The 72,089-nt window shown below is 38.8% G+C and overlaps 2 protein-coding genes across 2 annotated transcripts; one reads left to right on the forward strand and one right to left on the reverse strand.

Annotated features, from left to right (window-relative positions):
* Nucleotides 1-37,325: 37,325 nt before the first annotated feature.
* Nucleotides 37,326-39,951, forward strand: LOC122048557 (phospholipase A1 EG1, chloroplastic/mitochondrial-like). Its single transcript, XM_042610110.1, has 3 exons — nt 37,326-37,504; nt 37,680-37,731; nt 38,779-39,951. The coding sequence occupies exons 1-3, from the start codon at nt 37,326-37,328 to the stop codon at nt 39,949-39,951; spliced, it is 1,404 nt and encodes a 467-aa protein (XP_042466044.1).
* A 2,311-nt stretch (nt 39,952-42,262) lies between these two features.
* Nucleotides 42,263-43,183, reverse strand: LOC122048558 (protein ALP1-like). Its single transcript, XM_042610111.1, has one exon. It carries the CDS (start codon nt 43,181-43,183, stop codon nt 42,263-42,265), a length of 921 nt encoding a protein of 306 aa, XP_042466045.1.
* Nucleotides 43,184-72,089: the final 28,906 nt, after the last annotated feature.

Genomic DNA, 72,089 nt, shown 5'->3' on the forward strand with positions numbered 1-72,089 from the left:
TGATTAGTGAATTAAAAATCACAATATCCAAATTGTCATGCTGGTGCTTATCAGTGAAAAGAGACATAATTTATATAAATTATATTGCACACCATAGCTATCTTTTGAAAACTAAAAACTTTGTAACAGTTGGGATTTTTCAGAAATCCAAATAGGATAGGTCCAACACTTGATTTCAAGTGTACAAGGTTTGCATCGAAATTTGAATGAGGCATTTAATTATGGAACTCCAAAGTAACTAAGTTATGAGTAAACAAAAATATTGTGTGTTAGCCCAGTAACTCCAAGTTTCACACATTCTGTGTCAAATGGTATGGAGCAAGAACTTCTTATCCAGGGTGTATAACTAAGATTTGACTCCATATATACCATCTCCCCTCTCAAACTTTCATATGGAACGTGATTTCAAGTAAATCCAAGTAGCGTAGGGCCATCAGTGGATTTTGGTTAAAATTCACTGATGAATCTAGACACCTCTGATTGGACTCATTTCAAGTCTGGTTAGATGCTGGTATTGCAAGGACTCCAACGGTGCTATCCATTATTGTTGTACAGCTCTCTATGTGTGCAGGATATTTTGAAAAAAAAAATCAGCCCCATATTGGGCCTGATATTAAAACTTAGACAAATTGATTGTTTTAAACTATAAATAAGTTGAAACTTAGAAAAAATGATTGTTATGATGCTTGAAAAATAAAATTGGACACTGGTTGTCGTTCATTGAACAAAAAACAGGTGTACTGTTCTGTGGCAAATGACACGGAGCAAGAACTTCTTATCCAGGGTATATAACTAAGGTTTAACACCATATATACCATCTTCCCTCTCAAACCTTTATAGGGAACGTGATTTCAAGTAAATCTAAGTAGCGTAGGGCCATCAGTGAGTTTTGATCAAAATCCATTTATGGACCTAAACACATCTGATTGGACCCATTTCAAGTCTGGTTAGATTCTGGTATTGCAAGGACTCCAACGGTGCTATCCATTACTGTTGTATAGCTCTCTATGTGTGGCAGGACGTTTTGGATATGCAATCTTTTATGACAATATTTGACTAGACTCAATACACCAATAGGGATTGTATAAATATTTATTGGAATATTCTTGCTAATGAAGCCAAAAACTCACTCACCATACTACCCATCCATATTTTGTGGGGTTGGATTTCGAGTATGTCTTTTATCGTATTGTAAATTGTTTTTTATATAGATTGGATGCAGTCTACTCATTAGATATCTTGTTTACATAGAAAATGTTTGAAATGATGCACGCGGATGCATTAAAACAAAGTGCAAAAATAGATGAAGACAAGATCATTAGATATATTTTCTATCCTCTAAATAATGAAGATGATCATTGACATCTAATGGTCATAGACCTGGAGGAAGTGTTGGGGTTGCAAGGTTGCAAACATAGTCCCATATTGGAAACACATGGGAAAGATCATGGGTTTATAAGAGAAAAGATATCTCCATTGGCATGAGGCCTTTTGGGTAAAGCCCAAGAGCAAAACCATGAGGGCCTAGGCCCAAAGTGGACAATATCATGCCATTGTGGAGATATTTAAATTCTTTTCGATCCTACAATTGGTATCAGAGCCCGGACTGCCAGAAGGTTTAACCGCCGACTGTGCACAAGAGCTATGGTCTGGTTGAGCCATGTGGGTACAATATTGACCTTGAACAAAGAAAGTGGGAGCTCCTATGTTCGGATCAAGAGGACCAGACACCAGGCAGGAAGTCCTAGTAGGTCGGGTGGACCGAGGGGCAGGAAGACCTGGTGGGTCGAGGATCGGACGTGGGAAGCCTATGGTCCTTTGTTTGAGGGGGGGGGATTGTTGGGGTTGCAAGGTTGTAAACATAGTCCCATATTGGAAACACATGGGAAAGATCATGGGTTTATAAGAGAAAAGATATCTCCATTGGCATGAGGCCTTTTGGGTAAAGCCCAAGAGCAAAACCATGAGGGCCTAGGCCCAAAGTGGACAATATCATGCCATTGTGGAGATATTTAAATTCTTTTCGATCCTACAGGAAGGTCATATAATTCATTATAACTCTCTCAGCATCACAGAAAATTACACTACTATTTTTGATCAAACTGTAAGTATTATATATATATATATCCAATAAGCATTGGTTATGTATTAATTACTATTATCTTTTATATGTAGGTGTTGTTTTTTAAGGAGTTAAACTAATCATACTATCACATATGACATCAAGGATTAGCACCTTTCTCCGGGAGAGACTTTAAAATGCTTCAAGTTAATGGTCCCACACAAAGCAAATCGTAAGTATTTATGTATGTTCCATCATCTTTACCTCACAATATACTCTCACAATTATAATATTTTTTCTTGTAGGTTAGATTGTGCTTTTTTTATGATGCGCTATGCAGAGAGTTTGATGTTTCAGAGATTAACAGACTTTACACAAGCTGACATGAGAGCTTATAGATTTAGACTTGGACATAAAATTATGTCTGACAAAAACTTTAACATCTAGAAATTGAAAATTTGTAATTAAAAATATGTAATAGACTATTCTTGTAATGATATACTGTTTGTGTAAATTAAAATTATGATGAATCAAATTCTCATGCTGTAACTTCAAATTATGCTATTTTTTTAAAGGTATCATATCAGGCTCACGTTGAGCCTGATATGGTAAAATATCAGTCCCACGTTGGGCCTGATATTGTACCATATCAAGCCCAATATGAGGTTGATTTTTTTTCAGTCCGTCCTGCCATACATAGAGAGTTGTACAACAGTAATAAATAACACCATTGGAGTCCTTGAAATATCAGAATCTAACCAGACTTGAGATGGGTCCAATCAGAGGTGTCTAGGTCCATCAGTGAATTTTGACCAAAATCCACTAATGACCCACCTACACTACTTGGATTTACTTGAAATCACATTCCCTATGAAGGTTTGAGAGGGAAGATGGTATATATGGTGTCAAACCTTAATTATACACCCTGGATAAGAAGTTCTTGCTCCGTGCCATTTGACACGGAACAGTGCACCTGTTTTTTTCAATGAATGACGACCGAGAGAGGAGAAGCTTTAATATTATATATATATATATATATATATATATAGTAGGTTTTGACCAAAACTCACTGATGGTCCTCCACTACTTGGATTTACTTGAAATCACATTCTCTATGAAGGTTTGAGAGGGGAGATGGTATATATGGTGTCAAACCTTAGTTATACACCTTGGATAATAAGTTTTTTCTCCATGCCATTTGGCACGGAAGAGTGCACCTATTTTTTTCAATGAACGACAACCAGTGTCCAATTTTATTTTTCAAGTATCACATCAATCATTTTGTCTAAGTTTCAACTTATTTATAGTTTAAAACAGATTGACATGACTATGAAATTAACAACCCCTACCTATTGAATTGAAATGCAGAGATGGACTAAACCTATTTTTTCGAGTATTCACAACTGCTAGCGCGTTTTTATTTTACAAAATGGATATATGGTGTGAAGTATTAGTTCTGCCTTGCTAGGATGGTTTACACTTCTCATACCATAGATAATACTGTATTATAAAATATATACTACAATCAAAGATATAACAACAACATCACTTTGCACAACTGTTTTTCTTACAATTCTATAGATGTACTGTATACAAAATATACTAAATATATGGATCAACTCCTCCAATTTACAAGTAAGTCAAGACCCAGGGGCTGGTGGCATTCTACAGGTCCTTCGATTATGATCTAGTTGTTTGCACTGGCTGCATTTGATTTTTACCTTCCCGTTGTGTTTCGACTAGATCCGTGTCTTCTTTCGCCTACCCGGCTACACAAGGCTACGGGAATATAGAACTATAATGTTGTTTACTCCCCTAGGCCAAAATTTCTTGTTTCGAAAGGGGTAAATATGATCCATGTATGTCGCATTCCAATTCTGTGAATGAAAATAATGCTCACAATATGGGAGTGTATCCATGTTCCGGTGAATGATGACGACAATTGCATGTGAGCAAGGCAATCCTGAAATTTGAAACTCCCCGTAGTTACAATATTTTCTCTCCAAATCAACAATGAATGAAGCACCCCATGTCTCTGCTTCCATTTCAAATTGAGAGTAAGGGTGGACTTTATATCGTCTGACTTTCTCCCTCTTTGAATCTATTTCTTTGGTAGCATGAGGTGTCAAAGCAACATACCATTTCGAGACTTCCTCCCTACGGTTATAGAACCATTGAGCTACCTTTCTTCTAGTATTATCAATTAACTTGTTTATGGGAATTTCACGTGTCTTCTTGAACAAAGCATTTAAACTCTCTATACAATTGGTGGTTAGTATTGGGTACCTTCTGCCATTAAAGTGTGAATTAGCCCATATTTTAGGGTCAATGTTCTGAAGCCACTTATGAGCATCTGGATGCTTGTTAAGCATGGACTGCATTATAAGATCATATTAGAGTGTTGTGTTTGCTCGAGCTGCTGCCCAAAACAAGCCTAAACCTGACCTACTGCCAGTATCTATTACCATATTGCAAGACATATGGTGGCAACAGAAAGCATGATGGGCGGTAGAGTACACTTTCCTAACTACGTATATAATGCCGCGATGTCTATCTGATACTATGCTCATTAACTCTGCATCAGCAGCAAAGAAGCACTTCGTATGATCCAAAAACCACTCCCATACATACCCACATTCAACTTCAGCGATTCCAAAGGCTACTAGGAGGACATTGTCATTAGCATCAATTGTTGTAGCCATCAACAACACACCCGGATATTTCTCTCTTAGATGTGTGGCATCAATTCCAATCAATTTGCATAGATAAGATCTTAATACTCTTCTACAAGCTCCAAACCCCAAAAACAGCGTTAGAACTGATTATCCCCATTCCTGTGTAGTGCCACATAGGTTTCATGATCCCTGACTCTTAACTCACGTAGATAGAGTGGAAGATCTCTATATACTTGATCATAATCTCCAACGACCTTCTTCATCACTTTCTCTCGAGCTATGTATGCTTTTTTGTATGATATGGTCACTCCAAACCTAGTTTTTATATCTGATGTAATCATACTTGGCTTGTACTGTTCATTAGCAAGAAATTGCTCTTCAACAAAAGACGCTACAAAGGAGGAAGAGTATGCTTGATGATCAGAACTTTCCCTAATGGTGCCACATTGGTGTTCCTTTATATATTTCATAACAATGAACTCTACATCCCCTCGGTCAACTACTCTCCATGTACATGGTTGATTGAAGCAGACGACTTTTATTTTATTTTTTCGAGTGTCAATTGGGTTATATATCATATGTTTAACCATGACATGTTTCACAAGTGCATTCTTGAACTCTTGTCGAGACGAAAAAATCTGTCCAACACAAAATGCATGCTCATCTGTTGCCTCTTCAATTGGCCTTTGGAGCAATCGAGAATTTAGAATATATGGGTCATCAGCTATTGAGAACTCCTCCTCTAAGTCACTGTATTGCTCTGGAGAAATTTTATATTGTTCAATCTGTATATCATCAGCTAAGAATTCTTGTACATCTGTATTATATTGTAATTCCTCTCCAATTCGGGTATAATACCCTTCCTCCTCACTCCAAGTAGGCTCAAAGTAATCACCAAGTGTTGTACAAGGATTCAGAACCTCATCTTCTTGAATAATTGCTTCTTCATTTAGATCAAATGTGAAATTACTGCTTGTATTTCGATTTGTGTTAAGCACACCACTATGCTCTGAAGACGATGGAATATTTCTTCTGGCTAATTCTCCTACATTAGCTCCATGTCTAATGCTAGAATTTGTATCAAGCGTATTCCATATCTCAGAGAGAATTTTTTCAGTTATATGATCGTCCCTGATAAATAAATTACAAACTAATTTAGTAAATTTGTAACTCACTACAAGAAAAAAAGTCTAACAACAACGATTTTTCACCGTTGTCGTAGCCCCTTTCGGACTGTACTTGTTAAATGTCGTGTTGTTAAAAGGTGTACCCAAAGACAACAGTTTTTAACCGTTGTCTTTGAAGGCAAAGACAATAGTTTTACAACGGTGAAAAACCGTTGTCTTTTCATTCAACGACAACAGTTATTCACTGTTGTCTTTGAGCGTATGCCTAGGCTCTTCAACAACAGTTTTGAACTGTCTACGACAACGGCTAAAAACCGTTGTCTTTTTTGCCAATGACATCGGTTTGACAACGGTTAAAAATCGTTGTCTTTTTAGCGAACAATGTTAATTAACATCAGTTTGACAATGATTTTTCACTGTTGTCTTTTAACGCCATTGACAACAGTTTGACATATTTAAACTGATGTCTTTGGGTACAATATACAACATTTTGACAATAAATAAAAAAACTTATTAATCTTTTCCTACTCAACGGTTTATAAAAAAATATCATCATCCAGTGCAAATTTCATCCAATGCAAATCATCCAGTGCAAATTTCATTGATAAAAAACCTACAATCCAAACATAATCAATATTTACAATGAAAATTTCATTAAAGTACCAAACATCATCATCCAAACATTATTAAAGTACCAAACATCAACATTCAAACATCACAAAAGTTTACAAAACTAAATAGTACCCATAACAATATATCACACATATATATAAAGTCCAAAATATCTTGTTTTGTTGGATCAAGTCTTCTCTACCTGTGCATCTTCTAAACACCATATCGATAACTACAGCCTTTTCTGGTTTCTCCTCCCTCCTAGCTTCTCTTTTCTTCTCCTTTCTGGGTACGGGGTAATTATCTTTTCCCTGAGGTAAATAGCATATGATTGCAAGTTAAGTCATTTCCCAGGAGTAAATGACATAAAGATGATGACGACAAAGACGCTGTACACAATTGAATATGATAACAATACTTCTTTCTAGGCACAAACTAAAATTACTGCATAACTCACTTTCAGTTCAAGTTATCTACAAAATATCATTGATCAAGAACCTACAATCCAAACATCATCATCCAAACATCATTAAAGTACCAAACATCAATATCCAAACATCACCAAAGTTTACAAAACTAAATAGTACCCATAACAATATATCACACATATATATGCCAAAGTATATTGTTTTGTTGGATCAAATCTTCTCTACTTGTGCAATTCCTGTGATTAAAGTACCAAAACTGGCTAAGTATATAACACCCTTTTACTTCCTGTGAAAATAAAAATCACATGATTTTAATCCAATTCAACAACAACAAGTCTAGCTAGTCTCCAGTATATATTTTTATCACCAACATTAGAGGTTGTAATATGTCAAGAGCTACTGGACCTTTACAGATAAAGAAAGTGTCGGTGAAACGATACTCTGCAATCAATTAAGTTGCTTTGACATGTTTATACAAAGAGTTAAGTTTGCTTATTACACCAATATGCGTATCAAGTGTGAAAGGATTTAATTGTGAAACTTGGTGAGCTTATAACTCAAAGTGGTGAAATTTTGATTGACTTAACGTGGCCAACATGGATGGATTGTGTTTGATAGCTCAAAAGTCCATGTACTAGCTCACACGGTGTGTGTATATATATATATATATATATATATATATATATATATATATATATAATGCAACCAAAATTGCATCCCAAACTATCATACACTGATAAAAGAAAAAAAAACTCAGTTCTTGGGAAAAGAAGAACATCTAGGCAAAAGAGATTTGGTCCTTGAATTCTCAAGGGATGATTCGTAATCTTCCCTGTGATGTCAGGCACAAACATAAGAAGACGAAACATCATGGGCATATTATTCCAAGCATTCAACGGTTCATGAACATTAATCAACATACACATCATGGAAGGAAAAGGTATAATTGACAAGATAAATTGAAATGGTACAGTGGTGAACACAAACCTCACCGAGAGAATTAAAGAATCTCACAAAGAAAAGGGAAATAAATTTCTTTGAATCATGAAACAAGTGTTGCTTCATGAATAAGAAAGTAATGAGATAGATGATGAACCTTTTAAAGACATCATATATCGCCACAAGAACATATCACTTGAATATTATTATCAGCAAACTCCAATAGATATTTTTACCGCTTTTTTATGCATAGCATGTCCTTGAAGAACCAGACCCTTCTTGTGAATTGTGATAATTAATTGAATCGTCCAGATTGTCATTCAACAACAACAAGTCTAGCTTTAGAGTTTGCAAAGTATATAACAAAAACTGGCTAGCAAGGTTTGTTATTTTATTCATTGTGATATACTCTAAATTAAACTTCTCATACAGTATTTTCATATAGTAGATCCTAAAAAATAGAGGTTGGTTTCCTATGTTGAAACATTGCCAATTTGTTTCAATTTAACTAAATATTATCATTGTCAAATGCAATAAGATGAACTCATGTATATACCTATTCATAAATATGATCTTGTATGCATTCGACTATCTCAGAGCGCACTTCATCAATTTCTTCTTGAAAGTACTTTGCTTTTGTGAACTGTGAACACACATAAATTATATGATCTTAAAGAACAAAATATAATTAATTTAAAAAAAATAATAACTAAATAACTTCTAATTATTTGAGATGATAAAGATAATATTACTATCAATGGTAGTGTATCCCCCTCGATCATTGCAATTTCTTCAGTAATTTGTCTCATAAATCTCATCACGTAATAACCACATTGTTTCGCATATGGTTGCCTAGGAGCCTACGTTAAAGGCAATTGATATTGTTAATGATAAATATATACATACCTTGATTGATTGAAATAGAAGTACCCATACCTTGATTACTTCCCATTGTACATGCTTTCTTCCTTTCCTTCCATTGTTCGAATTAAACAATCTTAACGCCCTTCATATATACATTCAACATAGTTGATATATAAGTGTTTTATGACTAAATTAAATACATAATAAAAAGCATATATAAACTCACATTTCCACAACATATTTCCAATCTTCATCACGAATGCGATGACTTAAAGAATCCAACAAGTAAACAATCTCCTTATGAGGTTTAATGACAGTCAAATTCCAATGGAAACTACACACAAATACAAAATTAGTGCATACAATTCACTAAAATAGTCAATTGAAAATGATATTAAAGATGTTCATTACCCATTGGAACTTGGCACCAAAACTAATTGATTAATTGATGCACCACTCATCCTATCTGCTAAAAAACTCGCCCTCTGGTTCAACCGTTCAGTTTTACCTATTTTGTCTTGTGTGGTTTTTTGAAAGTTTGGGATGCTGTGCGGATTTACAAATCTGAATTTATCAATCTTATTTTCTTTTACCAACTTTTTATAAAGATGCCTGCCATTTGAAATAAAAAAAATCAGAACTACATTAGATATTAAATACTGAACTAATAAAGTATGTGCTTCTTATATACTAAATTAAAAAAAAGAACAAACAAAGTTTAAGGTAATTCGAAGACTTACCATATGTAAACAACCACACAATTTCCTGAAATTGGCTCCAAGTGATACAAAGAACTAATGTCCTCAAGATGCAAGTTCAGTTCTTAATCATCTTGAAATACCTCATGATCTAAAGCAATTGACAATTTCCTTCCATTCTCAAGAGCATGCTTACAATAACAATACACCATGCGCAATGATCTTGGCACACTTGATGACAAAGTCTGGTTATTTTCTACATGAGCCGTCTTCTTCATTTGACGCTTCTAATAATTGTAATTGTAAACTTTTTAGATAGGTGCAATACTAAATAATTTCACAGATATTTACTTTGAAATATTATCTTAGATGTACCTTTTTTCGTAGCATTAGCAAGTGTTTTGGCCAAGCCAAATGGGTTCCAACAGCATCACCAATAGTTTCACATTCATTGGGAATCAGAACTGGCAAACATGCTGATTTTTGCATTGCTTCATCGATGGATACACGCATACAATTCTAGGGTAATGGAACACCATGGAGAGAATGATTAACTACATTGACCTCAACAACTGTACCATATGCAACAATGTCTGTGCTAGAATCCAATGTCAAAATAACTGATTTACCCTAAAAGATAAATAGTTGTGTCATTGAATTATACTAACTCTTTATTTTAATAATAAATATAACCACAACTTATATACCTGTAAAGCAACTTCTCTATCCACAACTTGCATTTCGACATCATTGAACTCTTCATAACTGGGGAAAGTCTTATCAGTGTTCAGTTTATTGTCATTTTGTTGAGGTAACTTTATCGAGCAACTTCCTTTGTCATCAATGTCACTGCCCCATGCACCCTTTTTGTAGACAATTGCTTCAAGTTTTTGAATACGTGTATCTTGTTCTTGAATTAATTTTCTAGCCTCCACCAACTCTCTCTTTTGCTCAATCATTAGCTCTCTATCAACATCGTCAGTCTTCCATCTACTAACATTAAAGAACAATGTTGGAGTGATATGACCTCCAACAGCCCTGATACGTCCACTATGTTCTCTTGAATTGAGTGCTTTGGTAAGAATATCTTCTTTTGTCCCATTAATTTCGAGTGTACCCTCACGCTTCTGCTGTATATAATCATCCTGTCTTCCAAATAAAAAAAATTACTTTAAAAGGTTTCATTGAAATACAATAATTGATTTTTACTCATAGCTTCTCACAATCTTGTCTATTGTTTGTTTCAACTCTTGGCCATCAAATTTCCCTTCTTTATTAACCCTTCATTTCTTCCAAATAATAGCTCTATTGATTTCATCATCGTCACATAATTCATTTGCCTAAGAATAAGAATAATTGAATGATATATGTTAAATAAGAATGATTATTAAATGCTAAAAAAAACCGTTATACGAATTTTATAAGAAAAATATACTTACTATTTCTTCAGCATATCGTGCATATACTTTACGAGCAAGGCGATGGGGGTATATGTTCTTCTTGTTGGTTGCTACTCGAAAAACCTAGAGGTTCCACTGTACAAAAATTTTGTACAAAGGACTGAACATTTTCCTAGCTACCATGTGTTCTTTTAAATTAAATTTTGGATCGCCTGCGGAACTTAACACGTTTGATCCGAAACTTAATCTATTTGTTCTTTTAGGTTTTGACTTGGATCTCCTGCGAAACTTTACACGTTTGATCCAAATCACCTAAGTTATTAATTCCATTAAATATTAATTTCCATAATTGGTTCCCAGTACTGACGTGACGAGGCACATGGCCTTCTTGGATATGGGAACAACCACCACCGACTAGACAAAACCTTTTAAGGAAAGCTAATATTTAATTTCCTAAAATAACTTTAGGTTAACCGAAAAGAATAATTAAATCACAAGGAAAAGAAAAAACAAAAGAACACAACATCAAAAAACATATTCGAAATACTAGAATCGTAAGCCTCTTGTATTTGGTATTTATTTCCAAAAATAACTAGTATGATGCGGAAAGGAAAAATTACTAGTTATACCTTTTAGAAAGACCTCTTGATCTTCTACCGTATTCCTCTTCTAACCTCGGACGTTGTGTGGGCAACGATCTTCCGAGATGAGAAATCACCAACACACCTTCTTCTCCTCCTTGCTAGGTTCGGCCAAAACAAAAACTTCACCAAGGATGAAGAAAACCACCAACCAAGCTCCAAGGGATGCAAGCTTTCTCTCCTTCTTCTTCTTCTTCTTCTCCAAGTAGTATCCGACCACCACAAGAGCTCCAAGCAAGAGATAGATTTCGGCCACCACAAAGAGGAAGAGAGGGAGGGAGGATGGCCGGCCACAACACCAAGGAAAAGAGGGAAAAAATAATAGAAGTTGTCACCCATGAAGGCACCCCAACCCCTTCTTTTATATTCCTTGGCTTTGGCAAATAAGGAAATTTATTTATAATAAAATTTCCTTAACTTTCCTTGACAGCAATTAATTAATAAAAATTAAATAAAATTTCCTAATTAATTGTATATGGCCGGCCACCTCATGTAGAGCAAATAAGATAATTTTTAATCAACAATTAAAACTTCCTTATTTGTCTTTGGAAATTTAAAAAAATAAAATTTCCCTTTAAAATCCCTTCATGGTTGATAAAAAGAAATTTCTATAATTTTAATTTTCAACATGTGAATAATTTTCAAAGAGAAAAAATAAAATATCTTTCCAATCTACAAATAAGGAAAGAGATCTAATCTCTTTCTTTTAATCTTTTGTAGATCCTTTAAAGAGAGATATTTTAATTTTAATTCTCTGTAATAAATTATATCTTCCACATAATAAAAATTAAAAATTAAAATTCTTTTTAATTTAATGGGGGCCGGCCACCTAAGCTTGGGTTCAAGCTAGGGTCGGCCACCCATGAACCAAGGCTTGGCCGACCCTAGCTTGAACCACAAGCTAGCTTGGCCGACCCCTATATCATGGGTACGAAGGTAGGTATAGGTGGATATAGTACTCTATAAATAAGAGGCTACGATAGGGACTGAGAGGAAGAATTGGTTTTGGTCTCCCGATAAAATTAAGCATCCCGTGTTCGCCCCGAACACACAACTTAATTTTATCAATAATAATTCATTCCACTAGAGAACTATTATTGAACTACCGCACCAATCCCAAATTACATTTTTGGGCTCCTTCTTATTATGAGTGTGTTAGTCTCCCTGTGTTTAAGATGTCAAATGTCCACTAATTAAGTGAGTTACTGACAACTCATTTAATTAATATCTTCATCCAAGAATAGTACCACTCAACCTTATCGTCATGTCGGACTAAGTCCACCTGCAGGGTTTAACATGACAATCTTTATGAGCTCATCTTGGGGACATTATCAACCTAGATTACTAGGACACAGTTTCCTTCTATAATCAACAACACACACTATAAGTGATATCATTTCCCAACTTATCGGGCTTATTGATTCATCGAACTAAATCTCACCCATTGATAAATTAAAGAAATAAATATCAAATATATGTGTTTGTTATTATATTATGATTAAGAGCACATACTTCCATAATAACTGAGATATTTGTTCCTTTATAAAGTCAGTATAAAAGAAACGACCTCAAATGGTCCTACTCAATACACTCTAAGTGTACTAGTGTAATTATATAGTCAAGATAAACTAATTCCTAATTACACTATGACCTTCCAATGGTTTGTTCCTTTTCATTTTGGTCATGAGCTACTGTTTATAATTTATAAGGTATTGATAACATCATCTTCTGTATGTGGCACCACATACTATGTTATCCACAATATAAATTAATTGAACAACTACAACTAAATGTAGACAATTTAACCAAATGTGATTCTTTATTCAAAATAAATGTTTACAAAAGCTTAGGCTTTTAGTATACACTCTAACAATCTCCCACTTATACTACTGACTAAGCTGCCATATCTTCTGCCATACATCTAATTCTCATTCCCTCCACATGTCGATCGAAAGCTTTAGCTGGAAGGGCCTTATTGAAAGGATCTGCCAGGTTATCTGCTGATGCAATCTTGGCGATGACAACTTCTCCTTGCTTCACGATATCACGTATCAGGTGGTACTTGCGCTCTATATGTTCACTTGCCTTATGGGCTCGTGGTTTCTTCGAGTTTGCAACTGCACCACTATTATCACAATAAATTGTGATGATTTTGGGCAAACCAGGAATCACATCTAAGTCCATTAGAAAGTTCCTGAGCCATACTGCTTCTTTAGCTGCCTCAGAGGCTGCTACATACTCAGCTTCCATGGTTAAGTCCGAAACGCATTTCTGCTTAACACTCCTCCATGCAATGGCTCCACCTCCTAAAGTAAACACATAGCCTGATGTAGACTTACTGTTGCCCCTATCTGATTGGAAATATGAATCCGTGTATCCCACAGGGAGCAAATCATCTGCTTGGTAAACTAGCATATAATCTCTAGTCATTCTCAGGTACTTTAATATATGCTTTACCGCAGTCCAATGTCCTTGTCCAGGGTTACTCTGATATCTGCTAACCATACCCACAACAAAACAAATATCAGGTCTCGTACATAGCATTGCATACATTAAGCTTCTTACAGCCGAGGCATAAGGAACTGCTTTCATGTCCTCTATCTCCTTTGATGTCTTCGGAGACATCTCTTTAGATAGAGCTACTCCATGCCTAAAAGGTAAGAAACCTTTCTTGGAATCCTGCATGCTAAAACGAGCAAGGATAGTATCTATATATGAAGCTTGGGACAGACACAACATTCTTTTCTTACGATCCCTTATAACTTTGATCCCAAGAATGTGTGCACAATCTCCTAAGTCCTTCATATCAAATTGTTTGGACAACCATACCCTTACGTCTGATAATACCTTGACATTGTTGCCAATTAACAAAATATCATCTACGTATAGTACAAGAAATACCACCACGTTTCCGTTACACTTCTTGTATACACAAGACTCATCCGGACACTGAATAAATCCATATGACTGGATTACTTCATTAAACCGGATGTTCTAAGACCTTGAAGCTTGCTTCAGTCCATAAATGGACCGATTGAGCTTGCACACTAGATGCTCTTTGCCTTTTTCAAAGTATCCTTCTGGTTGCTTCATATGGATGTTCTCTTCAAGACTTCCATTAAGGAAAGCTGTCTTGACATCCATTTGCCAAATCTCATAATCCATATGAGCAGCAATGGATAAGAGTATCCGGATAGACTTAAGCATGACTACCGGTGAAAAGGTCTCCTCATAATCGATTCCCTCTTTCTGAGTGTACCCTTTCGCAACAAGCCTAGCTTTGAAGGTTTCTACCTTCCCGTCTATCCCTCTTTTCCTTTTGTAGATCCACTTGCATCCAACGGCTTTTACACCATCAGGTGATTCTACGAGCTCCCAGACCTTATTAGAGTACATAGACTCTATTTCAGAATTCATTGCCTTTTGCCAAGATGCTGCATTTATATCTTGGAGTGTTTCGTCATATGTTCGGGGATCAGGTTCATGTTTACCCAGGATCAAGTCCGAAGACTCTCCCAAAAACATGAATCTTTCAGGCTGCCTTACAACCCTCCCACTACGACGGGGCACAGTCTGTGGTTGTGTATCATGTGTGACACGTGTTGCAGTCTCTTGTGGTACTTCATCTTGTACTGTTGGTACTGAAGTAGACGTGTCCTCTCTAAGTTCTTCTAAAACAACTTTGCTACTGGGTTTGTGATCCATTATATAGTCTTCTTCTAAAAACTGGGCATTGGTGCTAACAATGACCTTCTGGTTTTTAGGACTATAAAATAAACCACCTTTCGTTCCTTTGGGATACCCCACAAACACGCGAACTTCTGTACGAGATTCTAACTTATCAGCATCTGGTTTCAGCACATGTGCTGGACTACCCCAAATCCGAATATGTCTTAGACTGAGCTTTCGCCCATTCCACAATTCTGTGGGAGTAGAAGAAACTGATTTAGAAGGTACTAAGTTCAGAATGTACACTGCTGTTTCCAGAGCGTATCCCCAAAACGAATTTGGTAATTCCGAATAACTCATCATCGATCTAACCATCTCCATAAGAGTCCTATTCCTTCATTCTGCCACACCATTCTGTTGAGGTGTACCAGGTGCGGACAGTTGGGATTGAATCCCGGCCTCTGATAAGTAATTCCTAAACTCTCCTAAGAGGTATTCGCCACCATGATCAGACCGTAGTGTCTTGATACTTTTACCTAGTCGTTTCTCCACATCAGCCTTGTACTCTTTGAACTTATCAAAGCACTCGGACTTGCGGCACATTAGGTAAATATATCCGTATCTTGAATAATCGTCTATGAAAGAGACAAAATATTCAAAACCTCCTCTTGCCTGGACAGACATAGGACCACATAAATCAGAGTGAACCAATTCAAACACTTCTTTGGCTCTATACCCCTTGGCCTTAAAAGGCCTCTTGGTCATTTTACTTTCTAAGCAAGATTCACAAGTTGAAAAATTTTCCAACTCTAATGAACCCAAAAGTCCATCGGCCATAAGCCTCTGAATCCTACTTAAGTTAATATGACCAAGCCTTAGATGCCAAAGATATGCTTGGTTCATTTCCGAAGGTTCTTTTCTCTTATTAGAGTTAGAAGATGAGTTATAAATTTCCTTGTCTTGCTTTGTGGGAGAAATTGGATTTAAAGTATACAAATTGCCTACTAATGCACCAGAACAGATAATCACTTTATTTCTCTTAATAATTACATCATTACTAAAAGAAACTGAATATCCATCCAAAAATAGTTTAGAAACTGAAATTAAATTCTTTCTAAAACTGGGTACATAAAGACAATTTCTTAAAACTAAATTTCTATTTCTATTAAAAGATAAGTAGACGTCTCCCACTGCAACAGCCGCCACCTTAGTAGCATTGCCCATGTAGACGGTAATCTCTCCTTCAGTTAGTCGTCGGGTTTCCTGGAACCCCTGCAAGGAATTGCAGACATGATCAGTGGCTCCCGTATCTACACACCAGGTGCTGGTAGATAACACCGCTAAACATGTTTCAACAACTAGAGCATGAGATATACCTTTGTTGTTCTGATTTCTACAAGGACAGTCCGCCTTCCAATGCCCTTACTGCTTGCAGATGAAGCACTTGCCCTTCGGCTTCTTCAATCCAGCTTTAGGTCCTGTACTCTGAGATTTATTCACTTTCTTTACTGAACCAACTTGTTTCTTCTTCTTCTTTCCTTTCAGTTTAGAAGTAGAATCATTTTCAGCATAGTGAATATGAGAATTGAGATAAAACAAACCTTCTGCTGCCTGAAATTTTGTCAGTAGTTCCGCCAATGAATATACCCTTTTGTTTATATTGTAATTCAGGCGGAATTGCTCAAAACTTCTAGGTAGTGTTTGGAGGATCATATCGATCTGGGTTTCCCCATCAATTTCTCCTCCAAGGATCTGTATCTCGTTCAGATAAGCCATCATCTTTAGGATATGATCCCTCATAGGAGTACCCTCTTGCATGGTGGCTGTCATTATCTTTCTCATGGCTTCTTGTCTAGAAGCCCGATCCTGATGACCAAAGAGTTCCTTGAGATTGTTCATAATATCATAAGCTGTTGGTAAATCTTGATGCTGATGTTGCAATACATTTGACATTGAAGCCAAAATGTAACACCGCGCCATCTCATCTGCCTTTACCCATCTCTTATGTTATTCAATCTCCTCTTGGGTAGATTCACCAGTGGGTGCATCAGGACAAGGTTCAGTCAGTGCAAACTTATAGCTTTCAGCAGTAAGAACAATGTCCAGGTTCCTTTTCCAATCTATATAATTAGGACCAGTAAGTCTATTCTGTTGTAGTATGATGGACAGTGGGTTGAAAGTCATCCTAAGAATCACAAATAACTTTTGGTCAGAACTCTAAATTTAGAATAATATTGATTCCTCAAACAATACTATTTTAAATTAACCAACACCTCGAAACACCGTGAATTTTGTATGTCACGATAGTGTGGACGTATATAAATTCAACATTTGTAAAAGGAGGGTTTCAACCCATTAATTTTATTATCTTGTCAACCTAACTTTTTGACAAATAAAATTAATAGTTGGTATCCTTTGGTCACACGAATAATAGCAGTGACTCCGATGGGGAGGATACTATTAAACATGCCTAAGTGTATACCATTACTTGACACTAAGTCCATTAATAAGATTGTGCCCCTTCCGATGGGGAAGATCACACGCTCTTAATTAACTTCCTATAGTCATCCAAAATGGAAGTTTGTTCTAGTGATCCACAAACAAGCTCATCCGATATGGAGGAAGGCACTCAGAGCCAACGCGCAAGGTTGTTTGCATCACTTACAAACCAGTAATGGAGACCGTGGAATTTATTTAAAATCCCTCTCCCACTTAGTTATTTATAAATGAGGAATTTTAACTATGCTAGCCTACTAAAGCTGTATACTAACATACACACACAGCACAATATAAAAGCAATAAATAGAAAATCTAATTTTCAACTATTATGGCTTTTATCTATGGTTATCCTCCGTGTGTTGTCATCCCAAGCTGCTGCCATATTTGGCCACCACCACTGGGTCTAGATGTCGCATCCATCTTGCTCCTTGTACCGCTGCGCCTCTAGTTCTCAAAAAGGTTCCACGCCTTGCAAGATTCGATCCGCGACATAAATAGAATTTTACATTTTTCAGATCCTATATTCCTCGAAGGAATGTACATGTAAACTAGATCGAACATAAACAAAAATTTACATCCATCGATCCTATATTCCATAAAAGGAATGTACATGTAACTAGATCAAAAATAAAATCCTAATAAAAACTAAATACAGCTCCTGCTGTATTTTATAATACAATCATGCACACACATATAATTGCCCTTGACATATCCAAGGGTCCAATCACACACATAAAGAAAACTATAAGCCATAATAGTTCGATCCTGCATCCACAAAGTTAGCACATCCTACTATTAACCTGCCTAAATTATGTATGACATGTGCATGATTAAACTAATACCAAATACACAGAGGTAAAACCCTAGCTCTGATACCAATTGTTGGTTGCTACTCGGAAAACCTAGAGGTTCCACTGTACAAAAATTTTGTACAAAGGTCTGAACCTTTTCCTAGCTACCATGTGTTCTTTTAGATTAAATTTTGGATCGCCTGCGGAACTTAACACGTTTGATCCAAAACTTAATCTATTTGTTCTTTTAGGTTTTGACTTGGATCTCCTGTGGAACTTTACACGTTTGATCCAAATCACCTAAGTTAAACCTTTTAAGGAAAGCTAATATTTAATTTCCTAAAATAACTTTAGGTTAACCGAAAAGAACAATTAAATCACAAGGAAAAGAAAAAACAAAAGAACACGACATCGAAAAACATATTCGAAATACTAGAATCATAAGCCTCTTGTATTTGGTATTTATTTCCAAAAATAACTAGTATGATGCGGAAAGGAAAAATTACTAGTTATACCTTTTAGAAAGATATCTTGATCTTCTACCGTATTCCTCTTCTAACCTCGGACGTTGTGTGGGCAACGATCTTCCGAGATGAGAAATCACCAACACACCTTCTTCTCCTCCTTGCTAGGTTCGGCCAAAACAAAAACTTCACCAAGGATGAAGAAAACCACCAACCAAGCTCCAAGGGATGCAAGCTTTCTCTCCTCCTTCTTCTTCTTCTCCAAGTAGTATCCGGCCACCACAAGAGCTCCAAGCAAGAGATAGATTTCGGCCACCACAAAGAGGAAGAGAGGGAGGGAGGATGGTCGGCCACAACACCAAGGAAAAGAGGGAGAAAATAATAGAAGTTGTCACCCATGAAGGCACCCCAACCCCTTCTTTTATATTCCTTGGCTTTGGCAAATAAGGAAATTTATTTATAATAAAATTTCCTTAACTTTTCTTGACAACAATTAATTAAGAAAAATTAAATAAAATTTCCTAATTAATTGTATATGGCCAACCACCTCATGTAGAGCAAATAAGATAATTTTTAATCAACAATTAAAACTTCCTTATTTGTCTTTGGAAATTTAAAAAAATAAAATTTCCCTTTAAAATCCCTTCATGGTTGATAAAAAGAAATTTCTATAATTTTAATTTTCAACATGTGAATAATTTTCAAAGAGAAAAAATAAAATATCTTTCCAATCTACAAATAAGGAAAGAGATCTAATCTCTTTCTTTTAATCTTTTGTAGATCCTTTAAAGAGAGATATTTTAATTTTAATTCTCTGTAATAAATTATATCTTCCACATAATAAAAATTAAAAATTAAAATTCTTTTTAATTATAATGGGGGCCGGCCACCTAAGCTTGGGTTCAAGCTAGGGTCGGCCACCCATGAACCAAGGCTTGGCCGGCCCTAGCTTGAACCACAAGTTAGCTTGGCCGGCCCCTATATCATGGGTACGAAGGTGGGTATAGGTGGGTATAGTACTCTATAAATAAGAGGCTACGATAGGGACCGAGAGGAGGAATTGGTTTTGGTCTCCCGATAAAATTAAGCATCCCGTGTTCGCCCCGAACACACAACTTAATTTTATCAATAATAATTCATTCCACTAGAGAACTATTATTGAACTACCGCACCAATCCCAAATTACATTTTTGGGATCCTTCTTATTATGAGTGTGTTAGTCTCCCTGTGTTTAAGATGTCAAATGTCCACTAATTAAGTGAGTTACTGACAACTCATTTAATTAATATCTTCATCCAAGAATAGTACCACTCAACCTTATCGTCATGTCGGACTAAGTCCACCTGCAGGGTTTAACATGACAATCTTTATGAGCTCATCTTGGGGACATTATCAACCTAGATTACTAGGACACAGTTTCCTTCTATAATCAACAACACACACTATAAGTGATATCATTTCCCAACTTATCGGGCTTATTGATTCATCGAACTAAATCTCACCCATTGATAAATTAAAGAAATAAATATCAAATATATGTGTTTGTTATTATATTAGGATTAAGAGCACACACTTCCATAATAACTGAGATATTTGTTCCTTTATAAAGTCAGTATAAAAGAAACGACCTCAAATGGTCCTACTCAATACACTCTAAGTGTACTAGTGTAATTATATGGTCAAGATAAACTAATTCCTAATTACACTATGACCTTCCAATGGTTTGTTCCTTTTCATTTTGGTCATGAGCTACTGTTTATAATTTATAAGGTATTGATAACATCATCTTCTGTATGTGGCACCACATACTATGTTATCCACAATATAAATTAATTGAACAACTACAACTAAATGTAGACAATTTAACCAAATGTGATTCTTTATTCAAAATAAATGTTTACAAAAGCTTAGGCTTTTAGTATACACTCCAACACTTCTTTCTTTTCTCCTTCTGTTGTTCACTTAGTTTCTAGTCAAGTGAAACATTCCACATATCAAATTTACTAATTCATCATTTACCTTAATATCTACTTATTTTGAAAGAACAAAAGACTAAACTTACAATAAAGTCGTCAGACATGCGATTCCTGACAAAAGAAATCCAATCATCTCTTTCAAGACCATAGCCACTAGGTGGTTCATCCAACTCTTCGAGTTTGTCAAGCTTCTTCGAAATGAATGTCTGAGTGAGATGGGATGTAAACTGACGCCACTTATTACTTGCTGAATTCAAACATCCCTTCTTCCAACTTGGGGGAACATCATATGTCAGCTATAAAACATAATTGGGAATACAATAAATTGATTAGTACCTATATTCATCATTGACACCATAAGCAAACACAATTTCTGGAAATTGTTCTAGCATTGAAACAACACATACAATTTCTAGAATTTCTTTAACTTACTTACATTAACTGATTCCCATATCAATTCTTTAACTTCATTTGGAACTTGTTTCCACGTCTTGTAAGATATCTTGACCTTTTCTCGAGCAAGCAAGCCAATGTAACTTTGCATTTCAATAGCAGCTTCTCCTACTGGCTGTCCAAGTTTATTAAATCTTACCTCCTTTCGAATTCCTTGAACCCTTTGTTTATTAAGCTTATCCAGATGGGTACGACCTCTAGATGCTCTTGTTGTTTCAGTGTCTGTAGATTCCAGCATTGTCTCAAACTCTAAACCGTTGTTAGTGGATGTAGATGCAATTTTTTCTTTGCCCTTCCCAATCGTTGCAGGTTGTCCTATTCTCTTGCTTGAGGCATGAATTGTGTCATCACCATCAGATTTGATTTTAAGCTTTCCAAAGGATGCCATAGAGCTCAAATTTAATCTATTGATAAAAAGTGAAACAACATATCAATATTTTTAAAAAAATACACAATAAGAAATTCACCTACAAAAGAAAATCAACATACATAGATAAAAATTTGAAATACCATAATGTGCACAAAATCATATTCAAAAACAAGATACATATCAATATTGTCTACAAACATATCTTCAAAAGAAAAATATAATTGGTTAAACATTTTCAACCCAAGTCTCATCACAATCTTCACGAAGGCATTGGGTTCATTGTCATCTACTCTGTAAGCATCCATTGATGGTAACTCTTTGGTAAAAGATTGATAGTGGACTATAGTGTCTTCCAATTCATCCGCATTTGTGTATTCAAATGACTCTCTAGTAGGAGTTGCAAGTACAATACTCCATACAGGATCTTCAGGATCTTCAATATAAAATACTTGCTTCGCTTGACTTCCCAAGATAAAAGAATCTGATTTGAATCCAATTCGTTTCAAATTTACCAATGTGAAACCAAGATCATCTACTTTTATACCATTATTATTCTCCATCCAATTACATTTGAACATTGGAATTTGAAATTTGTGGTAATCAAGTAACCATATTTCTTCAATAACTCCATAAAAAATCATGTCCGACACAATTGGATTTTATCCTTTGCACTGGCAACTTACATTGTCTTTGCGACTAAGCTTACTCCAGAGTTTTGAGCAACTCGTACATCATCACGTTCTTTCGTAGCATAAGTAATCCCATCAATCAAATAACTAGAATACTTTAACACTTTCTTGCTAGGTCCACGCGCTATCCACTTTAATCTTTCAGATATTTGAAGGGTTGAATGGTCAACCGCACGTTCAACCTATAGTTAACAATATAATAAAATTTAAATTTTTGCATAAGATACCAAGAGTTGTATGTATGCTAATACATAGTAGTTTTGGAATGTACAATATCATGCAACCAGTTAATAAATGTTCGGTTATGCTCATCTTGTAGCCACTTTTTGGACTTAGCTTTCTGAGGAAATCTTGCTCTCAACTCCACCATGTGTGCCCTAATAGAATTATTTTAAATAAATAAACCAATAGAATGAATTCAAATTGCATAAAAGTATTGATAAGTTAGAGAACATACTCGATATAAGGATCAATCTCATCATCATTCGTCAATATGTAACGATGTGCTTGTTGCAACTCATCATGCCTAGCAGAGTGCACTATTGCACCCGATAAAGGCTTAGTACGTTCTACTTTGTGATGACTGGATGGTATCCCAATTGTGTGGACATTAGATAGATAGTCTGAGCAAAATTCGACAGCCTCTTCAGCAATATAACATTCGGCTATACACCTTTCAGGCCGATTGTGATTGCGCACATAACCTTTCAAAATCTTCATGTATCTTTCAAATGGGTACATGTGTCTATACCAAACGGGTCCGCACAATTTGACCTCTCGCACGAGATGAACAGTTAAATGAATCATTATATCAAAAAATGAAGGAGGGAAATACTTTTCAAGCAAACACAATATCATTACAATCTCTCTTTTCAAGTCATTCATCTTTAAGACGTCTATTACTTTACTATATAACGCATTGAAGAAGAAACACAACCGAGTGATAGTATCTCTGACATGTTTTGGCAAGACACCACGAATAACCACTGGAAGCAATTGTTGCATTAAAGTGTGATAGTCATGTGACTTAAGGCCAACAAGTTTCAAATCCTTCATCGATACAAGATTTTTAACATTAGATGAGTAACCTTCAGGGACCTTTATTCCTGACAAAGAATTGCAAATACTTCTTTTCTCATCTTTACTTAGAGTGTAACAGGCAGCTGGCAGAAACGTTCTTTTCTCCCCAATCCTTGGTGCCAGTTCAGTTCTTAAATTCATTTCCATAAGGTCTAATCTTGTTGCGACTCCATCCTTTGTTTTTCCTGGAATGTAAAATAATGTACCGATGAGACTTTCACAGACATTTTTTTCAATGTGCATCACATCAAGAACATGTCGAACATGTAGCTCTTTCCAATATTCAAGTTCAAAGAATATTGATTTCTTTTTCCAACATGTTTCTCCATCATTCCTCTTTGATGATAGCTTTCCGTTGATTTTTCCCAACTGATAATTAATTCTTTCAACTCTTTCCAAAACTTCATGGCCACTCAATGGATTTGGTGCAAGGTTAAATTCTTGATTCCCATTAAATGCCTTCTTTTGCCTTCGATAAGGATGACATAAAGGTAGAAACCTTCTATGGCCTGTATATGACATTTTTCTACAATGCTTCAACCTTGTAGAATAAGTTTTTTCTGCACAAATAGGACATGCATGATATCCCTTCACAACACATCCTAACATGTTCCCATATGTAGGAAAATCATTGATTGTCCATAGCAGAACAACTTTAAGAGAGAAACTTTCTTCTCGATATGCATCATATGTTTCGACACCTTTATCCCATAAACATTTTAAATCATCAATCAGAGGATTTAAGTAAACATCAATATCATTTCCTGGTTGTCTAGGACCAGATATCAACAAAGTGAGCATAATAAATTTTCTCTTCATACACAACCATGGTGGAAGGTTGTATGTGATCATTAAAACTGGCCAACAACTATATGTAGAACTCAACAAACTGTGGGGATTAATCCCATCTGCTGATATAGCCAATCTCAGATTTCTGGGCTCAGAAGCAAAATCAGGCCACATGCGATCAACTAATTTCCAAGAAGGTGCGTCAGCTGGATGACGTAAGTATCCATCATGAATTCTTTTATCAGTATGTCAGGTTAACTCCTTGGATATCGCCTTATTCCGAAACATTCTTTGAAATCTTGGCATGGGTGGGAAATACCACAAGACCTTTGCAGGAACTCCTTCTTTTATCTTGGATTTGTTGCTTAACTTCCACCTTGATGTCCCGCAGGTAGGGCAATTGGCAAAATCTTCGTACTCCTTCCGGTATAAGATACAATCATTAGGACAAGCATGAATTTTCACGTAATCCATCCCTAATGCACGTAAGCTTTTCTTTGTGTCATACAAAGATAAAGGTAATTCATTGTCATCTGGAAGCATTTCTCCAAACAAAATAAGTAAATCGGTAAAACTTTTATCACTCCAACTATATTTTGCCTTCAAGTTAAATAATTTCACAACTGCATATAACTTTGTGAATTTTGTGCATCCAGGATATAAACATTTCTCGGCATCTTCAAGTAGCTTATTGAACTCGCTTGGATTCTCAGCATAACTATCATATACAACTTGCACCATATCTATAGGCTCCTCGGCAAAATATTTGTATTCATCTTGCCCCACGCGATCATTACTGTTCATTGAGTTTTCTGTCATAGTTCTTTCCCCATGCCATATCCATGTATGATATGTCAAATCTATACCATTACAATACAAATGTGCCCTTATAGTTTCAACATTTTTCTTCTTTATATTACCACATCTTGCACATGGGCAAGGTATTGCATTAGGATCGTTAGCATTTTCCAGTGCAAATTACAAGAAAGACTCTACTCCAATACCATATTCACTAGATAGTCTATCCTTTGACATCCATTCTTTGTCCATTCTTGTTATAAGTACTAATTAGCTAAAAATGAGATAACACCTACCTTCAAAACAATTGTATAGTATACAACAAGATCTTAACACAATGAACAAGAAACATAAGATATTCTTAGCATACAATCTATACAATCAAGTAACTAAATTATTAAAATAAGTGAATCTGCTAAGAGAAAAACTATCCATGGATGTGAAGAAAGAGAAGGGTTTAGTGCAAAAACGTGAAGGGTTCAAAACCACCTTAGATGAAAAAATATTTGAAATAAACTATAACGTGAACTCTAGCTCAAAGATAGGACTATTAATGAATACCAAAAGAAGATCAAAAATTTGTCAAGCAAGCAAGCATATTGAAAAACTTGAGGCAACTATTGTTTCATTGAATAATAAAGAAACAGGAAGCTAGTCTGCAGGCAACTATGAGAAACTTGAGGTAACAATTTGTTAATTAACATTCAATATATGGTGAAATCCTCTAATATTCAGCATATTGAGAAACTATAAGAGGAAGCTATTCTACAAGCTAGGAGGTTGTCTAGTGCCACTGAAACTATTAAAGCATTAGAATAAAAAAAAGACTAAAACTTGACAAAATTTCTGTCGATTAGCAATTGAATAATATATAAAATTGTATGTTACTCTAGCATGTTCTTGCTACAGAATGTTAACCCTACAATCAAAAAAATCCTTTCCTTGGATGAAAATGATAAAGCAGATGTATATATGGTGCTTCATAATCCGAAACAATTCTCAACAATCAAGACAATGTCATATTGCATATCTTAGAAAGTAAGTCAAATGGATAAAAAACATATTACATAGATTGCTTGACACTTTTAATTTTCCAATATCATACTGATCTTATTTTACATTCATAGATGACCAAAATCTTGTGCCTATCATGTTTGAATAACATCTAGTGGAGGTATATAATGTTAGGGATCGATGGCCGGCTAGAAGGGGGGTTGGATAGCTAGGTCACCCCTAACTTCTTTTCTTCTCTACAAAAGATTAGTGCACACGCGGAAATACAACTAACTAATGAAAACAATAAAGAAAGAATACCAAATCGCTAACAAGCTCGATGTAACGTGGTTCGGAGATTGCTTGCTCCTACTCCACGGCATGTCCTTGAGGTGGACGAGCCCTTGATCCTTCGGTGGATCAATCCCCGGCAATCTCCGGCTAGAGTTTTCTCCTTCTCGGTGGAGCAAACCTCTTACAAAGGATCTTTGCCTCTTTACAATGATGAACTTAGGTTTAGGAGGAAGAGAGTAGGCTTGGAAGCTTTGGGCAATGACAAGGAGTTATTCAACAAGCATAAGTAACCTCCTTCAAGCCCCAAAGCTTCCCTTAAATAAGAGGAGAGAGTTGATCATCATATCAACTCATCTCTACACCAGTCGACTGTATGTTTTAGCAGTCGACTGGTGTTACCGTTGGAGGTAGCCAACGGCTACTTCGCAGCACTAACAATATGTCAACGGTCATTTACTAGTCGATTGCTAAAACATGTAGTCGACTGGTGCAGTCGACTGCTAAAACTTGTAGTCGACTGATCCACACTAACCGAACGAACAGAACCATTCTGTTCGCACCCAGTCGACTGCTACAGTACTGCTATAGTACTGCTACAGTACCGCTACAATACTGCTACAGTAAAACCCTAAAACTAGGATTTTGCTCCGAGTACAATCTCTCGTGCACTCGTACCCTCACCCTTATGACTCATTTGACGCTTCCTTTGCAGCTTTAACCTCTTGCCTTCAAGCACACTTCCTTTGGCTCTCGTCCCTCGGATGCATTCAAGCCCGCGGCTTGTCCCTAATGCCATCCTTCGCGTATGCCTCGAAGTCGCTTCCCTCGGCCCTTGTCCTCGCCGCCTTGTCCACAGTCCCTCGGATACTCCATCCTTCACTGGACCTAAAGCAGTCAACCTGAGTCACATGTGTATCCTGCAGTCCTGCACAACTCAAATACACATATCAAATACAAGGGTGAACCTAACTTAAACTCTTTGACACACACATCAAAACCATGATCGTACCGATCAAACCTAGGTCGATTGTACCAACATATAAGAGCAAATTGTTGACAAGAAAACAAGCTCATGACACATCTTGAAATAAAAGAAGATAATGGAAATTCAGTGGAAACCCTGAAGGAAGCTAGGCAGGAACCATGCTCAAAGAAAGAGTCATCCATGTCTCAGAAATTTGTATCTGGGCTGGTAGTTGATGAAGATACAGATGAAATTGGAGGAAACTCAATGAACCGAAAAGGAACTGGAGTTATGCTATATGAAGAACACAATAATGCAAAAGCAGGCGGTGCTTTCTCACAAGATTGCAATGAATTCAGGGCAAATCAACTACCAGGTGAAGACCATAAGTATGATGAGATGCCACAGGCAGTTCATGATCCTTGTTTGCTGGAAAAATCTATGAAGCAAACAATGTTGCAAGGAGACAAGGAAGTTAGCATAAATGAAAAGATTAAAAGGATCCTTGCAAACCCAGCAAATCCAGATGTTTCAGCTAGCAGTGACATTTTAAACATAGATTCAGATGCCAGGGGAAGCCTTCTGTTCAAAGATTTGGATGCCCACCCAGAAAATGATGATGATTTAGAATTACAATTGGCTAAAGATGCTGCACACATTGACAATGTTGGGCCCTCAAAGTTTACTTCAAACTTTAAGAAGACAGAAGATATGAAAGTGGAAGAATGGAAAAAAAATATATGTAATACATGGCACGTAGGTTGTAGGAAAGATATGTGGTTCATGATGCTTCTGATGATGTGTTCTTTGGCAGTGTGGTTTCAAGGAAATCATATACAATTGACTAAAAGAGAACAAGACACTTTTATGCCTCCGAGAAAAGCGCAAAGAAGAGAGAAAAGTGTTCGGGAGCTATGATTCTTCACCAGATTAGAAGAAGAAAAACGCACCTTGGGACAAAATGAGTCATGGCGATCGCGAACTTGTGACCGGCGTGGACTGGAAGGAGAGAAGATGGCGGTCGCCGTCGGGGAGAAGATCGCGATTAGGGTTGGCACGGGTTTTTGGTAGCGGTGCGCCCGATGTGGTAAAAAGAAAACGAAATTAATGAAGAATAGTTGTTGCAACATATAGTTTGTACAAAATTACAATTTTATCCTTACTATTTGAATAAATCCATCCATCTTAAAATAGACCACAAATTTTATCTTAGAGATAAACATTAAGGAATATAAATTTCACTTCATCAATGAAAATAGGCAAATAACTATGTTTGACTATTTTTTTATAAAATAATTTTTAAAGACAACATAGTTTTAGACACCAAATTAAAATATGCACATTAAAATGTAAGCAACGCTAATAGACAACGGTTGATTAAAACTGTTGTCGTATGTCAAATAAAGATATCTCATAGACAACAATTTTAAAAAATCGTTGTATTATGTATGTCAAAGACAACGATTTTTTAAACATTGTTGTCTTTTTTAAAAAAACACGACCAACAACAACAGTTTTCAATAAAACCGTTGTTAAATGACAAAAAGACAACAGTTTCTCAAAAAACTGTTGTCTATTAGGTGTGGTTAAATCTATAATTTCTTGTAGTGACTACATAATCAAGTGTTGTTGTACATACAAATTTATCAAAGACCAAGTATATGATGTACCTATTAGATTTTCATAATTTATCAGTGGTTGTGACACAATCCGACTGATATGGGCCTAGGATTTTTGTAATTTTGTATATTTCCAACCGCTAGGAAGGGTTTATCGAGGAAAAGATCTATATGATGTTAAAGTAAAGTTTTAACAAATGATCATGTTGGACCTGATATGATCACATATCATGCCCAAGCTGGGTCTGATACGGGATGATATCAAGTCCAACATGGGCCTGATATCATCTAATATTAGGCTCGTATTGAAGCAAAAAGTTCTTGTAAACTTGGACCACCACTGAAATAATGAGAGACCTAAATAAAAAATGGTTAGCACAATTTAACTCCTTACAACCACAGAAAATAACAATACGTTAAATTGGTGTAATCAAACAAGTTTAGGTCCATAAGTGACTTTTGGTCAACACACATTGATGGAATAAGGGTAATTAGATTTATGCAAACTCCCAATCACTATGAAGGGTTGAGCGAGGAGAGAAGGTGGATGTGGTATCAAACATAACTTTTGATCAAGGGAGAAAGTGGGCTTGATATGATCGCATATCAGGCCCAACATCCTGATAACACCATATTAACCTAACATGCATGAGCAAGATTTAGCTGAAATCTAGTATCATACTGGAGCACCTTGCAAATCGATTAAGTATTGGATTACATCATATTGCATGTGTTGTTGAATATTTATTCTCCACACATCCAATGAAATCATAAACACGATTTTTTTCATCACCCTTTATAACCAAACTGTAATTTTTTTTACATCACTACCATATTTACAATAATAAATCTATACATACATCGCTAAATCTTTAACTGTATTCTTCTACTAATTTCACTCTTGCTAGAAGTTTGTCTTTGAACGCTGACGTTTTTAACTGTTGTTGTCCTTTGGACTCCTCTTGAAACTCTTACGCCAATCTCCCAAAACTCTAATTGGTCTTTTGCAATCCCGCCAACCAGCACGAGAAGGAATGACAAGTGAAGGAGGTTTATATTTCTTTCGTGTTTATGAGACCAGGCTAGAGGGATGGAGAGAGAGACGGTGAGAGGATGTGCATCTGAATCACAAATTAATTTTCAATTCAATTTATGACTTGGATGTTTGATAAATAATGATTGAAAAAAGAAAGTCTCAGAGGAATAATATGATAAATGTTTTTTTTTATCTGTACTTTTTAGTATAAATGAAAATAACCTACGTCTTTTGATAAATATAATATATAAGGTACATTTTTTTTTTGGGATAAATTGTAAAAAAAAAGAAACAAACAAAAAAAAGAAATTATGGATGTGACACGAAAAAAACGAGTTTCACGAACGCCGAAACCGCGTTCACCTATAAATACGACGCGATCTCTGACTGCTCTCCTCAACCGACCCACGGACCGACCGACTGCCCTCCTCGCGCCCGCTCGACCCATGGCGTCGCGCCTTCCGGCATCCAGTTCCTGTGCCGCAATCACAGAGTGCCGGAGGGCGCGAGTCTCGGCTGCCGCCGCCGCGGCCCAGTCGATAATGACGGCGGAGCTCGCCGCGTCGGTCGCGGCCACAACAAGAAAATTATCATTTAGCGACGGACTTAGAGACGGAAATATAATTCCGTCTCTAATTAGAGACGGAAATATACTTCCGTCTCTAATTAGAGACGGAAATATACTTCCGTCTCTAATTTCGCTGTTTTAAAATTTTAAATGAGTGAATCTGTAAAAATTAGTGACGGATATTTTGATTCTGTCTCTAAATAGAGACGGATATTTTGTTTCCGTCTCTAATTAGGGATGAAATATTTATTCCTTCGCTATTCAAACAGGGAATTAAGCCCCACCTAGGCGAATTAGAGACGGAACTATTAATTCCGTCTCTAACTAGCGACGGAATTATTAATTCCGTCGCTATGATTGGGATTTAGGGCACGGGTTCTTCACTTCGGCCTCTCCATTTCCTGCATTTCCTCTCCTCCGGCGCTCGAATAGTTGTCGGCACTGGATTCCGACTCGAGCTCCGTCTCCTGCATTTCTTTCCGTCTCCCCCGGTGTCCTCTCCTCCGGCGTCCTCTCCTCCGACGCTCGAACAGTTGTCGCTGCCAGACTCCGACTCGGCTCAACGCAGTCTGTTCGTCATCCTTGCCAACGAGCTTCTTCCTTGCAGAGTGTGCTCCATCGCTGGTAATTTCTCTTTTCTCCTCAATCTCTGTTCCTTTCTTGACTTCCCCGTCCAGTCATCGAATCTCTGGCTGCTGTTCCAGTAGGAATAGTGGAAGCGCCACGACTTCCCCGTCCTGTCATCGAAGCTCAGCAGCATCCCTTTCACAAAGCAGCATCACGTCGCTGGTGATTTCATTTTTCTCCTCAATCTCTCTTTTCCTTTCTTGTTTCCCCTCAAAACATAAAGGGGCTGGATCCCTTGTACATCTTGAGTTAATAATATTATTTGCTTCCCCATTTGTTGAGAGTTGAGTTGTTTTGGTGGCACAATTTGTTCGTATTGCATCAAGTTGTATGAGTGCCAAACTTTTAATTCGGTCTCTGGTACAAATATATGAATACATTCCCTCAAATACATGCTTCATTTTGTTGATTCTGCTGCTTGCAAACTCATGTATAACTTCTGTTTTATAGAAAAAATCTAATTGTGAAATTCATGTTTCTTTTGAGAAGGTTGCTTGTTGCTTTGAATTTGGCTGCCCTTCTGATTGTCAACCAAAATGAAAGAAACCTGTGCATTTTAGTAGAGAAGTCCATTTGTAGGTTTATAATTAGTTCTCATCAACCATGCACAAATATCCTAAAATAGTTCCACCTTATCATCGATAGTGATTTGTCATGATTTTGACTAATGGAGAAGTTATCCCTCAATAAAAATGGTTAAATACATGTAATTGTCTATTGCTTGTGCAGTCATTCATTTATAGATATTCAGTTGTTTGAAAATTAGAACATGATTGTATTTGATTTTCATTCTTGTAAAGTTAGACTAAAATTTAAAAAAAGATAATCAAAATACATATGAGAATATCATTGACTGAGACATAGATATAGCCTTAACCTAACCAAAGATGATCAAAATGGCCTTGGTATAGGGATATGAATATAGAAAGTCAATGGAAGGATTTACATTTCATATTGTAGTAACTTCTAAAGCTTCCAGTAGTTAAAGCCAAACTAATATATTAAAGATAGATTAAAACTAGGCATACAAACAAATCTAATAATCCATGGATAAAAATCAAAAGGTAAGGACCAAGAGGAAATATGAAGAAATTTGAATAACTAAGAAAACAAGAAAGAGAAAGGATTGATGATGATTTAGAGACCAAAAAATAAAACACCATACGACTGCCACCTATTATGATATGATATTTTGATAACACCTATGAAATTGATTTAAAATGATCTAAATGTGTTTTTATTTTATTTTTTTTAATTTAAATATCAACTTCTTAATTATATACTTAATATTTTGTATTCATGGTATGGTTTTTGAATATATTGAATCATATGTGTAGTACCTCTATTATATTACTTATATACTTACTAAGTAATCAATCTTATGTTTATTAGGATACAATGTACATGAACAAAGATTGGATGTACAACAGATTAGAAAATTAATTTATTCGAGATGATTATTTTGATAGAATTGAAGAGTTTATAAACTTTACAAAAGTCATCCAAAATGTATAGATAGTGTCAAGTTACGTTATCCGTGTAATCATTCCAAATATAGAGATAAAGCTTTCCCAAATGTAAAGATAAAGTTTTCCGTAATGAGGACACTAAAAGTACATCTATGTAAAAAATTGATTTGTTTAAAATTACTACAATTGTACTGTTACAAAAAGCCTTATTTGTCTCATTATATTGGAACTTCGGTTGTTTCTTCATCTGGCACAACTCTTCTAGGGGAATCATCATCTAATGAGAATGTACTGCAATCAATGGTTTACGCGATGAATGCAATTAATCATTTTAATATAGATGAAATACCAACACATGAAGTTTAACAACTGTATAACATATTAAAGACTAGTGAAAGGGAAATGTGAAAAGAGATTCTATCTGGTCATTCTCAATTATCAGCTACTACAAGGTTATTGAACATCAAAGTAGAGCATCATTTTTCAGAACGATGTTACGATGACAATTGTCAGTTGATGTCAGAGTTATTCCCTGATGATCATCTAATAACTGATAACTTCTACGATACAAAATAATTAGTGAGAGGTTTAGGTTTGTGTATAAAAAAGATTGATTGTTACATAAACAACTATATGATATTTTGAAATAAAGACTATGAACTGATTGAATGTAGAATTTGTACTCATCCTCGTTATAAGTATAGTAGTCACATCCCAAGGAAGAAGAAAAAGATTGCATAAAAAGTTATGTATTACTTTCCGTTAATTGCTAGACTTCAACGCTTGTATGCATCTGCTGCAACAACAAGCTACATGAGGTAGCATCATGAGCATATGTAAGGAGGAGGTATAATATGTCATTCTTGTGACTCCTCTGCATGGACACATCTTGATATAACATTTTTCTCATTTGTAATGAACTACGTAATGTAAGACTGAGACTTTCTGCAAATGGATTTCAATTAGTTAGTCAGTCGGGATAATAATATTCATCTTAGCCAATTATATTAACACCTTACAACTTACCACCATAGATGTATATGAAAGGTTAATTTATGTTCTTTACTGTATTTATTCTAGGGCCAACTAATCCAAAAGAAAAGATTGATATTTTCTTGCAACCTCGATTGCCGAGTTGAATGAATTATGGAATGTAGGGTCATCGACTTATGATGTTGCAAGCAAAACTAATTTTAGATTGCATGCTGCATTATTATGGACAATTAGTGATTTTCCAGCATACTCAATGTTGTCGGGATGGAGCACGGCTGGTAAATTAGCATGCCCCTACTGCATGACAGCGTCTGCTGCATTTTCATTACCCTGCAGTGGGAAGATCTCTTGGTTTGATAATCATCGTAACTTTCTACCAGTTGATCACCCTTTCAGGTGAATAAGAAAAATTTCATTAGGAATGTTGTAGTCGAAAACTTCCTCCAACAATCAAGTCGGTGAAGAAATCCTTGACCAAATAGACAACTATGGTTTTCTACGAGTCTGAGACTAATTCGATGAGATAAATAAATACATTGTTAGGCAGTGCAAGTGCGGTTGGAAGAAAAGGAGTATTTTTTGGGAGCTACCATATTGGAAGTATCTACTTATTCGACATAATTTAGATGTAATGCACGTTGAGAAAAATTTCTTTGATAATATTTTTAACACTGTGATGAATGTGCATGGAAAAACTAAAGACACTGCAAAATCACGTGAGGAATTAAAAGAACTAGTTAGCAGACCAGAGTTGCATCAGGATGAAACAACCAATAAATTCCCAAAGGCTTGTTATACATTGGACAAAGACGGTAAACAAGTTTTATGTAATTGGTTGAAAGAAATTAAATTTCCAGATGGGTATGCCTCGAATATGGCTCGATGCGTGGATATGAACAGGTTAAAGATGTTTGGAATGAAGAGTCATGACTGTCATGTATTCATGCAAAGACTTATTCCAATAGCTTTTCATGACTTACTTCCTCAAAATGTTTGGCAAGCACTCACAGAATTGAGTCTATATTTTAGAGATTTGACTGCGAGGTGTATTATGATGGATGATATGCTTCGACTAGAAACAGACATTCCTCTCATACTATGTAAGCTTGAACGTATTTTTCCACCCAGTTTTTTTGATTCAATGGAACATCTACCAGTACATTTAGCGTACGAGGCACGAATAGCTGGTCCTGTCCAGTATAGATGGATGTATCCATTCGAACGGTTTTTAAGGAAATTAAAGAATAATGTTCGTAACAAAGCTAGAGTTGAGGGGTCAATCTGTAATGCTTATCTGGTTGAAGAAGCATCCTCATTCTGCTCCTATTATTTTTCTGATAATGTAAAAACCAGACATCACAAGTGTCCTAGAAATTCAGATGATGCACAGCCTATAGACCCATCTATGCTTTCTATTTTCAAGTTTCCTGGCAAGCCAATGGGAGCATCTGTTTCTAGATGGTTAACTCCACAAGAATATCATGCTGCGAGGACATACATACTCTTAAACTGTGATGAAGTCAAACCCTACATAAAGTAAGTTGACTTCTTGAATCAAACATTTATCAAAAAATAAGTTGTTTCCCGATAGTGTATTTTTCTTAAAATTACCTTATTTTTCAGCTTGTATGAACAACAACTACAAGTACAAAATCCATCAATTCGTGCAAGTGAGATAGCTGAAAAGTTGGAGATGGAATTTGCATTATGGTTTCAAATCTATGTAAGTTAGAGCATAATTTTAATTTCTTACATCCATATTAAATTATCAGAGGTTTATTTTATATTCTACTATTGTTATAGGTGTCCGATCGAAGAATATCTAATGTGCAAGATTCCAGGATAATCAATCTTGCATCTGGACCTCTCCGTAAGATAATAGTGTACTCTAGCTACTATGTTAATGGTTTTAAATTTCACGTAACACAACGGGATTCACGCAGACTAACTTTCAATTCCGGTGTTTGTGTGAAAGGATCTATCAACAACAATAATTCTGAGTTTGATTATTATGGGAGACTTGAAGAAATCATAGAAGTTGAATATCCTGCTTTACCCATCAAAAGATGTGTGTTATTTAAATGTTCTTGGTATGATCCGACTCCAAGAACAGGTACCAGAATACATCCAAACTACAATTTAGTTGAGGTAAATGCAAACAAAAGCTTCAACAAGTATGAACCTTTCATTTTTACGGTACAAGCGGGGCAGTTTTCTATCTTGCATATCCCACGAAGAGGAGAAGAGCTAGTGAATGGTTAGCAGTTTGCCGAACAAAGCCACGCTCTACCATAGAAATGCCCAACTCTATCATGAACCAAAACCATGATGCATTTCAAGATGATACAGTGGAGATATATTCAGTAGATTCTCAGATTCAATCAACATCTCAATTACTTGTAGATGTTAATGTACCTTATGAGGAAATAGATGATGAAGAAATATCCAGTAGCGAGGAACTTATTGAACTAACAGAGTCTAGTGAGGAGGATCTACAAAATGTTAACGATTAAAATTGTTATATCTTCATGTTAAGCATTGTTAAGTTAAATTTTAGATCTAAATATTCATGGTTATATCACTTGTCTTACTCTATTAGTCATTATTATTTTTTTGATAAAAAAATAGTGTGCATGCGTATGTGTTATAATGTAATTCTACAGATATAGACATGTCTGACGCTGGTGGCCAGATTGTTCTACGGATTATCGGGGGTTGGTAAGTATTAGTGTTATTAGTCTTATTCACTGCATTTATTTTGTTAACATATTTATTTAATTTTATTTGTTAAATGCAGTTTTACCCCAGATGGTCATAGAGTAGCTGCATACATCACCTCAAAATTTAAAGAGCGATTTAGTCCTGCTGGTACTACATGGAAGCGGGTAGACCCGGATATGAAGCAATTTTATTACGATGAGTTTTTGGTAAGTCATTTTAATTATCATGATTTTATTATATTTTTATAATAATTTGTGAACATATTATTGCAGAAAAGATATACTTGGGAGACAGAGCACGAGGCAGAATTTTATGCTACCTGGAACGCAGCTTGTGCCAAACTATACAAAGACATGTTATACAAAGCAAGACAAAAGGGAATAAAACCATCCTATGTACCTGAGAACATTTGGGATGCATGGAGAGCCATTTGGGCTGCAGACAGATGGCAGGAAAATGCAATGATAGCTCGAGCCAATAGAAGGAGTGAGTTGGCTGGCCCTAGTACCGGAGCGACAAAACATACCGCTGGATCCCGATCGATCGTCGAGCATGCCTTAGACTTGGTGAGTTAGTAATTTTAAAATTCTATAAGAGTTTTGTACCTAGAACATACCACTGGAAATATTTACATCTTTTAATATTCAGGAACATGATCTACAGCGACCTCCTACTTGTTGGGAGATATTTACGAAGACACACAAGTCAAAAGATGGCAACTTTATAGATCGTCGATCGTCGGCATTAGACGTAAGAATCTATACTTGAATATATTTAACTATTAACAATGATTATCTATCATTTCAGTAAATATCTGATAATATTTTTTTTATGCAAATAGGAGAAATTGCGGCTAGGGTGGCACAGGCGTCTCAGCCTAGTTTAGAGGGAGGTGAGGAGCAGATTTTATCTACTGACCAGATAAATGAAATTTATTATGATGTGGTTGGTGGAAGGAAAAAGACCTCCACCCTCTATGGTCTTGGGGCCCAGGCGAGAGTTGTATATGATCAGGCGATGACTCCTAGGGCCAGGGGTCGTCCCAGCACATCATCGAGTGCATCCGAATCATCTGCTAGAGTAGACGTCTTAGAGCAAGAAAACGCAGATTTGAAGACTCGTCTCTCAAACTTGGAGGCAGATTTTCGAGCAGAGCGACAATCCCGATTGGATCTTGAGAAAATTGGGCGGGATATGCAAGCCTTCTTGGATCAAATGAGTGCAACGCCACATCGTTTTGCCTCTCAGGAGACTCAAGACCCTAATAATCCCCTGATCCGTAGATTGCCATAGGTATCTTGATGTTTAACTTTTTAATTTTTTTTTGTTCACAAATGAAACTATGTCTAACATTGTATTATATCTTTTCAGGAACATTGATATCTATATGACACCATCATCATATATCCAAACTAGCACCCAAGTATGTAAAATAAATTCATAATATTAAATTTAATATGTTACACATAATTGTGTATTAGTTTATTCTTTGTTTTATTATTAATCTATCGTATTAACATTTTTGCAGGATTGATTACTACTCGCTAGCTTAGGATTGGATTTTCTTTGCTAGAAGGTGTTGTATTATGTTTTTTAATTTCAGATGTTGTAGTACTATTCAATCAGGTGTTTATGGTTAGAGATGTTTGGATAATTATCTTTGTTTTTTAATTGGATATTTAGTTTTAGTTTTGTGTTTGTATTATTATTATTGGAGATGTTGTAAGAATGTAGTGTGCTTGGATTGGATACTTGGTTTGATATTTGCATTCATATATTATTTTGTATTGTCATTGTCTAATTGTGTATGTATTGTGTTATTTGGAAACCATTGTATGTGATGGTCTAGATTGATATGAAATGTAAACAAGGATAATTGTAGAAATCAAATTGTGCTGCTAAAATTTCCAGGTATTAGAGACGGAATATTAAAATTCCGTCTCTAATTAGAGACGGAAATTTAATATTCCGTCTCTAATTTCACTTTGGAATTTACTGTTATAACGATACCTTACGACGGAATTATAATTTTTCGTCGCTGAGTGACCTGAATTTGTCTGAAATGACGATAACTTACGACGGAACATAACAAATCCGTCTCTAATTAGAGACGGAATATTAAACATCCGTCTCTAATTAGAGACGGAATTTTAATATTCCGTCTCTAATTAGAGACGGACCATTAAACTTCCGTCTCTAATTAGAGACGGAATTTTAATATTCCGTCTCTAATTAGAGACAGAAACTAGAGATCGGATTCTATGGTTAGCGACTGATTATTAAATTCTCGTCGCTATATTTTAGAGACGGAATATATATTCCGTCTCTAATTAGCGACGGAATTTAAAAATTCGTCTCTAAATACGGTCAGCGACAAAACTCGTGTCGACGCAGTTATTCAGTCGCTAATCTAGTTTAGCGACGGAATAGAGACGGAAAATTCCGTCTCTAATGCTGATTTTTTTTGTAGTGGGCAGTGCCCAGGATCTCTGTGCAGCACGCGCCGGCGCCGGTTCCGGCTAAGGCGAACATGAGGAAGGAGATGGAGGAGGACAATTGGGAGGCTCTGGTGGCGCCGCTGCATCCGGTTCTCAGAGATGAGATCGTCCGGTACGGCGAGCTGGTTGCCGCCTGTTACAAGGCCTTCGACCTCGATCCTTCCTCTGACCGTTACCTCAACTGTAAGTACGGCAAGAAGAACATGCTCCGGGGGGTGGGAATGCAGGACGCTGGCTACGAGGTCACCAAGTACGTGTATGCCACTCCTGACATCAGCCTCCCCATCCCGACCCAGAACGGCAGCACCTGCTGCAGCCGCTGGATCGGCTACGTCGCCGTCTCTTCTTCCGACGTCGGCCGCCGCGACATCGTCGTCTCCTTCCGCGGCACCGTCACTAGCACCGAGTGGATCGCTAACCTGATGAGCTCCCTGGAGGCGGCGCGGTTCGATCCGCACGACCCCCGCCCGGACGTCAAGGTCGCCTCGGGCTTCCTCAACCTCTACACCTCCGGCGACAGCTCCACCAAGTTCGGCAGCGGCAGCTGCCGGGAGCAGCTCCTGGCCGAGGTGTCCCGCCTCCTCCACAAGTACAAGGGCGAGGAGGTGAGCATCACGCTGGCCGGCCACAGCATGGGGAGCGCCCTCGCGCTGCTCCTCGGCTACGACATCGCCGAGCTCGGCCTCAACCGGGGGGCGCCCGTCATGGTCTACTCCTACGGCGGACCGCGCGTCGGCAACGCCGGGTTCAAGCAACGGTGCGAGGAGCTCGGCGTCAAGGTGCTGCGCGTGGCGAACGTGAACGACCCGGTGACGAAGTTGCCGGGGGTCATTTTCAATGAGAATTTCAGGAATCCGATGGGCGGCAGCCTGAGCAGCTACGCCCACGTCGGGGTGGAGCTGGCCCTGGACTTCTTCAAGGTGCAGGACCCGGTTTGTGTGCATGACTTGGACGCCTACATCCGGCTCTTGAAATGCCATCCCAAGAACGGCGCCGCCGTCCAAGCGAAGAGGAACAGGGACGCCGCCGGCGACATCGCGAGGAAGGCCAGGGAGCTGCTGAGCAGCGTCCAAGTGGCGGAGGCATGGACGTGGCAAGACGCCGCCATGCAGCTGGGCAATTGGATGCAGCTCATAAATATCTAACCCTCCGGCGACCGGCCGACGCCGATGAACAAAGTGGTTTAAAAACAAATCACTTCATTTTTTTATTATTAAAGAGACATGTATTATTAAGAATCATGTCCATTCGACAACATTTTTTGATTATTTATTAATTTTTCTATAACTTTTTCGCAAGCTTATAAAGAAATTGGAGGTGTTATATACAAAATAACAGATATACTCTTTCCGTCCCGGGCTATGATATCACCCACGATTCTTCAATTAGGGATGGTAATAGATCGATTTTGGGTCGGATTTTATATCCTCTATTCTTATATTCATCGGTAGTTATAATTTTTCTTCTTTCTAATTAATTTTGAAAAAAGATTTTTTTTTAATATATGTATATATATTATTTAATCGAGTTTTCGGATCGGGTATCCGGTATTGATAGTTCCTCCATACCCTATTCCATTCGGGTCGGATGTCAAATTCTCCATCGGATTCGGATGAATTTACCATCTCTATTTCAATCCCATATTATATTATAATATATTTATAATATATATATATATATATATACCACTACATCACGTCATTGCCGCAAAATAAACCCTATTTGAGTTTTTATGAAAGTACATATTTTTTTTTAAGACTATTCTTTCTGTCTATTTCAACTCAAAATAAAAATAAATAATAACTTTTCTAATTTAAATCGAACCGATCAAGGCAAAAACTAAAAACTTAATTATTTCATCATTCATATAAAAGACATTAATGATATGAAGAGTTTAATTTTTTTTTTAAAAAAAATTACATCATTAAATTTATGATGGTCCTCAAAATTTATCTGTATTTTAAAATTTGAAACTCAATAAATTTTTTTTTTAAAAAATAACTTTCATATAAATCATTAACTTTTTTAAAAAAAATCTAAAATTTACCTACACACCCTTATGGACGATTATTATAGACATCTCTCACAGTCAAATTGATCAAGATACTTGGAAGTGATTTAGATGTCTTGATCTATGAGAGTCGCCCATGCCAACCACCCATAGAGGGTGTGCATGCTATCATGCCCGTGCATATATATTTGTGTGGACGCTTAACTGTAGTGGGGTGCTCAAAAGTATACTGAGTATTCATTTTTTAGCATCCCACATGTACTCAGTATCCCACTCATAGCGTCCACAACAGATGTACAGCATAACACCCTCTATGTATATAGTTTTAACAAAAAGTCATGGTCCTAAGTTAAATTTTATTCTAAATTTAGATCATTACACTCATATGATTCTCTAAATGTATCCATATTTTATTTTTAATTTTGAAACCTTAAAATATAATAAAACATTTATAAAATTACAAAATAAACATAATAAAAGTAAATAAAATAATTTTTTTCTTCTATTTTTTAATAACTAATTAAAAGAGAAAAAAATAAAACAAACTAAAAATAAAAATACAAAAAAAAAACCTTGGTGTTGTTGGGGGTTAAAGCAGCACCACCTTTGGAGCACCAAAGGTAGAATGAGTTTCACATGCCTAAAAACTTTTGACTTATAACGCTGTCGGTATGAAGAAATTATTAAAAAAAAAATCGGTTTTATTTCTTTTGACATGATATCATATCTAGAGACAAACATTTTTGATTTACGGTAGGATAACATCAATATTCGATTCCTTGTACTCTCTCGATCTGGTCCGTGCTAAACTTTTAAGATTTCGAAAGCATTTAAGACTTTAATGAATTAAGATTTCGAAAGCATTTAAGTCTTTAATGAATTTTCATCAAAAACTCATTTGATGAACCTAAACAAATTAGGACATCTCCAATTGTTAAACCTCTTTATAAGTTTTTTTATAATTTTCAATATGTCACATCAACACCACATCATTTGGGAAAAAACTTACTATTTTCTTCATAATCAAAAAACCTTCATGCAACTTTTTTATGGGTCCTACATTAAAAATCACACATCTTTATTTATTATTTTTTTCATTTAATATCTCTATATAATTTTTACTTAATAATTTATTTAATTCTCATCTTTAATTTAATTTATTTGTAATTTTTAATTAATAAATTAATGAATTTTTAATTTTTAATTTAATTTATAATTTATAATTTATAATTTATAATTTCTCATCTTTATTTAATATTTAATTTATAATTTCTCATCTTTATTTAATATATAATTTATGAATTTTAATTTAATTAGAGTGATTGCTATTTTTTTAACTTATCAAATATATTTATTTTCAAAAAAAGATTACATATTTAACCATTCATGAAATAAAATATTATAATTAAATGCTTCACAAAACTAACTTCATCTTTCATTATCTTTCATTGATTATTTTCGTCAAGTGCCCATATATGTTCAATCAAGTCAGCTCGAAGTTGATGATGTGTTTCACTGTCACGCAACTCGCAATTTCTCCGGAGGTATTCTTGGAATTCGGGTGTGGAGCCTTGTTTTACCAGCGTCGGATGATTTTCTTCATCTCCCATCCAATTAGATACTACATCTCCTTCATCTTCAATAATGATATTGTGCAAAATAATGCACGTATACATGATATCTCTCAATATATCTCTCGACCAATATCGTACTGGACCTCTGACTATTGCCCAACGAGCTTGGAGAACTCCAAATGCCTGCTCGACATCTTTTCTTGCAGCCTCTTGTCTTTCCTTGAACTTTTTTCTCTTTGAATCCTCGGGACATGGAAAACTCTTGACGAAGGTAGCCCAAGTTGGGTAAATCCCATCTGTTAGATAATATCCTTTAGTATATGTCGTGCCATTTATTGTAAAATAAACCTCTGGTGCACCTCCTTCCAAAACTTTGTTGAATAGAGGTGATTCGTAAAGCACATTTATATCATTACGTGATCCCGCAGCTCCAAAAAAAAGCATGTCATATCCATAAGTCAGCAGATGCGACTGCTTCAAGCACAATTGTTGGTGTCCATGATCGCCTCGAGTAAACTGACCTCTCCAAGCGACGGGACAATTTTTCCATTCCCAATGCATACAATCAAGGCTACCCAACATGTCAGGGAAACCATGCCTTCGCTCATGCATTTCAAGTAAATGTTGGGTGTCAGCTGCAGTTGGTCTTCTCAAGTATTGGTCCCCAAATACTTCATATACACATTTGCAGAAGTTGATTAAACAGTCAATAACAGTGGTTTTAGCAAGCCTTAGATATTCATTGGATTGGTCGGCAGGGGCTCCATATGCCAATTGACGAAGAGCTGTCATGCATTTTTGAAGTGGTGACAAGCCTATCCTTACCGTTGCATCAATTCTCCATTAAAAATACTCAGAATGATTTTGTAATTTTTCGACAATGCTAAAAAATAACTCTCTTCGCATTCGAAATCTTCGCCGAAACATTTCATCGGTATAAACTGGTTGATCAGAGAAGTAATCATTGAAAAGACGAGCATGTCCGACTTCACGCTCCCGATCCAAATATGTTCTAGTATGTGTTCCCCGCTAAATAACTCATTCCTACTTCCATCAACATTTGATGTTGTTGCATAAGTATTAGCATGAATCTTTTATCAGCATCATCCGTCAGTTCATCACGTAAGAATTGACAGATCCTATTGCTTCTAGCTAGATTGTCGTCATTTGACATTAGAATGATAGGATCAAATGAGAAGTTTGGATGAGCAGAGAAGTATGGATGAGCAATAAAAAGATAAGAAGCAACAATGACTTCTTATCTTTAAAAATATGAATGGAAAAGATAAGAGAAGTAGAAGTTTGAATGGAAAAGATAAGAAGTTCATCACTTATAAATAGTAAAAAATTTAAAAATTAAATAAAATAAATATACTAATGTAAATATAGCAACGGATAGTTGTTAAAGTTTATTTATACTAACATTGTAAATTGAAGCAGCAACGGTTAAAATAGCAACGACTAAAATAAATTTTTTTAAAAAAATATTTTTTAATTATTTAAAAAGAAGTGAACATGCACTATTATTTCTCAATGATTGATAACTCCATCCCCAAGAGAAAAAAGCAGGTTTGATATTTCAAACCTACTCTTAAAATAAAAACCTCAAATCTTATCTTTCCATTCATTAGAGTTTTTTTGTTGAGTTTTTTTATTTTTACAAATTTTTTAAAAAGCTTGCATTGGAGATGCTCTTAATTAGCCAATCAAATTTAATAAGTCCTTTCCACTCTACTGATTCTCACCGTATCCCAAAATTGATAACTCATGACCCTATTGGTCTAGAGAAACTAGACAAAAAAAAGTTTCAAGATTTCTCTATTGTATATAATATCGAACATAGACAACATCAATAATTTTTTGCAGTCACCTTATTTAAAATTTTAAAATTTAACATTTAAATTATCAATGAATTTAATCAAAATTTATTTGATGCGGTGATGACGAAGAGTCCCATCCCGTTACAATGGTGGAGGTCAAATGAGGTCAAAGTCAAGGCGGTCAACACGTATGGGGCACCGGTCGATCGGACGAAACATGCCCCAACCGGGAAGAAGGCCGCAACCCGTCGTCGACTTCGACACAGGGAGCATTCAAAAAATCGACGCTCAAGAGAGAACGATGAGCAGAAGTCGAGCCGAGCGGCCACCCCGCTCGGCCAGCCATCTGACAGCACGTGGACTGTGGAGTCTCGGCCGAGCGGTCACCCTGCTCGGCCCAGCAGCAAATTCGACATCAGCCGAGCACGCGGGCATTGAACTTCTGGCCGAGCAACTATCCCGCTCGACCCAGCAACAGAGCATGCGGACAGTGGACTTCCGGCCGAGCGGCTAACCCGCTCGGCCCAACAATAGATAACACGCGAACGGCGGAATTTCGGCCGAGCGGCTATTCTGCTCGACCAAGCAGCAGACACGGCAGGATATCTTTCGACATCCTTTTGGGAGCTAGTACCGCTGACAGACGGCATGGTTAGACAGAAGATCGTACGGCGGAAGCTTCCACTGTTACTTCAGAGATATGCTCGGCCCATTAAGGTACTGTGTGAATGACACTTTACTGACAAGTCTTTTCAGGAAAAGCCTTGAGATGTGTGCCCATCTTGGGAAGCGTGCACACACGCTACAGGAGCTCTATATAAAGGGGGTCCAAGAATCAGCGGAGGTATGCATTGTATGCGATATCTTACTGTTGCGCAACAGTTTTTGTTGGTCCGCTTACTACTTCTTCTTTTTCTTCGCCGGAGACTGACTTGAGCGTCGGATGACCATCGCCGGGGACCCCTTCCCTGGCTCGGCACTGACGTCAGCTGTGTTGCAGGTCGGAGCGAAGTCCACAGGAGGTCAGCGGGAGCGCCACATCCCCAGTATCCATCTCATCGACTTTTGGACAGGATCACATTTGGCGCCGTTTGTGGGAACGTCACCTACATCTGAGCCGAGAAGATGGAAGACGTGTTGGACCCCGTGGTAGTTTTGATGTGATCAACCAAGTTGGTTAGGTCCTGCTGTGTTTGATCCCTGTGTCTGAGTGTGCATGAGCTTAGGAGCACAGGAAGTCGAGCGGAAGACACAGCTAGCGAGAAGGACGGCACAGGAAGGGAGCCGACGGGCTCGGTGCGTCCGAAGGACGAGAGAGCGGTGGAAGAGTACTCCGGTGGGCGTGAAGAGCGTGCACGGCGTTCGAGGGACGTTAAGCGGGGCGGAAGGTCGCTCGAGGAGAAGGCCGGATGGGTTCGGGTGAGCCCTATTCGGTTGGCCCAATCACCCAAATGATCGGAGCGTCGGAAGTCAAAGTGGAGCAAAGAAGCAAGGAATGTTGGTGCCGGCTTGGGCGCCTCCATCGGCTTGAGGCGCCTCCGAAGGCGCCGCCTCAAGCGATGGGCGCCTCAAGGGCGCCGATGAAGGCGCCTTCAACAGTCTGTTTTGACCGTTTGCGCTACGGATAAAGTTTTATCCGCTGACCGAGCTGGAGGCGCCTTAAACCTTGTTGGAGGCGCCTTGGACCCTCGGGATAGACTTTCCAGGAGCTATAAAAAGGCCCCTGGAGCTAGGAATTCAAACACAACTCAAGCAATCAATCTGTTAGCAATTCCTAAGCAACTAGTGAGCTTCAAAAGTGTAAAAGGCTTCTCCGCCTTCAGAGAAGGAGATTTTTCTTACTACGCTTTTCTACTGTCCTGGATTAACAACCTCCTTGGTTGTAACCAGGTTAAATCTCTGAGTCTTTTCCATTCGTGTTTCTTTTTCTGTTTCATTAATTTAGTTGCTGATTTAAACTCTGAGTTGAAATCCGAGGAGGGTATAGTTTATTTTTTTTTTCAGTAATTCACCCCTCTCTTGCCGGTCTCCGCTGCACTAATAAGTGGTATCAGAGCCTGATCGCCTCAGAAGGACTAAGCGCCAACTGAAGCACTACGATCAAGACGATGGTCGGAGCGAACATCCATCCCCCGAAGTTTGACGGAGATTTCGCTACATGGAAGCGAAAAATGGAGGTATTTTTTAAAACCGATTTTGATATTCTTATTACAATAAAATATGGTTTTGCAGCGCCGAAAGACAAAGAAGAAAACACATGGAGCAAGAAGGAGCAAGCCGATTTCGTCGCCAACGGAAAGACAGAGTTCCACCTGCTCAGTGTGCTGCCGCCGCAAGAAGTAAATCGGATCGGAAGCTACGACTCAGCGAAAGATCTCTGGGAAAATTTCCTGGAGCTACACGAAGGTACTTCCGAAGCGAAGCTAGCGAAGCGCGACATCCTCCGGAACCAGTTAACGAACCTCCGGATGAACCAAGGCGAGAAGGTAGCGCAACTCCAAGCGAGAATCAAGGAGCTAATAACGCAACTAACGAACCTTGGAGAAGAGGTAACCAACCGGGACTCTATCCGGTACACGCTCAACGCCTTCCCTAGAACTCCAGAGTGGACTTCCTTAGTAGATGCGTATTACATCTCTAAGGACCTCGAGGTAAGTACTTTAGAACAATTATTTTCCACTTTTGAACTTCACGAATCTCGAGTTTCAGAACCCATCGGAGCAGAGAAGACAAGTCAGAACATTGCCTTAAAGACAAAGATGAACAGTTCTGACTCCGAAGCCTTAGTCGACGAATCCGAAGCGGCACTACTGGTAAGACGCTTCAATAAGTTTTTTAGTACTAATAAATTTAAATCGCAGAGGCATCATCGAAAGAAGAGGATGGTTCGCTGCTACAACTGCAACGAAGAGGGGCACATCAAATATGACTGCCCAAAGTTAAAGAGAAAGAAGAAAGAAAGGGAAAATTCAAAATACAAGAAACCAGAACCCTCCAAGCATAAGAACCTGAAGGCTACTTGGTCAGATTCGTCATCCTCTGAGTCAGACATCGAAGAATTCTCGGGGTTAGCGCTAATGGCGAACCATCAGCCGGAAGAAGACTCAAGCTCAGACATGAGCATGGATAAAGGGGGAGAAGAAGAAAGCAGCAGTAAAGGGGGAGCGTCACCAGACCAGGTAAGTAAGGTACGCAATCTCACCCCAACTCAATCTTTCAAATTTATCAAGTCTCTTTCTAAAGAGTTAGATCAATTAGAAAAAGAGAATGCTGAACTAAAATTGAACCTAGCAAGAGCATGCCCGTTAGAAATGTATGATCATCTAAAATCAGAAAATGAAAATTTAAAATTAGAAATTGAAAAATTGAAAAATGATGCATGCTTAAAGAAATTTCCAAAGTCAAAAATTAGAACTTATGGTAAATTAAATTGGTATATAAGAAAGCATCAAGGTCAACTTAGAAAAATACCAAGAAACAATGTACCCCCTAGATTTTTGAATAATCCTGTAGGAAGGAACCTCTATTGGGTTCCAAAATCTGTGCTTAATTAACTTTTCAAAAATTAAAAGCTTAAAGTGAGAAAATTAAACATTGAAATTCTCTATGGAAGCTTTGTCTAAGGAAGTGGTTGTTGCTCCAATAACCAAGACGGCCTAGTGCCTCGCCACGACCTGGAAGCTAAAATATTGAAAGAAAATGTTTAATTAACTTTCTGGAAAAGCATTAAACAAGAATTAAATAATGCTTTGAAAGTTTATCAAATATTTGTTAAATTAAACAAAAATTCCTTAGAAATTTTTTTAAAAAAAATTTCTAACTTAATTTTTTTTTTTTTGGGTTAGAAATTTTCTTCTGGAAAATTCTAAAAGCTCATTCACTTGACTTAGAAATTTTTTTTGGAACATTTACTTAAGTTTTTTTTCTCTTAGAAATTTTTTTTTTGGAAAATTTATTTTAACTTAGAAAAATTTCAAAAACTTCAATCTTACTTGAAAATTCTTAAGACCCCATTTTTGCTGTGATCAAAGGGGGAGAGAAAAGTACAAGTTTAGGGGGAGTTAGATAAATTTAAAATTTCTTTTATTATAAATGTTTATGGGGAGTTAGAAAATTTTAAAATTTCCTTTATTTTTATAAAAAGTGTTGCAATTTTACTAATTGCAAAAATTATGTTTAACTTGTTAGTTTAGTAATTTTTCTTTAAAATTACTTTTTATGTCTATTTTTAACCCTAACTTGAACTTGGGTTGATGCACATCAAAAAGGGGGAGATTGTTGGACCCCGTGGTAGTTTTGATGTGATCAACCAAGTTGGTTAGGTCCTGCTGTGTTTGATCCCTGTGTCTGAGTGTGCAGGAGCTTAGGAGCACAGGAAGTCGAGCGAAAGACGCAGCTAGCGAGAAGGACGGCACGGGAAGGGAGCCGACGGGCTCGGTGCGTCCGAAGGACGAGAGAGCTGCGGAAGAGTACTCCGGTGGGCGTGAAGAGCGTGCACGGCGTTCGAGGGACGTTAAGCCGGGACGGAAGGCTGCTCGAGGAGAAGGCCGGGAATTGGGTTCGGGTGAGCCCTATTCCGGTTGGCCGCAATCACCCAAAAGATCGGAGCGTCGGAAGTCAAAGTGGAGCAAAGAAGCAAGCTGGAATGTTGAGCTGCCAGCTTGGAGGCGCCTCCATCAGGCTTGGAGGCGCCTCTAGCTTGAAGGCGCCTCCAGCCTTGCTGAAGGCGCCTCCAAGGGCGCCTTCAGGCTTGATGAAGGCGCCTTCAACAGTCTGTTTTGACCGTTTGCGCTACGGATAAAGTTTTATCCGCTGACCGAGCTGGAGGCGCCTTAAACCTTGTTGGAGGCGCCTTGGCCCCTCGGGATAGACTTTCCAGAAGCTATAAAAAGGCCCATAGAGTTAGGAATTCAAACACAACTCAAGCAATCAATCTGTTAGCAATTCCTAAGCAACTAGTGAGCTTCAAAAGTGTAAAAGGCTTCTCCGCCTTCAGAAAAGGAGATTTTTCTTACTACGCTTTTCTACTGTCCTGGATTAACAACCTCCTTGGTTGTAACCAGGTTAAATCTCTGAGTCTTTTCCATTCGTGTTTCTTTTTCTGTTTCATTAATTTAGTTGATAATTTAAACTCTGAGTTGAAATCCGAGGAGGGTATAGTTTGTTTTTTTTTTCAGCAATTCACCCCCCTCTTGCCGGTCTCCGCTGCACTAACAAGACGTTGGACAACTCACCACCATGACGCTCACTTAGGAGGAGCTTGAGATGCTCGTTCGAGCCCGAGCAATAAAAATGATTGAGCAACAACAACAACAATCGTTAGCCGATCGACTTGTGTCGCAACCTGCAATGTCGAGAGCCGATAGGCGAGCGGGGCAAGAAGACCGAGTGGAGCAACTCTCCGTATGGGGACAGAAACGAAGGCCGACCGGTACGCATGGGGAAGTGCCGCTTGCGTCGATCCCCTTCCATCGAGCTTTGTTCCATACCTCCTCGAAGATAGCCCAAGTGCATCAAGAGCAGGGATCATCTTCAGATGATGTTCCCGTTTGGGATGCACGGAAATGCAAAGTGCCCCGAAGCAACACGTCTCCCGAACGGATCAACCGACAGTTCTCAGAGGGGATCTTACAAGACCCTCTGCCCTGACATTATATCCCGCTGGCGATCGGGACGTATAATGGGTCAACTGACCCAGATGATCATCTGGATCGGTTCTATAACAAAGCCATACTGCACCAATACAGGGACGGAGTGAAGTGTCGTGTCTTCCTCACGACTCTATCCGGATCGGCGCAGCGCTGGTTCAGAAGACTGCTAGATGGCTCGATACGAAGTTTCAAGGATCTCCAAGACACGTTCCAGCATCACTCTGCCAGCAGCCAATGCTATCAGAAGACAAGCGTCAACCTCTTTGCCCTGAAGCAAGGGCCCAGGGAAGCCCTCGAGCATACATTCAACGCTTCAATCAAGTGGCCATGGACATCCCCTCGGTCTCGTCCGAGACGATGATGAACGCCTTCACCCAGGGGCTCGCCGAGGGAGATTTTTGTCGGTCACTCATCAGGAAGCCACCCAAGGATTTCGACCACATGCTCAAGAAGGCCAACTAATATATAAATGCGGAAGAAGCCCAGACAGCCAGAAGAAAGGAGGCACTGACCGAGTATTCGGCGCCGACCGAGCATTCAGTACCGACTGAGCATTCGGTGCTGATCGAACGTTGACCGTCAAGCATCCACCAACCACCCAAGGGGCCAGAGCTGAAGGAGCACGGTTGCACCAGGAGACCAGGGCACATGTCGTGCAGCATGTGGCGTTCGGTCGACCTATGGCGTCAAAGGGCAAGGTATGTACGCATATGTTTTGTTCATTCCACCAATCGGCGATGCACAACACAAGTGACCGCAGAGGACTGACATCGATCATCAGCCGACCGACACCAAGAGGGTATTGCCACCGATCACCTTCGCCCGATCGACGACAAAGGCATTGATCGACCGAGCAACAAGAGGAAGAAAGAAGGGAGCCCGAGCACCATCACCACCATCAACGAAGGGAGGACACCGATCCCTCTTGGATTCGGGCCGAGCGAAATAGGTCATCCGCTCGGGAAGAAGAAAACAAGAACAATGCCTCCCGAGGAGAGATAGGCATGATCACCGGAGGGCTGACTGGCGTCGACTCAAACCAAGCTAGGAAGTCATACGCTCAGCGGTTGGAGATTTATGCCTTGGGATACAGCAAGGAGAAGGCCGAAGGCCCCTAGATCAGCTTCGGCCCTAGAGACTTGGAGGGAGTAGAGATCCCTCATGATGATGCTCTGATCATTCGACAGTGATCGCCAACTACACCATTTACCGGACTTTCGTCGACATGGGAAGTTCAGTGAACATCATCTTCAAGAAGGCGTTCGATCAGCTGCAGATTGATCGAAGCGAGCTGTTGCCCTTACAGATTCACAAGCAATGAAGTTTTGCCAATTGACCAAGCAAGGTTGGCCATCTCGTTGGGAGAAGAGCCGTTGAGGAAGAGTCGGATCACCAACTTCATAGTGGTGGACGCACCATTGGCCTACAACGTCATCTTTGGCCGACCGACCCTTAACGAGTTTCAGGCGGTGGTGTTAACTTACTGTCAGAAGATAAAGTTCCTAGTGGACGATCAGGTGGGCAAGGTCAAAGGCGACCAACTAGCCGCTCGGCGCTGCTATGTGTAGATGGTCAAGACCGAGGCTAAAGTCGCTCGGAAAAACCCCCTACCTTAGTATACGAAGAAAAGGAGGAAGTCCAGATCCACCCCAGCCGAGCGGAGGCAAAAACCTACCTGGAGGAGCTAAGGGAGTATCTGAACTCACTGCATGTATTAGCCAAGCTGGTTGTGGGTAAGCCACTGTGGATTTATTTGTCATCCAATGAACATGTCGTTGGATCAGCTCTAGTTAGGCAGAACGGCCAAGATTAGCAGTTTGTATATTTTCTAAGCCATATATTGAAGGATACTGAATCTCGCTACACCGGTCTCGAAAAACTAGCGTACAATTTGATCCTAGTCACTCAGAGGCTTCGTCCGTACTTCCTAGCACACACAATCATCGTGTTGACTAACAATACCCTCGGACGAGTTCTTCTCAACCCAGAGGCATCGAGAAGGCGAATCAAATGGATGACCGAGCTGAGTGAGTTCGACATTCAGTATCAACCCCGAGCGGCGATTATGGCTCAAGCCTTGGCAGATTTCATCATAGAAGTTCAGAGTAACGAGCCGACAGCAACATGGAAGATATATGTGGACGACTCGTCCACTCGGTAGGGTAGCGGAATCGACATATTGCTTATCTCACCGTGGAGGACCGGATGTAGCTGCCCGTTCGTCTTGACTACCGAGCCACTAATAACGAAGCAGAGTATGAGGCGCTGATAGCCGGCCTACAGGCAACTCGACATGTTGGAGCAGTCAAAGTCCTCATCCACTCGGACTCCCAGCTCGTCGTCCAGCAGCTATCCGGGACATTTGAGATAAGCAACGCACGACTAAGGCTCTATGCGGAGGCTTTCGAGAAGCTGAAGACCAACTTCTAGGAGGTTGTTATACATAAGATCCCCCGATCGGAGAACCAGGCAGCGGATGAGTTAGCAAAACTAGCCAGTTCGTTGACGTCGGTCATCATAGGTCGGCCGATCGAGCAAGTCTCACTTGTGGCGCACATCTACCGAATGGAGGGAATAACCTTCCCGAATGACTGGAGGACGGTCCCAACAGATTTCTTACAGTCGGGAGCTGTACCGGCCAATTCGGAGGAAGCCCGTTTATTGAAGAAGAGGGTCGGGTGGTTCACCTTGATCGGGGACCAGCTTTACAAGAGAGCCTTCTCCAGACCCCTCCTCAAGTGCGTTGGATTGGAAGATGTCGAGTACATCCTGAAGGACCAAGGCACTTGCGGGGGTCACCAGGGTTCCCGTGCATTAGCCCGAAAGATACTTCTGGCTGGATATTTCTGGCCGACCCTCCAAGAGGATGCCACTTGGACGGTGGCCACCTGTTTGTCCTTCCAGAAGTATCACAACCTACCGCACCGACCGATTGAGGAAATGAAGGCGTCCATGGTATCATGTCCATTCAACCAATGGGGCATGGATATCGTGGGACCATTCCCAATGGCAACCAGTCAACAGGAGTTTCTTCTCATTACGGTTGACTACTTCTCGAGTGGGTGGAAGACGAGCCACTGGCAAGAATCACCGAGTAGATGGACATCAAGTTTGTTTAGTAGAACATCGTTTGTTGGTTCCGCATCCCACGTCGACTCGTATCCGACAATGGAAGGCAGTTCGCCGGCTATAGGCTCAGAGAATGGTGCGAAGGCTATGGCATCCAATAAGCCTTCACCTCGGTGGTATATCCTCAGGGCAACGGGCAAGCCGAGGTCGCTAATCGGAAGATCCTCAGAGTCTTGCGAGCTCGGCTGGATCACATGGGAGGCAGCTGGGTCGACGAGCTCCCCAGTGTGTTGTGGGCTCTCCACATGACTTCAAAGGAGGTGATTGGCTTAACCCCATTCCATTTGGTATACGGCGGCGAAGCAGTTGTTCTCATGGAGGTCGGAGTAGAATCCGATTGGGTGCAGCTCTACGATGAAAGCAACGTTGAATGGAAGCATATGGAGCTCGACTTGGTAGACAGAACGTGCGCTAAAGCAGTTGTTCGGCTAACGGCGTACCAGCAATGGATGAAGCAGAACTACAATCAGAGAGTGATCCTAAGATCCTTCCAGGTCGGCGACCTCGTCTCGAAGAAAGTGAACCCAGTCGACGACGTCACCAAGCTCGAGGCCCCATGGGCAGGCCCTTTCAAGGTCATGCAGAAGCTCGGTTCTCGTGCTTACTATCTAGAGGACGAAGAGGGAAGGCAACTCGAGAGGCCATGGAGCGAGAACCATCTTCAACCCTACAGGGCCGGATGAGAGGTGCACGAGTGAATACTATGTACTGTATTTCTTGTATCTCTCGAGTGCAGGACAAAATTTGAATAAAAAAGCAAAGGCCTCGTGAAGTACATCCTTTTCAACGGTCGAGCAACAACCTTAAACTCGAGATCATGTCAACCATCAAGCGACGACGTTAAACGCGTGTCTCCATCAATCGTTGAGTGGCGACGTTAAACCCTTGTCTCCATCGATGGTCGAGCGGCGACCTTAAACCCGAGTCTACCTCAAACGGTCGAGCAACGACCTTAAACGCGTGTCTCCATCAACGGTCGAGCGACGACCATAAATGTGTGCCTCCATCAACGGTCGAGCGGCGACCTTAAACATGTGTCTCCATCAACAGTCGAGCGGCGACCTTAAACACATGTCTCCATCAACGGTTGAGCGGCGACATTAAACGCGTGCTTCCATCAACGGTCGAGAGGTGACCTTAAATGCGTGTCTCCATCAACGGTTGAGCAACGACCTTAAACGCGTGTCTCCATCAACGGTCGAGCGACGACCTTATGTTGGAACCCTAAGGTTGTTTTAATGTGATCAACAAGTTAAGTTAGGTCCTCCTGTGTTTTAACCTTGTGTCTAAATGTGCATGAGATTAGGAGCACAGGAGTCAAGCAAAAGACGCAGCTAGTGAGAAGGACGACATGGGAGGGAGCCGACGGGCTCGGTGCGTCTGAGGCACGAGGCGCTGTGGAAGAGTACACGGGCGGACGAGAAGGAGGCGCGCGACATTTCCGAGGAACGAGAAGACGGAGCGGAAGGTTTCTCGAAAAGGCCGAAATTGGGTTCGGGTGAGCCTTGTTTCAGTTGGCTGAAATCACTCAAGTGAGCGGAGCTGGAGTGGAAGACTCGGACCGAGGCAAGCAGCACCGAAGTAGAGGACCTGGACCAAAAGTCAACCTTGTTGACTTTACTGGTCCGGGCGCCCGAAATCAAGTTTTGATCAGGATCACGTCAAACACGATCCGTTGAGAAGGGGATAAAAGTTTATCCCCTCCCAGACACCTGGACCCCTTCCAGGCGCCCTGACCAAGGCTATAAATACAGCCTTGGTCTAGAAGCTTTTCATCAATTCAAGAATTGTGTACTCAACACTTGTGAACTTCATTTATAGTTTAGCTTCTTCATTTTTTGCGCTTCAGTACTGTAAGAGGCTTCTCCGTCTAAAGGAGATATTCTAGTGGGCGATTCATTTTTTGGATTAACAACCTCCCCGGTTGTAACCAAGTAAAAATACTTGTGCCTCTTCTTTTAGTTTCTTTCTGTTTATTTAATCTATTTTATGCAAGTGTTATTTTGAAAGATCGAGAAGAGTTGTGTTTTGTTTTTACAGGGCTATTCAACCCCCCTCTAGTCGGCCAACGCGGTCCAACAAGTGGTATCAGAGCCAGGATGCTTCAGGAGGACTAACCGCCAATCGAAGCAAAGACGATGGCCAGACCGAGCATATACCCGCTGAAGTTCGAAGGGGGAATTCGCTACCTGGATAAAACAAATTGAGGTATTTTTTAAAACGGAGTTTGAGTTATTGTTAATTATGAAATTCGGTTTTACAGCACCAGAAGTTAAAGAGAAATATCAGTGGACAAAAAAAGGAGCAGGCCGACTACGTAGCAAACGGTAAAGAAGAGTACCATCTGCTGACCATTCTTCCACCACAAGAAGTCAATCGAATCGGCAACTATGACTCCATGAAGAAACTTTGGGAGAAGTTCCTTAGCTACATGAAGGGACGTCCGAAGCCAAGCTCGTAAGACAGGATCTACTTCGTAACCAGCTCACCAACCTATGACTTGGAGAAGATGAAACAACTGCGCATCTGCACTCAAGAGTTAAAGAGCTTATCACCGAACTTTCGAATCTCGGGGAAAAGGTAAATAACTGAGATTCGCTAAGGTACGCAATAAATTCTTTTCCTAGAAATACGAGATGGGCATCACTAGTAGATGCCTTTAATATTTCTAAAGACTTAGAAAAAATTACTTTGGAAGAATTATTCTCGACATTTGAAGTGCATGAATCAAGATGTGCAGGTACGAAGGAGTCCAAGCACAACGTCACCCTCAAAGCATCGAGAGACAAATCGGAGTTAGAGTTTTCTCTCGACGACGAGGAAATGGTTATGATGGTAAGACATTTCAAGAAACTTTGTAAATCTAAAAATACTAACCATCCGCAGGGTAGAAAGAAAAGGACTATCCGCTGCTACCACTGCAACAAAGAAGGGTACGTCAAGGACAACTGCCCCAAGCTGAGGAATAAGGACAAGGACAAATGTAAGAAACCTGTCCAAAAACGTAAGGCCCTAAAAGCGACGTGGGGCGATACATCGTCCGAATCGGAAGTCGAGGCCTTCTCTGGACTTGCACTAATGGCAAGTTATCAAGACAACGACTGCGAGTCAAGCTCTTCCGAAATGAGCATCGATGAAGGGGGAGCTACGTCGGAAGAAAGTGGCAGTTCAGGGGGAGACACGGATAGCGAGATCGACAAAGTAAGTCAGGTACGATCTCTTTCTCCCGATAAATTATTTAAGTTCGTTAAATTGTTAACAAAAGATTGCTGTAAATTAGAAAAAGAAAATAAAAATTTAAAAGTAATTCTAGCTAAGTCCTGCCTATTAGAAGAGTTAGATAAATTAAAGTTAGAAAATGAAAATTTGAAAAGACAAAAAGATTCTTTAAAAAATCATGCATATTCCCATAATACAAATTTTAGAAAATACAACAATTTAAATTGATATTTTAGATGTCACCAGGGACAAATTAGAAATATTTCAAAAAGGTATGCCCCTAAGAAATATTTAGTTAATCTAGTAGGCTGGAACATATATTGGGTTTCAAAGTATTGTTTAACTTGAACTATTAATTAGATTTAGCGCTTTCAGCGAGAAAATTAAACAGTTAATTTCTTTATGAGGCTTTGTCTAAGAAAGTGGTTGTTGCTTCAATAACCAAGAAGGCATAGTGTCTCGCCACTGCCTAGAAGCCAAAATATTGAAATAAAATGTTTAATTAACTTTCTGATAAAACATTGAAGATAAAATTAAATAATGCTTTAGAAAGTCTTTCAAATATTTTTTTTTGGAAATAAAAAAAATATTTTTTTAGAAAAATTTTCTTGCTTAAGTTTTTTTTTGCTTAGAAAATTTTCAAAAATAATTTTGCTTGCAAAAACTTAGAATTTTTTCAAAATATTATTTCATGCAAAATTGTCTAACTTAGATTTTGCTTCTAACTTAGAAATTTTCTTTGAGATTTTTTTCACTTAGAAATGTTTTCTAAAAATCATTTTCTAAGTTTTAACCCTTAGATTTTTCTTTGAACCCCATTTTTTATGTGATCAAAGGGGGAGAAGGAAAAGTATAAGTCTAGGGGGAGGTAGACCAATTTTTTCTATCTTTTTGCACTTTATTGCAATATTAGTTATTTCATTTTTATGTCTATTTACCCTATCTTGACTTAGGTTGCTCACATCAAAAAGAGAGAGATTATTGGAACCCCAAGGTTGTTGTGATGTGATCAACAAGTTAAGTTAGATCCTGTCGTGTTTTAACCTTGTGTCTAAGTGTGCAAGAGCTTAGGAGCACAAGGAGTTGAGCAAAAGACACAGCTAGCGACAAGGACGACACAGGAGGGAGCCGACAAGCTCGGTGTGTCTGAGGTACGAGGTGCAACGGAAGAGTACGCGGACAGACGAGAAGGAGACACGCAACGTTTTTGAGGGACGAGAAGTCGGAGCGGAAGGTTACTCGAGAAAGTCGAAATTCGGTTCGGGTGAGCCTTATTTCGGCTGGCTGAAATCACCCAAGCGAGTGGAGCCGGAGCGAAAGACTCGGACCGAGGTGAGCAGCACCGGAGCAGAGGACCCATATCAAAAGTCAACCTTGTTGACTTTACTGGTTCGAGCGTTCGGAACCATTCCAGGCGCCCGGAGCCATTCCGAGCGCCCAGAATCAAGTTTTGACTAGGATCGCGTCAAACGCGATCCGTTGCGAAGGGGATAAAAGTTTATCCCCTCCCAAGCACCTGGACCCCTTCCAAGCGCCCCGACTATAAATACAGTCTTGGTCCAAAATCTTTTCATCAATTCAAGAATTATGCACTCAACACTTGTGAGCTTCATTTCTAGTTTAGCTTCTTCATTTTCTGCGCTTCACTACTGTAAGAGGCTTCTCCGCCTGAAGGAGATATTCTAGTGCGCGATTCATTCCTTGGATTAACAACCTCCCCGGTTGTAACCAAGTAAAAATACTTGTGCCTCTTCTTTTAGTTTCTTTCTGTGTAAGCTCGATGTCTTCAGAATATAGCAATTGTTTGACGCTATTCTTTAAAATACTCCTAGGGTCGAGTGGGAGATCATAGAATCATGGACTCTGAGTACCAGAGGGGTCGATCAGCTGATAGAATAATCGTAAACGAGGCCACAAACTTTTGCAATATTCAAGGAGTCGAAAAACAAGAAGGTAAAGCTTATCCGAATGGACGAACATGCATTTAAACTTAAAAAATTTTACAATTTACAGGGCTCTGCCTCACTCAAAATAGTCCAAGGCATCATCGGGTAGCGCGACAGTGAGCTTGTCTCGGCTGATGACATTGCTGGTTAGAGTGATCAGCAGGTGGTCTCCCTTACGGAGCTGATCGATCGTCCTGTCGATCGCCAAGTCAAATAGTCGAAGGGCCCGGTCGGCGACTTTATCGCAAAATGCGTCCGAGCAGATGTAGTCTTGCTTTATGGCATCAAACCTACTCGCCTCGGTGTCCTGATAAATCCTCAAGGTCGCTCAAGAGCCCTCCAGTTCGTCCTTAGTAGTGGACAGCTCCTTATCTTTATCGGCGAGCTAGCCTCGAAGAGCAGCCTCCTCAGCTGACCGGCTGTGCCGCTCGGTGACCAGAAAGTCCTCAATTTCCTTCAGTTTCTGGGCAAGAGCTCGAGCTTCTTTATTCTTCTCGTCAAGGTCGGCGATGGACCGATTCTTCCGCGCATTGTCCGACTCTATTTTATTGCCAAAAGTGGTGACTTGCTTGTTGAGCCGCTCCAGCATCATGGCCTGCCCGACGCTCTTGGCTCGTTCAGCTTCAAGCAGTTTGTCGCTCTTCTCCAGAGCGGGCCGCAACTTGGCCACCTCGGCATTAGTTCTTTCCTGAGCGACGGAGGATTGGCCGCCCGACGCCTTCAGTTGCTTTACTTCCTCCTCCAAAAATACAAGCCTGTGGCATATGGCCAGACTCTCCACCTAGTACTGCGGACGTCAAGCAAACATAAGCGTCGATCAGTAGTGAATTATGCAAATGTAAGGTGAAACTTACCCCAGTGGACATTTGGGTGTGGTTGTTTGTGAGCGCGCCCGGAGGCATCATCGCCGCACTGGTTCGGGCCTTCCTCCCAGATCTTAACGAGCGGTCCCCGGATGATGATCTGGTGTTCGAGGGCTCGAGATTCGGTGCTCGGCTGGCTATATTCTTCGGTCGACAGGTGGAGGATCGCCGTGATATAATGCTAGCCGCTCGAGGCCGATTGAGTCGAGGTCGCTCGACCGGACGGTCGGGAGGTGGAAGCCGGGCGGATGTCGGACTTTTTGACTTTCAAGGGTCGCGAAGGTGGTGGCATGAAGGCCATTGGCGATGCGGCCATAGTCTCCTGCGGCAGCTCAACCAAGGAGGGCATCCGATCAGACGATACAGAGGTCGCCGTATCTTGAATCGGAGTCAAGGTCGAAGTTTCGACCCACTCGACAGATTGCGCGCCTGAAGTAGCGGAGCGCGATGAGGGCTCTGCTTAGTGCCTCTTGCGCCGGCTCAGTGGTACATCGGAGGAGGCCAAGCCCGATGGCTCCTCAACCGGGATGAGTGGACGCCGCTCGGATGGAGGCTGTGAGCCCGTTGCCACTTCTTCGCTCGGTGCATGGTGTTGGTTGCTACTCGGAAAACCTAGAGGTTCCACTGTACAAAAATTTTGTACAAAGGTCTGAACCTTTTCCTAGCTACCATGTGTTCTTTTAAATTAAATTTTGGATCGCCTGCGGAACTTAACACGTTTGATCCAAAACTTAATCTATTTGTTCTTTTAGGTTTTGACTTGGATCTCCTGCAGAACTTAACACGTTCGACCCAAATCTCCTTAAGTTATTAATTCCATTAAATATTAATTTCCATAATTGGTTCCCAGTACTGACGTGGCGAGGTACATGGCCTTCTTGGATATGGGAGCAACCACCACCGACTAGACAAAACCTTTTATGGAAAGATAATATTTAATTTCCTAAAATAACTTTAGGTTAACCGAAAAGAACAATCAAATCACAAGGGAAAGAAAAATAAAAGAACACTATATCGAAAACAAATTCGAAACTCTAGAATCGTATGCCTCTTGTATTTAGTATTATTTCCAAAAATAACTAGTATGATGCGGAAAGAAAAATACTAGTTATACCTTTTAGAAAAACCTCTTGATCTTCTACCGTATTCCTCTTCTAACCTCGGACGTTGTGTGTGCAACGATCTTCCGAGATGAGAAACCACCAATCACCTTCTTCTTCCTTGCAAGTTTCGGCCATCAAAACATCTTCTAGGATGAAGATGTTCGGCCACCACCACCATGCTCCAAGGGATGCTAGAAACGAGGCTTGCTTTCTCTCCTTCTTCTCCTTCCTTGATCCGGCCACTAACAAAAGCTCCACCAAGAGGTAAGTTTCGGCCAACAAGAGGAGAGGAGAGAAATAGGGTCGGCCACACCACCAAGGAAAAAAGAGGGAGAAAAATAGAATAGAGTCGTTAGCTTTGAAGCCTCCTCTACCCCCTCTTTTATAATCCTTGATCCTGACGAATAAGGAAAATTTAATAAAAATTTCCTTAATTCTTTTTCCATTGAAAAGGAAAAATTATTTAATTAAAAACAATTTTCTTTCTCAATTTTATTTGGCCGGCCACACCAAAGCTACAAACAAGGAGAGTTTTAATTAATTAAAACTTCCTAATTTATCTCCAGAAATTTATAAAATTTCTCCAATAATTTAATCCCTTCATGATTGGTTTATAAAAAGGAAATTTAATAAATTAAAATCTTTCTTTTAAACATGTGGATAAAAAGAAAGTCATCTCTAAAAATTAAAATTTCTTTTAATCTACAAATAAGGAAAGATATCAAATCTTTTCTCAATCTTTTGTAGAAACTAATAAAAGAGAATTAAAGGAAATTTTTAATTTTTAAACTCTCTTTTAAAATCATGATATCCACATAAGAAATAATTTTAATAAAAATCCTTTTAAATATTCTAGTGGCCGGCCACCTAAGCTTGGGACCCAAGCTTTGGCCGGCCACCTACATGGCTCATCCACTTGGTCTTGGCCGGCCCTAGCTTGGGTTCCAAGCTAGCTTGGCCGGCCCCATTGGATGGGTAAGAAGGTGGGTATGCGGTAGGTATAAATCTCTATATACTAGAGGCTACGATAGGGACCGAGAGGAGGAATTGGTTTTGGTCTCCCGATGAAATTAAGCATCCCGTGTTTGCCCCGAACACACAACTTAATTTCATCAATAATAATTCATTCCACTAAAGAACTATTATTGAACTACCGCACCAATCCCAAATTACATTTTGGGCTCCTTCTTATTATGAGTGTGTTAGTCTCCCTGTGTTTAAGATAACAAATGTCCACTAATTAAGTAAGTTACTGACAACTCACTTAATTAATATCTAGCTCCAAGAGTAGTACCACTCAACTTCATCGTCATGTCGGACGAAGTCCACCTGCAGGGTTTAACATGACAATCCTTATGAGCTCCTCTTGGGGACATTCTCAACCTAGATCACTAGGACACAGTTTCCTTCTATAATCAACAACACACACTATAAGTGATATCATTTTCCAACTTATCGGGCTTATTGATTTATCGAACTAAATCTCACCCATTGATAAATTAAAGAAATAAATATCAAATATATGTGCTTGTTATTATATTAAGATTAAGAGCACACACTTCCATAATAACTGAGGTCTTTGTTCCTTCATAAAGTCAGTACAAAAGGAATGACCTCAAATGGTCCTACTCAATACACTCTAAGTGTACTAGTGTAATTATATAGTTAAGATAAACTAATACCTAATTACACTATGACCTTCCAATGGTTTGTTCCTTTCCATCTTGGTCGTGAGCTACTGTTTATAATTTATAAGGTACTGATAACATGATCTTCTGTGTGTGACACCACACACCATGTTATCTACAATATAAATTAATTGAACAACTACATTTATCATAAATGTAGACATTTGACCAATGTGATTCTTATAAATGTTTATACCAAAAGCTAGGCTTTTAGTATACACTCTAACAATCTCCCACTTATACTAAAATACTAAGCTGCCATATCTGCTGCCATACATCTGATTCCCATGCCTTTCAAAAAGCTCTCGTCTTAAGGACCTTAGGTTATCATCTGATGCAATCTAGGCGGCAACAACTTCTCCTTGTTATACAATTTCTCGTATTGGGTAGTACTTGCGCTCTATTGTGTTTACTTGCCTTATAGACTCATGGTTTCTTCGAGTTTGTTACTGCACCATTATTATTACAATAAATTATAATAATATTTGGACAAACTAGAAATCATATCTAAGTCTATCTTGAGGTAATTAAGTCATTCAGCTTTTATGGCTACCTCAGAGGCTTGCCATATACTCAGCTTCTATGGTGGAGTCCAGAAAAACACCAATGCTTATCACTCTTCCATAGTTATGACTTTTCCTCCTAAAGTAAACACAAAACCCCGAGGTCGACTTATTATTGTCCCTATCCGATTGGAAGTCAAAATCCGTGTAACCCACAAGGACCAAATTAACTGCCTAGTAAGTTAGCATATAATCTCTAGCGCCTCTAAGGTACTTTAATATATGCTTTACTGTAGTCCAATGTCCTTGTCTAGGGTTACTTTGATATCTGCTAACTATGCCCTTGGCAAAACAGATTTCTGATCTCGTGTATAGCATACATTAGGTTGTCTAACTGCCGAAGCATTAAGAACTGCCTACATGTCCTTAATCTCCTTTGATGTCATCGGAGACATCTCTTTAGATAAAGACACTCCATGCTTAAAAGGTAAGAAACCTTTCGAGGAGTTTTGCATGCTTAAAACGAGCAAGGATTTTCCGATGTATCAAGCTTGGGATAAGTAAAATATATATTTTTTTCTTTCGATCCCTTATTACTTTGATCTAAAAAATATATACATTCTCCCAAGTCCTTTATATCAAATTATTTGGACAACCATACCCTTACTTCTGACAACATTTTGATATTGTTTCCAACTACCAAAAATGTTATCTACGTATAGTACAAGAAATACCACCACGTTTCCATCACACCTTTTGTATACACAAGACTTATCCGTTTACTCAATAAATCCATAGGTCTGGATTACTTTGATAAACCGGATGTTCCAAGACCTTGAAGCTTTGCCTCAGTCCATAGACTGATTGAGCTTGCACACAAGATGCTCTTAGCCCTTTGCAATGAACCCTTCTGGTTGCTTTATATGGATGCTTTCATCAAGACTTCCATTAAGGAATGCTGTCTTGACATCCACTTGCCAAATAGATAAAAGAATCCGAATAGACTTAAGCATGACTACCAGTGAAAAAGTTTCCTTTTTCATCAAGCCTTGCTTTGAAAGTTACTACCTTCCTTTCTATCCCTCTTTTCCTATTATAGACATTTTTACACCCAAAGGCTTTTACACCATTTGGTGGTTCTACAAGCTTCCAGATTTTATTAGAATACATATATTCTAATTCTGTTATTCATTACTCTTTGCCAAGATGTTGCATCTTTATCTTGGAGTATTTCGTCATATGTCCGGAGATCAGGTTCATGTCCTCCAGGGATCGAGTTCAAAAACTCTCCCAAAACATGAATCTTTTTAGGTTGCCAAACAACCCTCCCACTACGACAAGACACTTTCTGCAATTGTGTATCATTTGTGATACGTGTTGCAGTTTCCTTGTGGTATCTCATCTTGTACAGTTGGTACTAGATTAGACATGTCTTTTATTATTTCCTTAAGAACAAATTTTCTTATGGGCACATGGTTTATTACATAGTCCTTTTCTAAAAATCGGTCATTGATGCTAACAATAACCTTCTGATTTTTAAGACTATAAACCTACTTTCATTTCACTAGGATAACCCACAAACAAGTGAATTCCTGTCCAACTTATCATTGTCTCTCTTCTGCATATGTGCTGGACTACCCGAATCCGAATATGCTTCGAAATAGGCTTACGCCTATTCAGATGAGTAGAGAGTTCTGACTTTAGAAGGTACTATGTTCACTTCCGTTTCCAGAGTATATCCTTAAAATGAATTTGGTAAAATAACTCATCATCAATCTACTTATTTCCATAAGAGTCCTATACCTTCTTTCTACTACACCATTCTGTAGAGGTGTACCAGGTGCAGTTAGTTTGGATTGAATCCCTACTTCTGATAAGTGACTCCTAAATTCTCCCAAGAGGTACTTGCCACTATGATCTCACCATAGTGTCTTTTTACTTTGTCGTTTCTCCACATCAGCCTAGTACTCTTTGAACTAATCAAAGTACTTAGTCTTGCGGTACATTAAGTAAATTTATTTATATCTTGAATAGTTGTCTATAAAATAGACGAAATATTCAATACTACCTCTTGTCTGGATAGTCATAGGATCACACAAATCAGAATGAACCAATTTCAACATATCTTTGACTCCATACCCCTTAGACTTGAAAGCTTCTTGGTTATTTTTCCTTCCAAGTAAGACTCGCAGGTTGGAAAGATTTCCACTACTAATGAACCCAAAAGTTCATCAGCTACCAATGAATCATACTCAAGTTAATATAACCTAGCCTTAGATGCCAAAGATATAATTGGTTTATTTCCGAAGGTTACTTTCTCTTAAAGTTAGAAGATGTGTTACTAATTTCCATTTGTTGCATCGTGAGAGTTATTGGATTTATAAATTGTCAACCAACGTACCAAAACAGATAACTTCCCTCTTTTTCTTAATAACAACTTTGTTATTAAAAGAGGCAGAATATCAAGTTCTTTGAATAGTTTAGAAACTGAAAAACTAGTTCTTTCTAAACTTGGTGCATAAAGACAATTACTCAAAAATCCATGTTTTATTCTTATCAAAAGATAAACATCTCCCACTGCAACAGCTACCATTTTTACAGTAGTGCCCATGTGGACGGTGTTTTAATTTTCATTTAGTTGTCGGGTTTCCTGGAACCCTGCAATGAATTGCAGACATGATTAATGGCATCTTGTATCTACACTCCAGGTTCTGGTAGATAACACCACTAGACATGTTTCAACTAATGAATTAAATACACCTAAATTGTTCTTAGTTCTTAGAAGACAGTCTACCTTAATATCCAAGTCCTATTTCCAATCATTACAATTGGGACTACTAAGTCTTTTCTATAGTATGACTACTAGGGAATTGACAAATATTTAAATCCTAAGAATCACAAAAATATTTGGTCAAGATCAACTCCTTAAAAATCCCCATGAATTTTGTATGCCACGTTAGTGTGGACGTATACAAAATCAAAGAGGAGATTTTATCCATTAGTTTTATTATCTTGTCAACTTTACTTTATGACGAATAAAATTAATAGTTGATCTGTCTTTGATCAAATATTTGGTCAAAAACTTTTGAATTTAAAAAATATTGATTCCTCAAACAATATTATTTAAATTCACCAACACCTCAAACACCGTGAATTTTGCATGCCACGTTAGTGTGGACGTATACAAATTCAACATTTGTAAAAGGAGGGTTTTAACCCATTAATTTTATTATCTTGTCAACCTAACTTTTTGACAAATAAAATTAATAGTTGGTATCATTTGGTCACACAAATAATAACAGTGACTCCGATGGGGAGGATACTATTAAATGTGTCTAAGTGTATACCATTACTTGACACTAAGTCCATTAATAAGATTATGCCCCTTCCGTTGGGGAAGATCACACGCTCTTAATTAACTTCCTATAGTCATCCAAAAATGGAAGTCTGTTCTAGTGATCCACAAACAAGCTCATCCGTTATGGAGGAAGGCACTCAGAGCCAACGCGCAAGCTTGTTTGCATCACTTACAAACCAGTAATGGAGACCATGAGATTTACTTAAAAATCCCTCTCCCACTTAGTTATTTATAAATGAGGAATTTTAACTATGCTAGCCTACTAAATATGTAAACCAACATGCACACACAGCACAATATAAAAGCAATAAATAGAAAATCTAATTTTCAACTATTATGGCTTTTATCTCTAGTTGTCCTCCGTGTGTTGTCATCCCAAGCTGCTGCCATATTTGGCCACCGCCACCGGGTCTAGCTGTCGCATCCATCTTGCTCCTAGTTCCGCTGCGCCTCTGGTCCTTAGAAGGTTCCACGCTTTGCAAGATTCGATCCGCGACATAAATAGAATTTTACATTTTTGATCCTATATTCCATAAAAGGAATGTACATGTATCTAGATCAAAAATAAAATCCAAATAAAACTAAATACAGCTCCTGCTGTATTTTATAATACAATCATGCACACACAATAAAATGCCCTTGACATATCCAAGGGTCCAATCACACACACAATAACTATAAGCCATAATAGTTGGATCCTGCATCCACAAAGTTAGCACATCCTACTATTATCCTGCCTAAATTATGTATGACATGTGCATAATTAAACTAATACCAAATACACAGAGGCAAAACCCTAGCTCTGATACCAATTGTTGGTTGCTACTCGGAAAACCTAGAGGTTCCACTGTACAAAAATTTTGTACAAAGGTCTGAACCTTTTCCTAGCTACCATGTGTTCTTTTAAATTAAATTTTGGATCGCCTGCGGAACTTAACACGTTTGATCCAAAACTTAATCTATTTGTTCTTTTAGGTTTGACTTGGATCTCCTGCGGAACTTAACACGTTCGACCCAAATCTCCTTAAGTTATTAATTCCATTAAATATTAATTTCCATAATTGGTTCCCAGTACTGACGTGGCGAGGCACATGGCCTTCTTGGATATGGGAGCAACCACCACCGACTAGACAAAACCTTTTATGGAAAGATAATATTTAATTTCCTAAAATAACTTTAGGTTAACCGAAAAGAACAATCAAATCACAAGGGAAAGAAAAATAAAAGAACACTATATCGAAAACAAATTCGAAACTCTAGAATCGTATGTCTCTTGTATTTAGTATTATTTCCAAAAATAACTAGTATGATGCGGAAAGAAAAATACTAGTTATACCTTTTAGAAAAACCTCTTGATCTTCTACCGTATTCCTCTTCTAACCTCGGACGTTGTGTGGGCAACGATCTTCCGAGATGAGAAACCACCAATCACCTTCTTCTTCCTTGCAAGTTTCGGCCATCAAAACATCTTCTAGGATGAAGAGGTTCGGCCACCACCACCATGCTCCAAGGGATGCTAGAAACGAGGCTTGCTTTCTCTCCTTCTTCTCCTTCCTTGATCCGGCCACTAACAAAAGCTCCACCAAGAGGTAAGTTTCGGCCAACAAGAGGAGAGGAGAGAAATAGGGCCGGCCACACCACCAAGGAAAAAAGAGGGAGAAAAATAGAATAGAGTCGTTAGCTTTGAAGCCTCCTCTACCCCCTCTTTTATAATCCTTGATCCCGACGAATAAGGAAAATTTAATAAAAATTTCCTTAATTCTTTTTCCATTGAAAAGGAAAAATTATTTAATTAAAAATAATTTTCTTTCTCAATTTTATTTGGTCGGCCACACCAAAGCTACCAACAAGGAGAGTTTTAATTAATTAAAACTTCCTAATTTGTCTTCAGAAATTTATAAAATTTCTCCAATAATTTAATCCCTTCATGATTGGTTTATAAAAAGGAAATTTAATAAATTAAAATCTTTCTTTTAAACATGTGGATAAAAAGAAAGTCATCTCTAAAAATTAAAATCTCTTTTAATCTACAAATAAGGAAAGATATCAAATCTTTTCTCAATCTTTTGTAGAAACTAATAAAAGAGAATTATTAATTTTTAAACTTTCTTTTAAATCATGAACATGGTTAAAAAGGAAAGTTTTCTTAAAATTTAAAATCCTCCTTTAATCAACAAATAAGAAAAGATTTCAAATTTCAAACTCTCTTTTAAACATGTAGATGATTTACAAATAAGGAAAGTTTTTACCAAAAATTAAAACCATCCTTTTAAACTACAAATAAGGAAAGAGATTAATCTCTTCTCTTAATCTTTTGTAGAAAGCTATAAAAGGAAATTTTTAATTTTTAAACTCTCTTTTAAAATCATGATATCCACATAAGAAATTTTTTTAATAAAAATCCTTTTAAATATTCTAGTGGCCGGCCACCTAAGCTTGGGACCCAAGCTTTGGCTACCACCAACTGGCTCATCCACTTGGTCTTGGCCGGCCCTAGCTTGGGTTCCAAGCTAGCTTGGCCGACCCCATTGGATGGGTAAGAAGGTGGGTATGCGGTGGGTATAAATCTCTATATACTAGAGGCTACGATAGGGACCGAGAGGAGGAATTGGTTTTGGTCTCCCGATGAAATTAAGCATCCCGTGTTCGCCCCGAACACACAACTTAATTTCATCAATAATAATTCATTCCACTAAAGAACTATTATTGAACTACCGCACCAATCCCAAATTACATTTTGAGCTCCTTCTTATTATGAGTGTGTTAGTCTCCCTGTGTTTAAGATAACAAATGTCCACTAATTAAGTAAGTTACTGACAACTCACTTAATTAATAAGTACCACTCAACTTCATCGTCATGTCGGACTAAGTCCACCTGCAGGGTTTAACATGACAATCCTTATGAGCTCCTCTTGGGGACATTCTCAACCTAGATCACTAGGACACAGTTTCCTTCTATAATCAACAACACACACTATAAGTGATATCATTTCCCAACTTATCGGGCTTATTGATTTATCGAACTAAATCTCATTCATTGATAAATTAAAGAAATAAATATCAAATATATGTGCTTGTTATTATATTAGGATTAAGAGCACACACTTCCATAATAACTGAGGTATTTGTTCCTTCATAAAGTCAGTACAAAAGGAACGACCTCAAATGGTCCTACTCAATACACTCTAAGTGTACTAGTGTAATTATATAGTTAAGATAAACTAATACCTAATTACACTACGACCTTCCAATGGTTTGTTCCTTTCCATCTTGGTCGTGAGCTACTGTTTATAATTTATAAGGTACTGATAACATGATCTTCTGTGTGTGACACCACACACCATGTTATCTACAATATAAATTAATTGAACAACTACATTTATCATAAATGTAGACATTTGACCAATGTGATTCTTATAAATGTTTATACCAAAAGCTAGGCTTTTAGTATACACTCTAACACATGGTTGGTCCTCCCTTCGCCCACCATAGCGGCATCGCATCGCCCTCATCCTGGGGCTCTTCATGTGAGCTGACCGGCTGCAGGCCGCGACTCACCAGTTATTCAACAGCAGCCACATTGATCGCGGCGTCCTTGAGCTTCACCCTGCCGACTAGACGTGCTTGCATCATGACTTCGGCTGCAAAAGAGAAAGAGAAATCAGTTAGCATCAAAGGAAGAATTAAAGAAGCTTCATACCTAGGCTGGTCGGCAGCCGGATGTTGATCAGACTCAGGCCGAAGATATATAGAACACCCTCCAGCAGCATCTTATAGATGTCATATTTCTAACCGGCAAACATGGAGGCGGTGTTCAAGTAGTCCGATCGGCTCTTGTAGCTTTTCAGGGGAGGCTGAGGCGCCACTTCGAGCTGCAAGTGGGTCGAAAAATCTTGCCGCTCGGGAAGGCAAATGAAGAAGAAATATTTTTTCCAGTGCTTGTTGGAGGTCGGCATCTTATCGAAGAAAAGTAAGCCGACTCAAGACTAGAGAGGAAAGTCCCCGAATCGGACAGTTTGGGATAGTAAAAATAGTAGAAGACCCGGGGAATGAGGGGGATGTCGTGCAAACAAAACAAAACAACGACTCTGTACAACAATCAGAAGGAGTTTGACATAAGTTGATTAAGGGAAATGTGAAAATAGTTACAAACTACGGGAATGAAGGGATGAAGGGGAAACTGTAGACCAACGATTAATTGATCCCGAAAGAAGCAGATACAGTCGGTCGGCGGAATGTTTGGCCGATCAGACGGAGAAGGCAAAATGATCTGATGAGCGAAAGGAATTTCAAAATCGTCTCATAAGCTCTCAGAGTCGTCTCTATCGAATCTAGACTCCATGGATGTGTACCAGAGTCTAGGGACAGAGGCAGACGACTGCGAAGAACTTGCCATCACAAAAAACCAATGAAAAGGAGGTTGAGGGGAAGAAATGTGATCGAAGAGGGAAAAGCTACTGGAATATCACCGGAATATAAGAAGAACGACCGAAAAGCTTCAAGAAGGGGACGGTTGGAAGAAAGCTTATTAGGGAGAGATCGCCGGAGGAGAAGCGTGGAGGATCGCCGGAGAATGTGGATCACACAGAAGCACCGAGAGATGGTCACCGGAAGCGTTCGAGGAAGAATGCAAAGGAAATGACGCAGCGGGCTTATCAACTTCAGGTTCGGCCGATCGAAGCCGTCCGATCTAGGTCGCGGAAACCCAAGCCAAGATCTCACCGTTGAATTCAAACCGCCAAATGTCACATCACGCCTATCACGTCAGGCGTGCGACGGCAGCGGATGGGACACGTGGCGCATCACCACGGGTCGATAATTAATGAAGGAGTGGGAGCATGCTCAACCTTAATGAGCGTGGATTTGCACGATTTTCAAGAAATCTGGGTGACGTCAACCTAACACGCGCTCGCCCAAGATAGCCCAAAGCGGATTTTTACAAGTGCAAACCATCATCGTGTCGATCGAAACAAGGGAGCATACTTATGCTCGAACAACAAGCTTCAACAGGCCGATCGGCGAGGATTGGTCCTATCCCGATCGAAAATCACACAGCGTCGAAGGCCGAGCGGGAGAAAACCTGCTCGGACAATTGTCCAGTCAGTCGGACTACAACTTCCTTCGACTAGACTTTAGGAGGAGGCTTGTGATGCGATGATGATGAAGGGTCCCACCTCACTACCATGGTGGAGGTCAAAGGAGGTCAAAGTCAAGGCGGTCAATGCGTATGGGGCACTGGCAGGTCGGGCGAAACATGCCCCGATCGGGAAGAAGGCCCCAACCCGTCGTTGACTTCGACACAGGGAGTATTCAAAAAATCGACGCTCAAGAGAGAACAATGCGCAGAAGTCGAGCCGAGCGGCCACCCCACTCGGCTAGCCATCTGACAACACGTGGACTGTGGAGTCCCGGCCGAGCGGTCACCCTGCTCGGCCCAGCAGCAGATTCGACATCAGCCGAGCACGCGGGCATTGAACTTCCAGCTGAGCGGCTATCCCGCTCGACCCATCAACAGAGCATGTGGACAGTGGACTTCTGGCCGAGCGGCTATCCCGCTCGGCCCAGCAACAGATAACACGCAAACAACGAAATTTCAGCCGAGCGGCTATTCCGCTCGGCCAAGCAGCAGACACAACAAGATATTTTTCGACATCCTTTTGGGAGCTAGTGTCGTTGACAGGCGACATGGTTAGACAGAGGATCGTACAGCGGAAGTTTCTACTGTCACTTCAGAGATATGCTCGACCCATTAAGGTACTGTGTCAGAGACACTTTACTAACAAATCTTTTTAGGAAAAGCTTTGAAATGCGTGTCCGTCTTGGGAAGTGTGCATGCATGCTACAAGAGTTCTATATAAAAGGGGGGGGTCCAAGTATCGGTGGAGGTATGCGTTGTATGCGATATCTTACTGTTGCACTACAGTTTTTGTTGCTCCGCTTACTACTTTTTCTTCGTCGGAGATTGACTTGAGTGTCTGAGGGTCATCGCCAGGGACCCCTTCCCTGGCTCGGCACTGACGTCAGCTGTATTGCAGGTCGGAGTGAAGTCCACAGGAGGTCAGCGGGAGCGCCACATCCTCAATATCCATCTCATTGACTTTTGAACATGATCATTATTAATAAATTTAGATAAGCCAAATTTAATCCAAAGCCCATCTAATAATTTTTTTTCAATCTCACTATGTCCAAAAACTTTTGATTCGACTTTATCAATTTAAAGAAATTATTTAAAAAGTTCAATTTTTTTTACTTTTAACATGACATCATATCTGAACTTAGACATTCCTCATCTACTAGAATATCATCAATAACTTTCTTATATGCTCATAATCTTATGTGTGTTAAAATTTTAAGAGTATTCATACTAATTTCCTTATCTAAAATACATAATTTATGATAAAAAATTATTTTATTAAAT

The sequence above is a fragment of the Zingiber officinale genome, chromosome 2B (genome assembly GCF_018446385.1).
Source record: "Zingiber officinale cultivar Zhangliang chromosome 2B, Zo_v1.1, whole genome shotgun sequence".
Taxonomy (NCBI): Eukaryota; Viridiplantae; Streptophyta; class Magnoliopsida; order Zingiberales; family Zingiberaceae; genus Zingiber; species Zingiber officinale.

Bases quoted from the DNA above. Each gene is read 5' to 3' on its own strand.
- LOC122048557 (XM_042610110.1), top strand. From the start codon at position 37,326: ATGACTCCTAGGGCCAGGGGTCGTCCCAGCACATCATCGAGTGCATCC. The intron at 37,505-37,679 runs GCAAGCCTTCTT...ATATCTTTTCAG, and splicing joins GAGAAAATTGGGCGGGATAT to GAACATTGATATCTATATGA. The intron at 37,732-38,778 runs GTATGTAAAATA...TTTTTTTTGTAG, and splicing joins ATATCCAAACTAGCACCCAA to TGGGCAGTGCCCAGGATCTC.
- LOC122048558 (XM_042610111.1), bottom strand. From the start codon at position 43,183: ATGACAGCTCTTCGTCAATTGGCATATGGAGCCCCTGCCGACCAATCC.